The sequence below is a fragment of the Triticum dicoccoides genome, chromosome 3A (assembly GCF_002162155.2).
Source record: "Triticum dicoccoides isolate Atlit2015 ecotype Zavitan chromosome 3A, WEW_v2.0, whole genome shotgun sequence".
Lineage (NCBI taxonomy): Eukaryota > Viridiplantae > Streptophyta > Magnoliopsida > Poales > Poaceae > Triticum > Triticum dicoccoides.
Window position 1 is genome coordinate 687,104,755 of NC_041384.1, and position 72,089 is coordinate 687,176,843.

A 72,089-nucleotide genomic window follows, 5' to 3' on the forward strand; every position below is an offset into this window, starting at 1 on the left:
GTGATTTCCGGACACTCCACCTGAGGTCCGAAGAATGACTTGTACATCTCCTCATGCGTCAGGCCAAGAAAATTTTGAATGACACGCGGTCCCGCGAGATTGAACTCCCACAGGCGAAGAGGCCAGCGTTTGCAAGGCTGGACTTGACGAACCAGCATAACTTGTATTACCGCAACCAAACTAAAATCTCCATTGAAGAGATCTTGGATGCGGCTTTGCAGTATAGGCACGTCCTTGGCTGGACCCCAGCTCAGACCTCTGCTGATCCATGACATCAGTTGTGGTGGAGGGCCTGAGCAGAAAATAGGGGCGGCCGCCCACTTGGCACTTCTAGGAGCCATGATGTAGAACCACTCCTGTTGCCACAATTTAGACACCTCTGGGATGGAACCTTTGGGCCACGGAGCTCCCGTCATCTTGCGTATTGAGGCACCTCCACACGCTACATGTTGCCCCTCGATCATCTTCGGCTTTACTTCAAAGGTCTTGAGCCATAGGCCAAAGTGAGGGGTAACCCGGAGGAAGGCCTCGCACACAACAATAAATGTCATGATATGAAGAAAGGAGTCCGGAGCTAGATCATGGAAGTCTAGCCCGTAATAAAACATCAAACCCCTGACGAAAGGATCCAGTGTAAGGCCTAGCATCGGAGGAAGTGGGAGACGAACACGACGTTCTCGTTGGGTTTAGGGGTGGGGACGGCCTGCCCTCGGGGAGGCAGCCGATGCAAAATCTCGGCGATCAGATATCTGGCCTCCCTCAACTTTTTGATGTCTTCTTCCGTGACGGAGGAAGGCATCCATCGGCCTTGAAGGCTAGATCCGGACATGACTGAAGGTTTGGAGCACCTGACCTGAACTTCGGGCGTTTGAGCTTGAGGTGGGGGAAGGATTCGATTGAGCACAAGAGGGAAAAATAAAAGCCTTGTCCCCTTTATAAAGAGGGTGAATATCAAGCGTCCTCTCCGTGTCCGTTTGGACTTGCCTATAATCTAGGAGTCCTAGAGGCGGTTGGGTTACCCACGCCCGTATTGATGAGAATCCCGGAATAAGGGGACACGATCTCTGCTTTAACAAGACGTGCCAAGGAAACCGCCTCGCATGACGCACTGAGGTGGGATAATAAAACAACTCGGATAAAGGCTTGGCCGTGGTGTGTCACACTATGGAATACGTCAGCAGATTAGATTTGTGTAAATATTATTCTCTCTATGGCAATATGTGGAAACTTATTTTGCAGAGCCGGACACTATCTTTGTGTTCAAAATCTTCTATGAAGTACTTGGAGGAGGAACCCGCCTTGCAATGCCGAAGACAATCTGCGCGCCGGACTCGTCGTCATTGAAGCCTGGTTCAGGGGCTACTGAGGGAGTCCTGGATTAGGGGGTGCCCAGATGGCCGGACTATACTTCAGCCGGACTCCTGGACTATGAAGATACAAGATTGAAGACTTCGTCCCCTGTCCGGAAGGGACTTTCCTTGGCGTGGAAGGCAAGCTTGGTGATACGGATATGTAGATCTCCTACCATTGTAACCGACTTTGTGTAACCCTAACCCTCTCCGGTGTCTATATAAACCGGAGGGTTTTAGTCCATAGGACAACATACATAACAACAATCATACCATAGGCTAGCTTCTAGGGTTTAACCTCTCCGATCTCGTGGTAGATCTACTCTTGTACTACCCATATCATCAATATTAATCAAGCAGGACGTAGGGTTTTACCTCCATCGAGAGGGCCCGAACCTGGGTAAAACTTCGTGTCCCTTTCCTCCGGTTACCATCCGGCCTAGACGAACAGTTCGGGACCCCCTACCTGAGATCCGCCGATTTTGACACCGACAAATACTCTACTTCCTGCTTGATTGATCTTGATGATATGAGTATTACAAGAGTTGATCTATCACGAGATCGTAGAGGCTAAACCCTAGAAGCTAGCCTATGATTATGATTGTTTGTCTATCTATCGACTAGTCTGGCCCTGGTTTATATAATGCATCAGAGGCCTAGGATAACAAGAGTCCTAGCCGAATACGCCGGTGGGGGAGGAGTCCTTGTCTTGACCACCAAGTCTTGTGGAATCTTCCTTGTATGCGGCAGCTGTCCGAACCGGCCCATGAGTATACGACCATGGGGGTCCTTGGCCCAATCTAACTGACCGGGAGACGACGTGGTGAGTACCCCCTAGTCCAGGACACTGTTAGTAGCCCCCTGAACCGGTCTTCAAGTTGGGGACGCTCCTCGGTTCTTCCAAACTGTTCTTTGTCTTTGGTCGTCAGTCTTGAAAACTGGTTCAACAAATCTTCCCATCTTCTATCTTGAGGATTGCCGAGCTAAATCTGAAGATCTCACACGTCGGGTATCCGAGGAGACCTTTAAGTCTTCGGCCTTTATCAATGCCTTGTTATTTTTATGCCACACCTCGGGTTTGAAGTTGTTCCCGGGCGGCAGCGTCCTCTTGCGTCCGAGCTCCAATGCCGGACTGCATTCGAGGTATCTTTTGCAGTCGAGCACCAACGCCGGACCGCTTTCCGAGCTCCAACGTCGGAATGTATCCGAGCTCCAACGCCGGACTATGTCCAAACTCCAAGCCGGACTGTATCCGGGCTCCAACGCCGGACTATATCCGAGGTGTCATATCACCTTGGTTCAAAAAAGTCGAAGGAGTTTAGCCGAGCTTAATGCCGGAAATGCCCTCTATGGAGCCAGCCACTCGCGCCTGAGCTTTATGCCAGACTGCTTCCGAGGTGGTGCACCACCCCGACTATGGGTCAATTTTTTGTCAATATTTTTTATTGGTGCAATTTATTCTTTGCCGAGATATATAGCCAATAGCCCTCAAGGTGTGTATTGGTCTAAAACTCGAGATGCACCTGAAGGATGACGTAAGACTGCTGATCCCAGTAGCCGCTGAGACTCGTGTTGATTTGCAAAATCAGCCTGAGGATCAAGTCCTAGCTCGGCAGAATACTTCGGGACACAAAAAGCGGCGTGCTCAGTCCTCGAGACTCGGGTTGGGTGTGGCCGACCAACCCGAGGATCAAAATCTCCTCGGAAACTGTATTGCACTTAAAATTTTCTACATTGGACAGGCAATGCAGTAGCCCCCGAGACACTGGTCGGGTGGCAACACCAGATCAGGGGATCGATGTGCCCCTTTAATATTTGTAAATAATAAGCCCGAAGCCTAGTAGCCCCCGAGCCTTAATGCAGGCACGGGTGGCCGAATTAAGGATCGATATCCATAGTAAAATCACAAATTATGTGTAATGACTCTATGTATCCAAGTACTTTACGTCATTAATGCTCGGATCCGCATGTACAAAACTTTGTTGACCGACCATCGGCTTCCACCTCCTCGGCCAGTAGCCGAGGAGTGTTTGTCTTACTTTATAAAGCCTTTATGAGGGCAAAGATTTACGACAAACAAGGAAATCTGGCCATACGGTTTTATAAACAAAGGTACGTAGAGAGATATGTTATATTACTGTTTAACACAATAAATGTCTTCTAAAGAAAATAGTTCCGCTATCGGTTCCTTTCTTTGGGTTGTTATGCTAAGCATGATCATGAAACCTCAGCTCTAATGTAAGAGCAAAATATTGAGGATTTAGTTTGGGAGCCAGTTACTAGCCCCCGGTAGTGTTCGGCGACAGTCGAGGTCAAGCCGTAAACACTTCGGCCAATGTTATGAATGGCCCGTCATTTAACACAGTCATCGGATCGCTGACCAGTTTACGCTTATTGTGACAGTCAGTTTTCGGCTTTCTCCACTGAGGTGCTTAACCATGTGAGTTGGAACCACAATCGCAATGGTTCTCCCTTTGCACACCTAGCCGAACAAAGCGGAACGTAGGAGGCAAGCGCAGGAGCCGGGCAATCCAACTATTGACCGAAGACCCAATTCGAAACCGATGCATATATAGCAATATCCGAGAATGTTTTTGCCGAATATCTAAAGGTGTCTGGCGTTGCACTGCGAGACTTGTGCTGAAAACACACAAATAGTTTGAAAGTGCCATAAGCTTGGAAAACCAAAAAAACATCAGTAAAAACTTGACGTCCGAACAAGATCAAGTGTCCGGTGCCAATCCGAAAATAGGAAAAAATTGTGCTTTTGTCATGCTTTAACATGACACATCCGATCTCAAGACTTAACGCGGGTCAGCCTACGGCTTCAAGCTCCTTATCCCAAAGGCGGAGTACTTCTCCAAGGTCAGTTTAGCAAACTAAACTCAAGCGGCTTTCAGAGAGAAGACAGGCTATCCGGCTATTGACCATAAACTCGAGTCGAAAAAGGAGCGGTAGAAAAAGACTTTGCAACGACCAAGAAGAAAACACATTTACTATAAAAGAGCTCATATAAATTTTAAGAGCCCACCAAGTTCCTCTGCACCACCGGGTCTCAACAATGACCCTGCTGCCTCGCCTGCTCCTCATGGGAATGAGTAGGTGCTCTATGTCTTCAAACCCTTTTGGTCCTCACTGACAAAAGGGGGAGAAACATATGAGTTGATAGTCTTCAAGCGGGTCAATATGGGTGGTTGCTTTATTTTTTTGCTACTTTTGCCAAGTGTTTACAACTCTCGTTTTTGATACATTTGGTTCTTTGAGTTGTAACACTTAAACTCGATGGTCGTCTGCTACTTATTTGCTATTCTGTGATGCGATGATAAATCCCGCATGTGCCATTCGCCACTTTGTTCTCAACTATTCCGATTCCAGCAAACGGATGATAAATTCTTCACTTAGATCATTTTGCAGACGTCCATTTTTCATTATGCATGTCATTATCTTTGTTAAATCATATCTTGCATGATAAATTGTCATCATAGGCTGAAGAGGATCTCCACAAGTACAACCTGTCATGTGCATTTGCATTCCAAAAGCAAATTACTAATATGCACATCTTCAGGGGGAGCCCTTGCAACTTATGAAGACAATACCCTATCCTTTACAATTTCACATATTTTATTCCCCGTTAAAGACTTCAACCAGTTTGTCATCAATCACCAAAAAGTGGGAGATTGTAAGTGCATCTAGTGCCACCCCTAGTTAGTTTTGGAGTATTGACGACAAACCTGGTTGAGGGACTAATGTGTATGTGAGAATTGTAGGATAACACAGGTAGAAGTCCCTCATTGATTCGGTTTTCCTACCAGAGATGACCCCTAAAAATGTATGAAGACAATGAAGTCAAAGGTGGTATGTGAAGACATTCACATTGAAGAATATGACAAGAGAAGACATCGCGTGAAGACTATGGAGCGCAAGACTTAGCAGTTTCATCATTCTTTTTCTTCTTTGTTGAGTCATAGGAACCACCGTACTGTTAAGTGGGGTCCAAGAGAACCAGTCGGAATAACTGAAGTGATGCTTAACCAAAATCCTATGTCTTCGAGCAAACACAATGAGAGCAAATCTTATCCAGAGCTGGGTAAGTCAGCTTTGCTTGTAGCTCAAGTAAAGTTGTCATGTGTGTTTGAAATCTGACCGTTGGAACACGTGTCAGTTCCTTAGTGACCCAGGGTCATTTCGGACAAATTAGGTCGGCTTACCTAGTGGCTATAAATAGCCCACCCCCTACAACCATAAACAGTTGGCTGCTCAGAGTTAGTGCACGGCTTTTGTCGTTTGAGAGCAACCCACCTCGAAGCCCTTGAGGGAGAATTCCTTGCGAGGATAAAGCCCTAAACACCCAGAGCCAAAGAGTGTTAGGCATCACTTAAGTCTTCCTGTCTGTGTGATCTGAAGACTTATTACACTTGAGGACTGTGAATCCTCCAGCCGATTAGGCGTCGCGTTCTGAGCATCCAAGAGTCATTGTGGATCGCCGGTGAACGAAGTCTGTGAAGGTTTGGAAGTCTACCTTGAAGACTTACCAGAGTGATTGGGCGAGGACTGGGTGTCCTTAGCTCAAGGGGAATAAGGTGAAGACGTGGTCTTCTGAGTTGAATCTCAGCCTCCCTAACCAGACGTACAGCTGTCACACCAACTAGAACTGGTCCAACAAATCATTGTCTTTAACGAGTCACTGGTTTCATCCTTCCCATCCCTTTACTTAATGTTGGTCCTGGTGAAGTCATTGTATGATTGCATTATCTTTTGTCTTCACTGAGTGACTACTTGTTCTGATTGGCTTCACACTATCTTCCTACCTGATTTATACTGCCTAGTTGCTATTAGTCATTGTGCTTTCACTTCATTGAATACTTGACTATGGCTTGCTTAGTGTAGTCTACCTTCCGCTGCATGGTAATAGGTTTATTTCTATCGTTTGTCTTCGAAACTTCCATGTTTTGAAGACTCTCATAAAAATCGCCTATTCACCCCCCTCTAGTCGATCACAAGCACTTTCAGTTCTGTAGATCTACAAGAGGATCAAGAGGCACTCGTTGAAACAACTGAACTCCCAGACAATTTGGACTCAAAATACAACTGTGACTTCCCTGCCCTTCCTAAGGAGAAGCACCTTCCCAAATGGGGTCATGTTCAAGCCACCATAACTAGTGCCAGGGTAGCTGGTGACAAGAGAACCATTATTGAAAAGGCTCAACAGCTCAAAGAGGTTCAGAACCTGGAAGTGCAAAACCCCAGGGTATGAAACACACTTCCTTCTCCAACTTTAATGATCCTTCCTTCAATGCCATTGCTGCTAAGATTGGTGTAGATGTTACTTCTCTTAATGATGGCATTGAATGCTCTTCCTTTATTTACCCTCACCAAAATAGATCTGAAGGCTCTGTTTGTGAGAATTTTTCTCTAGATGGTAGTTCTAGTTTAGACTGCCTTCGACAAAGTTGACCTTGATTTCCTTGTGAAACTCCTGGAGCTTAGAGGTTTTGGGGGTAAATGGACTAGTTGAATCCATCAACTTACTCATGGGGGTCTGTTGGGGTCAAGTTAAATAACTGTGAAAGTGATTTTTTTCCTTGCTGGTAAAGGCCGTAGGCAAGGTGACCCCATCTCCCCGCTTTTGTTTAATTTAGTAGTGGACGTTCTTACTAAAATGTTGAGCAAAGTTGCTGATCATAGTCTGACTGTAGGGCTCTGTCCTAAGGTCTGCCCTGGTGGCATCATCTGCCTTCAATATGCAGATGATACCATCCTTTTCTTAGACAATGACTCCACACATGCTAGCAATCTGAAAACTATTCTAACCTATTTTGAACATGTCTCGGGCATGAGAATCAACTACTCTAAAAGTGAACTCATCCCTATCAACGTGGATGATCAGGAGTTAGCTGACTTCCTCTCTATTCTAGTCTGTAATAAAGGTAACTTCCCTATTAAGTACCTAGGTATCCCTCTCCACTATGATAAACTGAGGAGAGAGGATATCCAACCCCTTCTGGATAAAATCATTAAAAGGATTGCTGGGTGGAGGGGCAAACTTCTCTCTTACAGAGGTAGATTGATCCTCATACAAGCTTCTTTGGCTAGCATTCCAGTGTATCTCCTCTCCTTCTTCAAGTTCCCTAAATGGGCAGTGAACCTCATCAATTCTCAGATGTCTCATTGCTTGTGGAATGATTTTGAGGGAAATAGGAAGCTACACCTTGCTAATTGGGCCCTAGTCTCTATGAAAAAAGATTTTGGAGGCCTAGGCATACCTAACCTCCAAGAAATTAACATCTGTCTTCTAGGGTCTTGGATTAAAAGATTCTATGAGGAAGACCTGAAACCCTGGAAGCTTCTTATTGCCCATAAATACCTAGGAAATAAACCTAGTATTTTTGTCCCTTCCTCCAACCCTAAGACCTCTAGATTCTAGAAAGGATTAAAATCTATTATGCATGCTGTGAAATTTGGCTACAGATGGAACATAGGGGATGGGAGCAGAACCAGGTTCTGGGAAGATACTTGGTTTGGCACATCCCCCCTAGCAGTCCAATTTTGGCCTATTTACTCTGTCTGCAATGAGCTTAACAAAAGTGTCAATGAAGTTTGGGACGACCAATGCCCAAAACTCTCTTTTAGAAGGAACTTTAGTGATAATCTCATGGAACAATGGTTTCAGTTGGAGAAAATTGTCAAAAGCATTACCTTTACTGCCGAGCCGGATGCCCTGATTTGGCAGCTGGACAATAAGGGAAAGTATTCCTTCAGCTCCCTCTATCGTGTTATCAACTTTAGAGGGGTTCAACCCGTGTTTATCCCTGCTGTCTAAAAATTGAGAGTTCCCCCTAAAATTCATGTATTTCTCTCGCTTCTCTCCAAAAACAAATTAATGACTAGGGATAACCTTAGGAAGAGACACATCATCAAACCCCTTGATTGTGTTTACTGCTTGGAACAAGAATCTTGTTCTCGCCTATTTTTTGAATGTATAGTTGCTAAACATCTCTGGCCCACATTGAGGAATATTTCTCTAGTCAGATTGGCTCATCCTTCGAATCTGTCGCCAGATTCTGGATTGCTACCAAAAAGTGCTCAGTTTTAAATATTGTTAGCTCAGCTGTCCTTTGGTGCCTCTAGAAATATGGAAATGCTATGATATTCAGTAACACCTCCTGGATTTCCATTCCACGGGTCTTGAGATTGATCAGGAACATGGTGAGGAACTGGGCGATTCTCTCCTCCGGATCGGACAAGGATAAGTTGATGAGATTTGTGGAAACCCTAACAAGATCCCTCCAGAAACCGTTGGCGATCACTTGTGGCTGAACAAGGCTCGACCTGCTCTGGGGCTGGACCCGTGGGCTCGTCTCAAGATCTTTGATGAAGATGATGGGCACCTGGCGCCGAAAAAGAGGGACATCCACCATGCTACGCCTTCCAGTCCGGTGTCTCCGCTTGCTTACTGGTCGCTGCAGGCTGACACGGCCCCTCGGCTGAAGACCATGAAGGCTTCGCTGGACCCTCCTTGTGTCTTTTGAGTGCTCTATCCGCTCTGCCTTTGGCACCCCTCGGGTGATTTGTGTTATTCAGAGAAATTGTTCATCCACCCCCCTAGTTTGTAGCTTTTCTACCTTTGCTTTCGAACTGCTCTTTGAGCTGCTCTATCAGAATATGTCGTGGTTTCGTTCTCAGCAATGGAACCAGGGAGATGCTCCCTTGTTTTCTAAAAATATATTTTATATGTTATTATATTTTTTTTATTGTCATCATATATTTAACAGATACTTACATATGTAAGAAAACAATATCCCACATCTTATTAACTTATAAAAATAATTTCTTAACAAATAAAATCCTGGATTGTTTTGGCACGAAAGTCCTAGTGATTGTGTATAAAAGCTTGGTAAGATTTAAGGACGAATGTAATAATATCACTTATTATTTAAATATATTTATAACAAAATGCTCAACCCCTTTTTATTTTTTGATAACATTGCTGGCCCAACCCAACATTATAATTAGAATTAGCCCAGCAAAATCGTGTATTTTGAGAAAGTGCACATGGCCTGTAATTTTTTAGGAAATAAAATAAATGGGTTGTATGGATGCTACATTATTTGTTCACCCAGCCCAGCTAATGGTTGTAATTCAAAAAAAAATATCAAATTGACTGTAAATTCTACCGCGCAAAAAAAGAGTGTAAATTCTGAAAAAATGGGTTGAATACGTGCCACATTTTTGGAGGCTGAAATGTGGGCCAATAGGTCGAAGCCAACGCAAGTCATTGTCAATTTAGTCAACAAATGATTCTGACATGTTAGCCGTTGGATTTACATCCAACGACCGGCATCCATCTTCAATCTCTCGTCTTCTTCCTCCAGCGCCGCCGGGACCACCTCCCGCCTCCTGCTGCTAGAAGCTCTGCTTAGCACGCTTCGCTATGAAGCGTTACTCCACCGTTGGCCAGGCCATCCCTCCACCCTCCACCCCTCCTGTTCTTCTCCACCGACTGCCGAACCACACCGCACTAGAACCAGTTAACCCTCGTACACCTCTCTGTCTATGACTCTACTCCCGTGTCTTCCCATCTCCGGCTCGTTGCTGTCCGGGGCCTCGCCGTCGTCCACCACCTTGGATGCGCTCGACGCGGTGTGGTCAACGTGGTCAATGAACGACACCATCGGAAGTAGACTGTGCATGGAGAGGCTGACAGCTGGGTCCACGGCCGCACACAAGGAAATGCCTCCTTATTACACGCAAAATAATGATTCCTCCACCTGACATCTGGGACCCGCCGGAAGGGCCTCTGTATTTCGTGAAAATAATGTGCCCCCCGCTGACATGTCGGACCCACCAGCTATCTTCGCACGCAAGGAAGTGCCTCCTTATTATGCACAAAAATGAATATTCCCCCTGCCAGCTGGAACCCAGCATAGTGGGAGGCTGACTTGTGGGCCTACCAAGTTGACAGGGACGGAGGGCTTTGTCAACTTAGTCAATATGAACGATTCTAGCTCCTGTTACCGTACAATGTTCATCCAACGGCCGTAGTGCTTCTTCAACCTCTGGTCTTCTTACTCCAGCCGCCCAAACCAGCGCCGGTCGTGCCGCATGCTCCTGCCTCCCGTGGCCGTCTGTGATGCCGCGGAGGCCTCACCGCCCCCTACTACTCCCACCGCTGGCCAGGCCATCCTTCTACTCACCCACACCCCCTGTTATTCTGCGGCGACGGCAGCCTCACACCACAGCCGAAGCAGTGAACCCTCGTACTCCTCTTCGCGTGGGCATCCACTGCTGCGTCTTCCTCGGCTTCGAATCGTCCCCTTCCTAGTCCTCGCCATCGTCCACCGCCGTGGTGCTCTCGGCGCGACGTGGTCAACGTGGTCAAGGAACAACTTCCATCGGCGTGGACTGTACGTGGAGAGGCTGACAGCTGGGTCCACGGCCGCAGTAAGGAAGTGCCTCCTTATTACGCGCAAAATAATGATTCCTCCACCTGACAGTGGGGACCCACCGGACGGGCCACCGTATTTCGTGAAAAAACGTTTCCCCCCTGACTGCTGGGACCCACCAGCTACATCTTCGCACGTAAGGAAGTGCGTCCGGGCAAAAAAACGATTCACCCTCTGACTGCTGGGACCCACCAGCTACATCTTCGCACGCAAGGAAGTGCGTCCGGGCAAAAAAACGATTCGCCCCCTGACTGCTGGGACCCACCAGCTACATCTTCGCACACAAGGAAGTGCCTGACAGTCGGGACCCACCTGGTCGAAGCGTACGTGGCGTTGTCATTCTGGTCGCGAACGTGTATGTACATATATACTGGTGCATGTAGAGGCGCACGTGTCGTAGTAGAGGCGCGTACGTGTCGTAGTAGAGGCGCGCACGTAGCATGTACACGTATGTACAGTGGCCAGGGTGCAAGAAAGAAAATATGGCCACGTATGTGTACATACGGGCGGGGTCTCGAATGCCTACTCGCGCATACGTACGGCCAGGGCTCGTGTACATGGCTGGGTCGGAACGGAGAAACAACGTCGTCGTCGTGTTCATGGGGAGGCAACGGAATGCGTCGTGTTCATTGGGAGGCAACGGAATGCGTCGTGTTCATCGGGAGGCAACGGAACGCATGGAAGCCAACCGGCTGGGTCGGAACGGAATGCGTGCTCGTGTTCATCGGGAGGGCTTGGACAGAACAGGCGATGGATACGAGGCCTGGCGTACCGCACAACGGAGGAAACGGACCTCCTACGTTCGGAACGGGGTCCTGTTGATCGGGAGGGGTCTGGCGTACCGCAAAACGGAGGAAACGGACCTCCTATGGTCGAAACGGGGGTCCTGTTGATCGGGAGGGGTGTGGCGTACCGCAAAACGGACGAAACGGACTTGTGTTGGAGCGCTACGGTCGAAACGGGGGTCTTGTTCATCGGGAGGGGTGTGGCGTACCGCAAAACGGGACTCCACGGGATACTGTTCATCTCCACCGTCGACCTCCTCCAGCCTCCACGGGCTACCGTCGACCTCCTCCAGCCTCCACGGGCTCCTGTTCACCCAACCTCCACCGCGCGCTACTCTACCAGCTACTGTTCAACCACCCCTCCACGGGCACCCCTCCACCGTCTACTGTTCATCCAGCCCTCCACCACACCACGGGGTCCTGTTCATCCAGAGGCAACGCCACCGCTCACTGTTCATCCAAACCCCCCGCAATGCTCACTGTTCATCCCAGAGGCAGCATCGATCAGCTGCAGTTAGCTGCAGCAGCGAAGGAATCGCTCGATCGCGTTCAGTTAACAACCATCGGTTGATCGCTCGGGTTCAGTAACGCGTAGCCTGCAGTGCAATCGCTCGGGTTCAGTCAGAGCCCAACGCCGGGTTCAGTTAGAGCCAATGCCTCGCACACACGCGCGTACGTGTACGAGAGAAACACGCATCGCTCGGCCCCCGACCTCCCACCGTAACCGGGAACTCCCCGAAATCCCCCCCTCGCTTCTACCACGGTTTTTTCCGTCATGGACGACCCAAAGAATGTCATGCAGCTGCGTCTCCGGCCCGCCCAGGACGGAAGGCCCATTTTCTTTCATGATTTTTTGTCATAGAAGTAGGAGCCCACCACATCTATGATGATACCGGGTTTTGTCACAATTATCGTCATAGAAGTGTCATATGTATGAAAGAAAATTTTTTCGTTCGGCCCAAAATGTCACGGATGTGTCTTTTTTTGTAGTGCTACCTCTTGAACCGGAAAGTAGCGCTGCTCAGGAAGATGTTTCTGTGGTGCCTGCACCGACTAGAGAGGAAGTTAATGATGATGATCATGAAACTTCAGATCAAGTTTCTACTAAACTTCATTGGTCCACGAGGACACGTTCCGCACCATAGTGGTATGGCAACCCTGTCCTAGAAATCATGTTGTTAGACAAACGGTGAACCTTCGAACTATGAAGAAGTGATGGCGGGCCTGGATTCCAACAAATGGCTTGAAGCCATGAAATCCGAGATAGGATCGATGTATGAAAACGAAGTATGGACTTTGACAGACTTGCCGGATGATCGTCAAGCCATAGAGAATAAATGGATCTTTAAGAAGAAGACTGACGCGGATGGTAACGTGACCATCTATAAGGCTCGGCTTGTCGCTAAGGGTTATCGACAAGTTCAAGGGGTTGACTACGATGAGACCTTCTCACCCGTAGCGAAGCTGAAGTCCGTCCAAATCATGTTAGCAATTGCCGCATTCTATGATTATGAGATATGGCAAATGGACGTCAAAACGACATTCCTTAATGGTTTCCTTAACGCTATGTTTGGATGTACGCATTGAGAGGCTATATTGGCTTTGGGCATTCTAAACTCCCGAATACCAGCGTTTGGATGGTCTCGATATTGTGTCGTGGAATCTAAGCGCAATATTGGACAGAACCCGCCGAGCCTAGCGAGCTCGCGCTCGAATTCTTCTCCTCCCCGCTTGGTTTTCGCGTGATATTGGCCAACCCCCCGCGCTTACCCCTTCGACCCTTCCCAAAAATAGAAGAACGTGCACAGGAGCAGGGAGCGGCGCGAAGCAGGGTTGCGGCAGCGCAGCTAAGGGCTATCTCCCGCCACCCCTTTTCTCCTCTGTCTTCAGTCGCCCTCCTCCATCTGCTGCTGCCCTCCTCCTCCCCTGCACCTCATTTCCCGCCGTCCTCCCCATCTATCCTACCCGCCTCAAGCCGGTGATTCCTCGCCGCCGGTCGGCCATTTCCTGGATGACCCTCTCCCACCCCCATCCGCCCTTCTCCTGCCACCATCCGCCCATCACCCTCACCAAGCCAGCCCCAATCCCATGGCCAACCCTTCCTCTTCCCAACCTTGTTCAGATCCGACGGCCGGCAATACATGATCTCTCAAATATATGGCATGATTATCAGATTTCATTTCCAAACTTGTATAAGCAATTATTATATTGTTCATACATTTCACAATGTCCAATTCTACACTATGCGCATCCAAACAAGATTTGGCATTGCTCCTTCCCTTGAATTCCAAGTGCCCAATACAAGAACATCCAAACACAAAGTGTGGCATTGCAGCTCAATACCAATGCCTTGGGACATTAGGCATTGGGGCCAATGCAATACCAAGGTCTTGAATGTCTACATCCAAACACAGCGTAAGGAAGAATTGTATATGATGCAGCCGGAAGGTTTTGTCGATCCTAAGAATGCTGACAAGGTATGCAAGCTCCAACGCTCAATCTATGGGCTGGTGCAAGCATCTCAAAGTTGGAACATTCGCTTTGATGAGATGATCAAAGCGTTTGGGTTTACGCAGACTTATGGAGAAGCTTGTGTTTACAAGAAAGTGAGTGGGAGCTCTATAGCATTTCTCATATTATATGTGGATGACATACTATTGATGGGAAATGATATAGAATTTTTGGAAAGCATAAAGGCCTACTTGAATAAGTGTTTTTCAATGAAGGATCTTGGAGAAGCTGCTTACATATTAGCCATCAAGATCTATAGAGATAGATCGAGATGCCTCATTGGTCTTTCACAAAGCACATACCTTGCCAAGATATTGAAGAAGTCCAATATGATCAGTCCAAGAAGGGGTTCTTGCTTGTATTGCAAGGTGTGAAATTGAGCACGGCTCAATGCCCGACCTTGGCAGAAGATAGAGAAAAGATGAGTGTCATCCCCTATGCCTCAGCCATAGGGTCTATTATGTATGACATGCTGTGTACCAGACCTGATGTGAACCTTGTCGTAAGTTTGGTAGGGAGGTACCAAAGTAATCCCGGCATGGAACACTGGACAGCGGTCAAGAATATCCTAAAGTACCTGAAAAGGACTGAGGATATGTTTCTCGTTTATGGAGGTGACGAAGAGCTCGTCGTAAAGGGTTACGTCGATGCTAGCTTCGACACAGATCTGGATGACGCCAAGTCACAAACCGGATACGTGTACATTTTGAATGGTGGGGCAGTCAACTGGTGTAGTTGTAAGCAAAGCGTCATGGCGGGATCTACATGTGAAGTGGAGTACATAGCAGCCTCGGAGGCAGCACAGGAAGCAGTCTGGATGAAGGAGTTCATCACCGAGCTAGGAGTTATTCACAATGTGTCGGGCCCGATGACTCTCTTCTGTGACAACACTGGTGCTATTGTCCTTGCCAAGGAGCCCAGGTTTCATAAGAAGACCAGGCATATCAAGCGTCGCTTCAACTCCATTCGTGAATATATTCAGGATGGAGACATAGATATTTGTAAAGTGCATACGTATCTAAATGTCACAGATCCGTTGACTAAACCTCTTCCACAAGCAAAACATGATCAACACCAGAACTCCATGGGTGTTCGTCATCACAACGTAACTAGATTATTGACTCTAGTGCAAGTGGGAGACTGTTGGAAATATGCCCTATAGGCAATAATAAAGTGGTTATTATTATATTTCCATGTTCATGATAATTGTCTATTGTTCATGCTATAATTGTATTAACCAGAAACCATAATACATGTATGAATACATAGATCGTAATATGTCCCTAGTAAGCCTCTAGTTGACTAGCTCGTTGATCAATAGATGGTCATGGTTTCCTGACCATGGACATTGGATGTAATTGATAACGGGATCACATCATTAGGAGAATGATGTGATGGATAAGACCCAATCCTAAGCATAGCACAAGATCGTGTAGTTCGTTTGCTAAAGCTTTTCTAATGCCAAGTATAATTTCCTTAGACCATGAGATTGTGCAACTCCCGGATACCGTAGGAATGCTTTGGGTGTACCAAACGCCACAACGTAACTGGGTGGCTATAAAGGTGCACTACGGGTATCTCTGAAAGTATCTGTTGGGTTGGCACGGATCGAGACTGGGATTTGTCATTCCGTATGATGGAGAGGTATCTCTGGGCCCACTCGGTAATGCATCATCATAACAAGCTCAATGTGACTAAGGAGTTAGCCACGTGATCATGCGTTATGGAATGAGTAAAGAGACTTGCCGGTAACGAGATTGAACGAGGTATACAGATACCGACGATCGAATCTCGGGCAAGTAACATGCCGATAGACAAAGGGAATTGCATACAGGATTGATTGAATCCTCGACATCATGGTTCATCCGATCTCATCGTGGAACATGTGGGAGCCAACATGGGCATGCAAATCCCGCTGTTGGTTATTGGTCGGAGAGATGTCTCGGTCATGTCTGCATGGTTCCCGAACCCGTAGGGTCTACACACTTAAGGTTCGGTGATGTTAGAGTTGTTATGCGAAATAGTATGTGGTTACCGAAGGTTGTTCGGAGTCCCGGATGAGATCCCGGACATCACGAGGAGTTTCCGAATGGTCCGGAGATGAAGATTTATATATGGGAAGTCCTTATTCGGTTGCCGGAAGTGTTCGGAGGGTTACCGGTATTGTACCGGGACCACCGATGGGGTTCCGGGGGTCCACCGGGAGGGTCCACCTACCCTGGAGGGCCCTATGGGCTGAATATAGAGGGGAACCAGCCCCTAGGTGGGCTGGGCCCAACTTCCCCCTAGGGCCCATGCGCCTAGGGTTGGGGGAAACCCTAGAGGGGGCGCCCCACCTAGCTTGGGGGGCAAGCCACCCCCTTGGCCGCCGCCCCCCCTTGTAGATGGGATCCGGGGGTCCGCCCCCTCTCCCCTTCCCCTACAAATAGTGGGGGGGAGGGCTGTCATACCCTTCCCCTGGTGCAGCCCTCCCCCTCTCCAATACCTCCTCCTCCTCCGTCGCGCTTGGTGAAGCTCTGCTGGAGAACCACGAGCTCCATCACCACCACGCCATCGTGCTGTCGGAGTTCTCCCTCAACTTCTCCTCTCCCCTTGCTGGATCAAGAAGGAGGAGACGTCCTCGGGCTGTACTATATTGAACACGGAGGCCCCGTTGTTCGACGCTTAGATCGGAATCGACCGCGATTTGAATCGCTGTGTGTACGACTCCACCAATCGCGTTCTTGTAACGCTTCCGCTTAGCGATCTTCAAGGGTATGAAGATGCACTCCCTCTCTCTCGTTGCTAGTATCTCCTAGATTGATCTTGGTGACACGTAGGATTTTTTTGAATTATTGCTACGTTCCCCAACATTGAGCTACCTCAAGATTAATCTCACTAACTATAGCAGCATAACTACCTCTACTACCCCTGACAATCTTTGAAACCACTTGCTTCGGGTCACATGCAATAGCACAGTTCTGGATGTTTAGATCTTCAGCCCGTGCAAGTCCTTCTCTACATGCTATAGCTTCAAGGGCCGATGGATCCTCTAACCCATCAATGACAAGAGCCGAACTGCCCAGGTACTGTCCATTACTGTTCTGGCACACCGCTGTAGCCGACCCCCCCTCTTACCTAGCGAACGCCTGCGTCTACGTGAATTTTTGCGAAACCCGCCGGTGGAGCCTTCGGTCATTGCTGCTGGATATTCGGTGCTGCTCTCTGTATGCCAGGTGAGGGTGTTACCTTAAGGACATCATGCTCCCCTATGAATCCCGTGATGAAGGATGTTGTCGCCTGGGAAGACTGAAACCCCCCCTCATGGATGGCCCTTCACCGAGCAGACCAAATTGCCCAAAGAGTTACTATAAGAAGTACAAATTTCTCACGCGATAATGATTCCAGCACAATAAAAAGCCACAATTTGGCACTTGGTTCAGCTGTAGAAACCAAGGCCTGAGCCATTTCCTCATCAACTATAGCCCAGATGCATCTCGTTGTTGTGCAATTGATCAAGAAGTGTCTCCAGGAGTCTAGTGAGCCACACAATCCACAAGAAGAAGAATCAGACATGTGCCTATGAGCTCTCACATCTTCTGTACGTAACGAATGTTTAGAGAGCCTCCATAAGAACATTCGTACTTATCTGATTTCACTAAGAAAACTCTATGCTTATCGAAGTGCCAGCTCCAGAAATCTTTGATTGGTCTCGTAAATAATGGTTCTGATAGCTATGCTTGGCAATCTCATGTGTGACTCAATTGGCCTCCCGAGGATAATTTTTGAATATGTTGCACATCACGCTTACTAGTTTTTTTAGACAACGTCACACTTACTAGTAATCTCTAAAAATTTCGATTTTTTTAATGCTCTGCTTTTCTTAGGGGTTTTTAATGCTCAGCTTTTCTTTAAGAACATTTTAATGCTCTACTTTTTTTGAGGCAATTTTAATGCTCTGCTGGGAGGGAACCACCACCACCTCCCGCTTCTGGGCCGCGGCCCATGTAGGTCCGCGTGAGCGCTGCCCGCCCCAAGTAGGGGCGCACAGCCCGGCCCAATCCCTCCATAAGCGGGGGCCTCTCGTACGAGACAAGGCCCGCCGCAAGAAAAAGAAGGGGGAGACCGACGCGAGGAGGAAAAGAGAAGAAATCTCAATTGATCGCCTCCGCCGCCGCTACACATCCACTCCGTCGAGAACCACTTCGGCACCGCCGCGGTCGGCAGCGAAGACTTTCGGCGGCCTCTTCTCCGCCTACACCGACGACCAGCTCGCCCTCGAATTCCCAACCTCTCCGCCCTAAAGAACCACTTTGGCGCCGCCGCGGCCGGCAGCGACGACTTCGGCGGCCTCTTCTCCGCCGACCAGCTCGCCCTAGAGAACAACGTGCGTGAGCCTTCCCCTCCCTTAATCCCCTTTTCTCTCCGCCGGCCTCTGATCCGTTTGCGCCCCTTTTTCGTTTCCCGGTGGCAGTTCGATGGGTTCCAGAAGGCGACCAAGGAGATGGCGAACAACAAGAAGGGGACGACCACGCTCTCCTTCATCTCCGACAAGGCGTCATCGTCGCCGCCGACTCCCGGGCCAGCATGGGCGGGTACACATGTGAGTCCCCTGTCCCTTGGCCTCGCATTCCAGTGCTAGGGTTTGGTGCTGCGGGGATTCGATCTGCTGGCGTGGATGCGTGATTTAGGGTCGGGATGTTTATAGATCTCCTAGCGAAATCTGGTTCTTTTGTCCGTTGATTATCTCTGGGAGGACAATTTGGTGGTCAGGGGTGTGTTTCTTTACTCTTGCGTACCAGGGCATGTACATTTTCATATCTAGTAATTCAGGGCAGTGATTCATACTTCTATGAAATCTCAAACCAACTTGATTTGGGTGTGAAGAACTTGTGCTTAGGTTCTAGTGTACAACAGAGAAAACATATCACAACCTCACAATAGCTGAGCCACCAATTGCAGTGCCTCTCACACCAGTTGTGGCAACCGTGCTTGGATGTGGCGGTTCATTTGGATTACGTGGTGAATACAAAGATACTGATTGTGTTTGGATGCTAATTATCTGTAGGAACTGAGAAGGGAGGTAATCTGTAGTGGGATTGGTACTGATAGAGAGTTGTGAATTGATGTGATACTGATATCACACACACAAAAAAGATAGTTTTGCTAATACTTACTATTGAATTCAAGTCTGCTTATCTGAAGGTCCAACATTTATGCATACTGATTTGTGTCTGTGTGGTTCGGAGAATCCAATAGAAAGCTGCCGGTATTGTATAATGTCTATTTTTACACAAGTGCTGATCCTTCTGTAAAATTGCCCTTGCATGTTTGTTAGTCGTTGTAGAAGGCTCTTGCTTGATGCAAAGGATCATCACTTAAACATTCATCAGAATGTATTTCTGTCCTTACATGATTCTGTGTTTTCTGTTCTGCAGCTTTAATCCATGCGGAACCATGGCTTGTGGGGCTGCTGATTGCCAATTTTGGCATAGAAACTTGGGTTAAGGTAAAATATCACCTGCTTGTCTACTTGGCATCTCATATTTTGCATAGTACTAGTTGAGTGCCGTGTGTTGCAACGGGATATTGTATTTATCTTCTTCAGTGTCTACTATGTTATCCGCCTGTCTATTCACGTCCCATAGGAATACAAGCTTCATTCTTCCTCCTTTTTTTACTCTTGCATGTCCATGAATTTTATCACAGCTCCATCTTTTGTGTGTTTCCACTTTGCTCACCACTGTTCATGGGTGTTGTCACTTGATACGGAACAAGAAATTTATGTATGTAGAAAATAAGTTCTCAGGATTGTAACTATACAAAACACCATTTTCCTTCTCCATTATCTGCCTCTGCCATCACTCACTTTGTTGCACAATTTTAACTGTAACCATAAACTTCTTGTAGTGAAAGTTTATTGAATATCATAATTACCAAGTTGCAACTACCACAAAATGATTTTAACTACTAATATAAGACCTTTTGTCAATTATATTTCAACCTACACTATTTAAGTATTATTTCTCTGTGCTCTTACTAAGTCTACAAAAACAAAATACACAAATAGCAAATCTAAGTATGCTCTAGATATTCATCATGTGAGACAATAGGTGAAAAAGACCAGCAAAGTAAAGTATCATTCCGGAAAGAAAAGATATCAACATCGGATTTGAATCTTTCACATTTTATCACAAAGACAGCTAAAAACTCACTTCCAATCGATGTGGCACAAACAAAAGGGACCAAGCAGGACTGAGTGCAAGTCTTGTCTTCTTCAGATCTTTTTATTTTATAATTAGCGTGTGAATTTTCTTGGGGTGGGCAGTTAGTATAGGTATATATTCTGTAAGGATTGGGGTGCAAATAGTGCAAATTCACATGAAGTTTAATATAATGCAAGTAGAAGTTGTATAGACTCACAAAATAATGGAACTTTTTATTCTTCAGGCAAGCTGGAATGTTCTTGCATCAGCAGTGAATGTGCTGCTACCCATAATATTGATTTTAATTTTAAAAGAAATAATTAGACATCAAAATAAACTCATGAAATAATAGCACGGCCAATACCACAATTGATATGTACGCTAGATGGTCTCTCCTAAAATAATTTTGTGATATTAAGTGAGCTAAATCATGAGTTTCACATAATATAAAAGATCATTTTGCAAGGTGTTTTAGCTTGCAAAATGATCGTATATTATGGGACTGAGGGAATAATTTACAGGACATGATAAATCTAAAATAACATTTATCTTACAAATGTGAACATCTTTTATGTTGTAATAGTCAAACTTACATCTTTTTTACTGCATGGTTGGTAGTTGGACATCTGTTTACGGAAGGGAAGGTAGCATACTTGTGGCTGCACAAACAATTATATTGTTTACATCAAGCTAAAAGAATGACGGAATTTTTTTACTTGCTAGACTAAAAGATCGATGGAAAAAAATATTTCTCAAGTTGAACTCTTATGAGTCTTATCAATTTTACCTCGACAAAGAGGCAGATCATTAATTTTGCAACCAACATTTCATTTGCATGGTATTCGGCAATCTGCACCGATGTGAATCCTATATCCCATCAATTGAGTTTTCCACGACAATCTATCTGTGACTATAAGTCCCGCGTTGCTATCTGAACTGTGTGCTACCACAAGTGAAATCCACCTCGAATTACCTATTTTTGGATCGCATTGATGCGCAATGGTTGTAGACTCTAGTCTTCTACTGACGAAATATCGAAACAATGTTAGTAACTCTGTTAATGTTAAATACGCATAAGCAAAATATCTATCAAAGCTTCAATGACGACATGCCTGCAACATTAATTCTTGAATTTGCATTACTAAGTACTCCCTCCATCCCAAAATAATTGTCACTAACTTTGTACTAAATCAACGACACTTGCTTTGGGACGGAGGGAGTATATACAGAACTGAAGTTTAACCAAGAACATTACATCATTGCATTTCTTTACAGAATTAGCCCACCGCTGTGATTACAATGCTAATTGTAGTAAATTTTAGATTCAACTATGTTATACTTCCCCCGTCCCAAAAAGCTTGTCTTAGATTTGTCTAAATACAAATGTATCTAGACATGTTTTAGTGTTAGATTCATCTGTATCTACATAAATCTAAGACATACTTTTTGGGATGGACGTAATAGAACTGAAGGTGCCTACACCAAATTTCTCCAAGGTTTCTGAAGACAGCAAAAATAAAAAAATATTTGCCCTAAGATTTCTCCAAGAAATGCATACCAGGACCAAAATTAATATATTGATGTAGATGACTTTAATCTTCATGTAAGGTGGACCAACTGCCATACAGGAGGGTACAAGTACATGCTCATAAACTTGGTTGATGTTGCCGTGGCTCTAGCCTTATTTCTTGCCGCTGGTTTCTATGAACAAGAAACCAGCAAAACTAAAGCTTACTTTAATATAAAAAGTTTTAGCTGCAGCTAGAAAAGAGCCGCCAAGCTCTTGTACATTTAGTCGACGGACTTTAAAGAAAAATCATGGATAAATGAAGAAGTTAGATCTGGCCATATAGTGCAAGAAACAATTAGTGAGCGAGAGAAAAGCTTAGTGATGAGAAAGAATACGTTGGTATTGAAGACAAACACCATGGAAGCATTCACAAATCTACTCTTCCACCCTTTCGGCGGCCGCGCAAGCACAGACCATGAGAACTCCAAGAATCTTGACCCCATAGCTCATGTACAACTGGAGTAGCTGCTGCACTCGGAGTCTTTGCTGCGGTGCCACTGTTCGATGCGCTAGGAAGCAGGTATAAATGAAGGTCGTACATGACATAGAAGACGGCGAGCTACATCTTGCATGTACAAACGAGGGCGACCTAGGCTTGTGTTCGACAATGCAGTTCTTGGTTGGTGTGTCCGATAGCGACCAGGGCAGTGATGCGAGGCGGCGATGACTGAACGAGATAGTAACCCTAGCTGGTCGCGCTCGCTCTTCACGAGAGGAAGAATAAATCAGATTGGGTCGAGCGAGTCGATGAGGCTGGGAAAAGAGCGGGCGGGTCCACTTGTCGGCGAGAATTTGGTTGAGAGAGGAGGAAGCGACACACGAACATGCGAATAGACATACCATGACCTACCATCACAACCGTACTCCCCTTTGATAGTAAAAGATAGTAAGCATAACAGTAGTTTCTTCCTTGAGAGGTTCATGAGCTCCATGAGCTCGTGAACAAGCGAAGAATCTCTATTGCTGGTTCTTTGAAGACGTTGGCTAATATCCTTTATTTTCATATATGGCGGGATGGTACTTCCAATTGGTACAATGATTGTTGGATTTGATGGAACCGTGAGTGGCCCTTTGACATATTTTAGTGTCGTTAAGATGTACTTAGGTCTATGCTTAACAATTCTGCCCTTTTTCTAGGGTCCGGACTTGATACTATGTTGATAAGCGAGGGTGCAAGGCTCAAGGGAAGCTGGTTCTCTAACTCTCTGTATGCTTATGGTATGTTGGATGAGGGGTATGTTCTTTTATACCTCTATACGTTGCTTTCTCACTGTTCATATTATCTTGAAGTTGCATCCCTTATGTTTGTGTTTTACATTTCAGTTACAAATTCAACGTGTTAGTTGAGGAAGCTACTGAGTTAGCATGGCGGGCTTTTATCACGCAACATTCCGTGATGGAGCCAGTGGTGGTTGTATTCATATTGGTATGCATTCTATTTCGCAGTATCTATCCTAATATTTGTTTTGTTCACTCGATAAGCATGATACAGCATGCATGCATATTTGTTAAACACCTTATCATTGTATCTTTTGAAATCTCAAACACAATTGTTTATTGAGTTACATTTACTTCCGTAAGTTTTTGACAAAGTTCAGAGATTATTGTATTTTCCATCATGTAATGCACAAATAGAGATTACCGTCTAGACGATGGTGATAAATTAAACCACTCCCTTCTGTTTACAAATGTACAGGGTTGTAGAGTATAGACATGGGTCTAGACATCTAGTGAGACCTACCTAGGATTTCTAAAACAATATAATATAATGGTTACATGTAAATTACATGCCTAGATTTATTCCTTTTTTATACGACTTACATGTTAGTAGATTCTAAAAATATGGTGTGATGTATAAAAAATTATGGTCAATGCTATGTCTAGTGTTTGGGTCAAATTATTATCTGAAAGTCGGGTTAAAGTTTATTGAGAAAAGAAGATTATCATTTGGGTTTGATAGAGTATATGACTATATCCCACTTGGTCGTGTTATGTCTAGTGTTTGGAGAAGAATACACCAACCATTTTGGTAGTGAGCCTAACTCATCTCAACATGGCCCACTTTGGAGAAGAATACACCAACTATTTTGGTTGCGAGCCTAACTCATCTCAACCATTTTGGCCTCATTCCCCTAATATGCTAGACTATTTCTCTTATTCACTTCACGATTCGAGAGAGGGAATGCCAGCGGCCATGGCACCATTGTCCCCCCGGCCATTCATGCTACTTGAGAGGAGGAAGGCTCTTGCGATATTGTCCGAGAGGCATTAGCGCTAGCGAGTTTGCCACCATCTGAGCCGTGGCAGCAATGCCGTAGAGCATATAGTGGAGGGTAGAGCATATAGTGGAGGGTAGAGCTGGATGGTGGCGTGCCGACGTCGCAGGAGGAGGTGCACTCGTACGGGCACTACAGTCTGGTTCTTCTTCCAAGCAATCAGAGAACCACTAGAAATGCACAGTAAGCAGAAAGTGAACAACGATCCAAGGGATCACTAGCCCACATAGCATCTCAATATGCCTGGGAGCTGTAATGAACAGGAACGGGGAAAGACTATACAATGAGGGATCGTGCCATGAATAATCAAAAAACATGAAGAAGATAACTATAGTGAACCGAGGTGGGGGCAGAGACGAACTGACTCAAAATATGGACATGATAGGAGATATCCGGGCGAGTGATAGCTAGAAGACTCCCAACAAGATGACGCTAACGTGTTGGAGCTGACAAAGGGTCACCATCAATAGCACGGAGGTGAACGTTGAGCTACATGGGAGTCAACGGTGCGCTCATCAGTAAGAGCAACATGAGCAAGATCCTGGATTACTTCTCTTGACCAAGAAGAGACCTTACTCCTAAGAAAGTAGCAAAGTGGGCCAAGATCAGACATAAGAAAGTGCTCACTAAGACGTGCCTTCACAAAGGCAATATACTTTGCGTCTTCGCTAGTGGTGAACATGTCATCAACTTATAGAAGAAGAGTCCGGCCAAGAGCAGAAAGGTGGACAAACAACACATGATCATGAGCACTCACTGGTTGCAGTCGTCGTAGAGGCAAAACGCTCAAACCAGTCTCGTGGGCTTGCTTCAGGCCATGGAGAGCGACGAAGACGACAAAGCATGTCGTAAGGAACAAAATAGCGGTGGTGGCTGCATGTAAACCTCCCCGCGTAGCTCACCATTAAGAAAGACATTCTTAACATCAAGTTGAGATACAGATAAGTGGCGAATGTGCGAACAGTGGTCATATGGTTCACATGTGCAAAAAGTCTTTTTGTAATCAATACCATGATCCTCCTGAAAGCCACGAGCGACAAGATGAGTTTTGTAACGCTCAACGGAACCATTGAGCCATCAAAGTGAGTCTTAACCTTGTAGACCCCTTACAAGTGACAGGACGAACACCAAGAGGAAGAGAAACAAGATCCCACGTGTCGCCGCGCTCAAGAGCAACAATCTCCTTTGCCATCGCAAATTGCCATTTTGGATAAGCAGCAACATCACGACAAGAAATCGGCGCAAGAACAACAGTGTGAGCGCTTGAAAAATCAGGGCGGTCAATTGGCAGAAACGGATGAGAAGGCAAGCCGTAAGTAGGCTGAGACGGGGGAGATGGCACATCAGTTGACACATGCACAACACGCGGTCAACGAGTATAAAAGTGAGGAAAAGATGGATGACCATGAGGAGGAATCATCGGGGTAAACTCAGGTGATGGAGACGGTGATGGTGTAGAATCCTGTGATAAGCAAGGTCAGGAAATCATAGGAGATGATGGCGTTGGATCTGTTATAATCGGAGAAGCGAAACAATCAATAGGAATGATAGGAGGGTCGAGAAAATTGTAGAAAGAGATATCCTTCACATAAAAGGTCGAGGAAGATGAATTCGTGTAGAAGGGACGAGACTAGTCGAAAGTCGTATACCGAGAAATAGGCATTTGTCGATCGGCGTGATCTCAACAACGATCTCCCTTATGCTCATTGCAATATCCTAAGAAGACCCTTAAAAAACCGAGCAGTTAGTTTGGTGCGTTCATGGGGGGAAAGAAGAACATAGCAAACACAACCAAACAATTGAAACGCTAAATAATTAGAAAACAATCAAAGTGACGTTCCAAAGGAGTGACACCCTGTAGGGAAATGGATTGTTGAAGGTTGATGACATAGATGGAAGTGGAGACAGACTTGACTGAGAAGCGCGGCGAAAGATAGAGCAGTGACCATCAACTAACAAGCCGTCTCAAGAAGGCGACGATGCTTGCGCTCAACCACGCCATTCTGCTCAACCACGCCATTCTAAGCATTAGCACCAGGATAAGAGAACTGAGCAAGAGTACCTTGCTTAGCAAGGACTCAAAGCAACAAGTTGGAGATGTATTCTCCACCAGAGTCATCACAGAATACGAGACTAGGCTTAGAGAACTTAGTGTGAACCATGGCATCAAAACACTTATATAGATAAGACATCACTATGAGAAGAAATAAAGTATATCCAGGTGTGTTGAGAGAAGTCATCTATAAAGATCGTATACTAGCGATGACCTCCTTTCAAGGCAAAGGGAGATGGACCCCAGACATAAAAGAGAACAATGTCGAAAGGATGCTGAGACACTGTCTCACTATGAGCATAAGGTAACTGGACCTCTTTACCAAGCTGACAACCCTAGTGGTTTTGAGACACCGTTGGAGACAGATCGAAGAAGACCACGTCAAACTAAGGATGAGAGATGAGAGCCACACAAGTGACTACTTGCGATGATGCCACCGCTGAAAACAGATGGTAGACAAGGCAACAGAGGTGGAGAGACTGGCGGCAGTGGCAGCAGAGTTACTTGGTGCAGCATCCCACGTGCCTGTGCACTCTCCGTTACCTGCCGATCTGGCTTGGTGTGCTTCTCCTGTTTGCGGGTTGTGTGGCACGCACTTGATTAAGCACCCCACGTTCTCCTACTGTGCGCCCTTGGCCCTGGCTTTAGGTAGCGCCTGTTCTCGGCCTGCCGTGCATAATCCAGGTACGCGTCGACTGTCCAAGCTCTTGCTCACCATTGGTGTTGCTCGAGCCTGCGGTTATGGTGTCGCCCAGCAAGGGAGCACGGGATGTGGGATTGAGACAGTTCACATAGCAACCCGCAAGAAGGCAAAGGATGCCCATCCGGACTGGCAGGGAGCGAAGGTGGACATAAAGGTGGACGTTGAGTCTCAACAGTGCGCTCGTCAGTAAGAGCAGCACGAGCAAGAAGATCCTGGATATACCTCTCTTAGAAAACAAAGAAGCCATCAGAGGTAGAAGAAACCTCATTCTCAAGGAAGTAGCGAAGAGGACCAAGATCATACATGAGAAATTCACTATAATGAGCCTTCACGAAGGCAATGTAAGTGTTGTCCCTAGTGATGATCGACATATGGAGCAAGTGTCAGACACAAGTTGGTTGGGACAGAATGTGCAGGATCATGAGCACTCACTAAAAACCAGCTGCATTCATTGCTGAGATGAAGCGCTCAAACCAGGCACGCAAGGGGTTTGCTTAAGACCATGTAGGGAGCGACGAAGACGAGATACCATGCCATCCGGAAGAGAATACCTAGGTGGTGGCTACATGTAGGCATTGTTGACATCAAGTTGAGAGATAGGCTAGTGGCGAACGAAAGCCACAACGGAAAGTGTGCGAAGAGTGGTCATCTGGGCCATACAGGAGCAAGTTTCTAATTGTAGTCATGACTTTGTTCTTACCACTAGAAGAGCTTCGTAAAGCTCAAGAGAAAATCAGTCTCACCCTTGGCCCACCTACAAGTGATGTGACGAGCAAGAGGAAGGGAAATGAGATTTCACTAGCCGACGTTGGGAAGAGCATTCAATGCCATTATATGCTGCCATTCTGGATGAACAAAAATGTCACGATAAGAAGTCTTCTTGGGAAGAGTAGCGCAATAACCATAGCAGTTAATCGGCAGGAGTTAGCGAGCTCAGAAGCCATTAGTAGGCTGTAGGCTGATCTGGAGGCGATGTTTGCCAACAGAAGAAGACATACTAGTCGAGGAAGATGACTCATTAGAAGAATCCACAACAGCGGACAATTATTGTAGTGAAGTCAAGGAAGATGAGCAAAAGAAGGAAGATGAAAAGACGAAGTGCCAAGAGTGACTTGACTATCAACTGGTACGATGTTCCATTTGACAGTAAAACCATGAATAGGGAAATCTAGATGTGGAATACCCAAGTGGTAGCTGCACGTAAACCTCCTCACACAGCTCACCATTAAGAAAGACATTCCTAACATCAAGCCGAGACGCAGACCCGTGACGAATAGAGGCCACAACAAGAAGTGCGCGAACAGTGGTCATATGGCCCGCAGGAGCAAAAAGTCTCATTGTAATCAAGGCCATGCTACCGTTGAAAGCCACGAGTCACAAGATGAGCTTTGTAATGCTCAAGAGAACCATTAGAGCGAGTCTTAACCTTGTAGACTCACCAAGTAATGGGAAGAACACGAGGAAGAGAAACAATATCCCACGTGTCGATGCGCTCAACAATAGCAATATCATCTATCTATCATGGCAAGGTGCCATTTGGTATGAACAACATCAAGATAAAAAGTTTGCTCAAGAACAACAACGCCAGTGTTTGAAAGACTAAGGCGATCAGCAGGCAAAAGAGGACGAGGACACAGGCCATAAGTTGGCTGAGACAAGGAAGATAGCGCATCAGTAGACGCATCCACAACACACGAACGATGTGTATAAAAGTGAGGCAAGAGGCAAATATGAAAGAATACTATGAAGAATCATCAAGATAAACTTAGGTGATGAAGACAAGGAAGCCACCAGTGATAAATGTGTCGAATCCTGTGATAAGCAGGTGAGGAAATCATAGGATAATCGGTGATAAATGTGTTGAATCTTGAATAATCGGAGAAGCAAGAGCAGTACGAGGAATGGATTAGGGCTCAACAAGAGTGATAGGAGTGTCGGGAAAAGTGTGGAAACAGATGTCCTCCACTGAAAAGGTCGGGGAAGATGGATGTGGGTAGAAGGGTCGAGACTCATCAAAAAGTGATATCTCGAGAAATAGTCATCCTACGACCAACATGATCCTAGCAATGATATCCCTTATGCTCATTGTTGTATCCTAATAAGACACACTCAATGGACCGAGCAATAAGTTTGGTGCGTTCATGAGGGGCAAGAAGGACACAACAAACACAATCAAACAATTGAAGCGCCGAACAATCAGGAAATGATCAAATAGATGTTCGAAAGGAGACCACCCTACAGAGCAGTGGATTGGATTGCCGAAGGTTGATGAGTTAGATGGAAGTGGAGATAGACTCGGCCCAAAAGTGTGGCAGAAGAGAGGTAGTGTCCATCAATAGACAAGCCTTAAGAAAGTGATGATGCTTGCGCTCAGCCACGCCATTCTGAGTATGAGCACCAGGATAAGAGAACTGAGTAAGAGCACCCTGTTTAGCAAGGACTCCATGCAACAGCTTGGAGATATACACTCCATCGGAGTCATCACAGAACACAAGAATTGGCGTAGAGAACTGAGTGGAACCAAGGCGGCAAAACACTTATATAGATAAGACCTCACTATCACTACTATAAGAAATAAAAGATATCCAGCTATCTAGAGAAGTCATCTATAAAGATAGTATACTAGCAATGACCTTCTTTTGAGGCAAAGGCAGATGGACCCTAGACATCAAAGAGAACAAGGTCGAAATGACCTCCTTTTGAGGCAAAGGTAGATGGACCCCATACATCAATGAGAACAAGGTCTAAATGACGCTGAGACACTGTCTTGCTATGAGTATGAGGTAACTCTACCTGCTTATCGACAACCCTCATGGTTTAGAGACATCGTCGGAGATGGACTCAAGAAGACCACGTTGAACTAATGATGAGAGATGAGACCCACACAAGTGTCCTAAGGCAATGATGTCACTGCTGAAAATAACTGGTAGACAAGGCAACAGAGGTGAAGAGATTGGCAGCGCAGAGGGACTTGATAGCATCCCATCTGCCTGTGCACTCTCCATTCCCGTCGATCTAGCATGGTGTGCTTCTCCTGTTTGCAGGTTGTGTGGCACACACTTGATTAAGCACCCCACGTTTTCGTAATGTGCGCCCTTGGCCCCGGCTTTAGGTAGCGCCGTGTCCTCGGCTTACCGTGCATAATCCAGGTATGCACCGACTGTCCATGCTCGTGCTCGCCATTGGTGTTGCTCGAGTGTCCGGTCTTGGTGTTGCCCAAGAAGGGAACACGAGATGTGGGATTGAGACAGTTCACATAGCAACTAACAGCAAGGCGAAGGATGCCCATGTAGACTGGTAGGGAGCGAAGGTGGACACAAAGGTGGATGTTGACACCATAGGAGTCTCGGCAGTGCGCTCGTCAATAAGAGCAGCACGCGCAAGAAGATCCTGGATATACTTCTCTTAGGAAATAAAGAAGCCAATAGAGGTAGACGAAACCTCAGTCTCAAGGAAGTAGCGACGAGGAGCAGGATCAGACATAAGAAGCTCACTATGACGAGCCTTTACAAAGGCAATGTATAGTTGTTGCCATTGATGATCAACATATCGAACAAATGTTCGACCATGAGTTGAATGGTGGACAAAATGTGAAAGATCATGAGCATCCAAAAAACCAGCCATAGTCACCACCGAGACGAAGCGCTCTGCTTAAGACCATATAGAGAGCGACGAAGACGATAGACCATGCCATCAAAAAAAAACCCTAGGCGGTGGCTACATGTGGGCATTCTTGACATCAAGGTGAGAGACTAGTGGCAAACAGAAGCCACATCGAAAAGTGTGTGAAGAGTGGTCATCTAGGCCGTATAGGAGCAAATGTCTTGACCATGTTCTCACAACTAGACGAGCTTTGTAATGCTCAAGAGAACCATTAGTCTTACCCTTGTAGACCCACTTACAAGTGATGAGACGAGCACGATGGGGAAGGGAAATGAGATTCCACGTGCTGATGCGGGCAAGAGCATCATTCCTCGATGCCATCACATATTGCCATATGGGATAAGTTGTCTCGAAAAGAGCGGTGCAATAACCATAGCGGTCAATAGGTAGAAGCGGGCGAGCTCAGAGGCTGAGCTAGAGGTGGTGCGTTGCCAACAGAAGAAGACGTAGTAGTCATGGGAGATGGCCCATGAGAAGAATGACAACATTTTTGAAATTTGTGAACATTGTTCTAGAATCCACGAACATATTTTGAATTCGACGCGAACATTTTATGAGTTCATGTATTCTTGTATATGTGAATGGTTTTTTGTATTCATGTGCATTTTTTGAATTCACGAACTTGTTTTGAATGCGTGAAATTTTTGAATATGTGATCATCTTTTGAATACGTGAACAATTTTGGAATTCACAAGTTTTTTGGAATTCGTGAATATTTTTGAATTAGTGAACATTTTTTGAATCCACAATCTTTTTTGGGATTGGTGAACATTTTACGTATTCGCAAACATATATTTTGAATTTGTGAACATTTATTTAATTTCTAACTCTTTTGTCAAATTCGCCTTATATGTTATTAGATTGTAAGTGTTGAAGTGTATATGTGGATTGCCTAGCCCTTTTCATTAGTTCAGACTTTTGGTTGCGTGAATTGTCTAACCTTTTCCATTATTTTGGACTTTTGGTTTGCATTGGGTGGTTCATGAAGCTTAACACTAAGGATATGGTGTTATGTATAAAGAATTATGGTCAATGATATATTTAATGTTTGGGTCAAATTATTTTTGAAAGCAAGGGTTAAAGTTTGCCAAATAAAAGAAGATTATCATTCAGACTGGATAGAGTTATGACTAAATCCCACGTGATCCTGTTTGCATCAAAAGTCTAGCCTACTTTGGAGAAGAAATGCATCAATCATTTTGGTAGCTATGACTCATCTCAACAATTATGTTTAGGCCTCATTCCCTTAATACGCTAGCCACTATCTCATTTCCCATATTTCTCTTAGTCTCACTCCAAAACACTTCACGATCACCATGTGCCACATGTGGTAAGCAATTCAAAAATAAAAAAAATAACTTCACAATCCGAGAGAGGGAACGCCGAGGGAACGCCAGCAGCCATGGCGGCATTATCCCCTCCGTCCGTTCATGGCACTTGAGAGGATGAAGGCTCTTGCGACATCGTGCGAGAGGCATCGCCGCTAGCAAGTTTGCCACCATCCTGGACACGACGGCAATGCCGCAGAGCATATAAGCCGCAGAGCATATAGTAGAGGGTGTAGGATGCTGGAGCAACGACGCTTCGGGAGGAGTTGCACTCGAACAAGGGCAATGAAGTCTATTTCTTCTCGGCGAGTGGCAGTCAGATTGACAAGACTCCCAACAAGATGACAATAAAGTGTTAGATCCGACAAAGAGTCATCCTCAGTAGCACAGAGGCGAACATTGAGCTCCATGGGAGTCTCAACAGTGTGCTCATTAGAAGAGCGGCACAACCAAGAAGATCGTGGATTACATTTCTTGAAAGAGGGCAAAGACTAGACATAAGAAACTGCTTAGTAAGACGTGCCTTCACTATGGCAATATACTCGGGGTCTTTGCCAGTGATGATCATGTCATCGACATAGCAGCAGCCACCACAGAGGCAGAACACTCAAATCGGGCATGAGGGGCTTGCTTAAAGCCATAGAGAGAGCGATGAAGACTACAAAGCAAGTCACCAGGAGCAGAATAACCAGGTCGTGGGTGAATGTAAACCTCCTCACACAGCTCACCATTAAGGAAGGCATTCATAACATCAATTCGGGACGCAAACTAGTGGCGAACAGAGATCATATGGTTTGCAGGAGCAAAAAGTCTCATCGTAATCAGCACCATGCTTCTGCTGAAAGCCACGAGCCACATTACGAACTTTGTAACCCTCAAGAGAACCATCATAGCGAGTCTTAATCTTGTAGACCCACCAGGTGATGAGACGAACACGAGGAGGAACATAAATAATATCCAACGTGCCAATGCGCTCAAGAGCAGCAATCTCCTCTACCATCGCAAGGTTCCATTTGGTATGAGCAACATCACAATGAGAAGCCGACTCAAGAAAAGCAGCGCCAACGACCAAGGCAGTCAACATGCGGAAGCAGAGGAGGATGCAAGCCATAAGTAGGCCGAGAAGGGGAAGATGGCACAACTCATAGATGGCGTGTATCGAAGTGAGAAAAAGATGGAAGAATACGAGTAGGAATCATTGGAATAAACTCAGGTGATGGAACTAGGAAGTCACCAGCGCTGAATGTGTAGAATCCTATGATAAACGAGGTGAGGAAATCATCGGGGATGATGCCGTTGGATCTGCAATAATCGGAGAAGCGGGAGCAGTACGACGAGTGGATAAGGGCTCAACCGGAGTGATAGGAGTGTTGGGAAAATTGTGGAAAGATATATCCTCCACTAAAAAAAGGTTGAAGTGGACGCGGCTAGGGACGAGACTCATCAAAAGCCATATCCTGACAAATAGGCATGTTCACGAGGGGCAAGAAGGACATAGTAACACAATCAAACAATTGAAGCGTTGAATAATCAGGAAACGATCAAAGAGACGCTCGAAAGCAGCGCCACCTGACAAAGTAGTGGATGGAGGTTGATGAGATAGATGGAAGTGGAGACAGACTCGACCCAAAAGTGCGGTGGATGAGCGGTAGTGACCATCAAAGCACGAGCCGTCTTCAAGAAGCTTATGATGCTTGCACTTAGCCACGCCATCTGAGCATGAGCACCAGGACAAGATAACTGAGCATGAGTACCTCTCAACAAGGACTCCATGCAAAACGCACATAGAGAAGTGAGTGTGAACTATGGCAGATATACTCTCGATTAGAGTCGTCATAGACACAAATAGGCGTAGAGAAGTGAGTGTGAACTATGGCAGCAAAACGCACATATATAGATAAGACCTCACTAAATAAAGTATATCCAGGTGTGTCGAGAGAAGTCATCTATAAAGATAATATTCAGGCAAAGGGAGGTGGACCCCACGCATCAGAGTGAACAAGGTCAAAAGGACATTGAGACACCGTCTCAATATGAGTATAAGGAAACTAGATCTGTTTATCAAGGCGACAACTCGATGGTTTAAATACGTTGTTGGAGACGTATCCAAATCTGTTTATTAAGGCGACAACTCGATGATTTAAATACGTTGTTAGAGACGTATCAAAGAAGACCAGTCGAACTAATGATGAGAGATGAGAGCCACACAAGTGACCGAAGGTGATGATGTCACTATTGTAAATAACTCGTAGATAATACAACAAAGGCGGAGAGACTGGTGGCGGTGGCAGAGGAACTTGATCCAGTATCCCATGTGCCTGTGCACTCTTTGTTCACCGTTGATCCGCCTTGGTGTTCTTCTCTTGTTTGCGAGTTTTGTGCCACACACTTAATTAAGCACCCCACATCTACTACTATGCGCCCTTGGCCCTGACTTTAGGTTGCGTTGTGTCCTCTGCTCCGACTGTCCGAGCTCCTTCTCGCCATTGGTGCTGCTCCACAGCAAAGCAAAGGATGCCCATCCAGATTGACAGGGAGCGGATGTGGACACAATGGTGGACGTTGACTCCATTGGAGTCTCAACAGCGCGCCATCAGTAAGAGCAGCACAAGCAAGATCCTGGATATACTTCTCTTATAGGAAATAAAGAAGCCATTAGAGGTAGAAGAAACCTCAATCTTAAGTAGCGAAGAGGACTAAGATCGTACATAAGAAACTCACTATGATGAGCCTTCACATAGGCAATGTACTTAGTCGTCACCAGTGATGATCGACATAAGTTTTTGGCAATGAGTTGAATGGTGGATAGAATGTGCAGGATCATGAGCTCTCATCGAAAAACTAGCCACAATCACCACTAAGGCGAAGCGCTCAAATTAGGCACGAGGGGTTTGCTTAGGGCCATATATATATAGAGAGACGAAGATGACAAAACAATGCCCTCAGGAAGAGACCCAGGTGGTGGCTACATGTAGCCATTCTTGACATCAAGCTAAGAGACAGACCAGGAGGAAGAGAAACAATATCCCACGTGCCGATGCGCTCAATAGTAGCAATATCCTCTACCATGATAAGGTGCCATTTGGTATGAACAACATCAAGATAAGAAGTCGGCCCAAGAACAACAACGCCAACGCTTGAAAGACTAAGGCGGTCAACATGCAAAAGCGGACGAGGACGCATGCCATAAGTAGGATGAGACGGGGAAGATGGCAATCAGTAGATGCATCCACAACACGCGAATGACGTTTATAAAAGCGAGGCAAATATGGAAGAACACGAGCAAGAATCATCGAGATAAACTCTACTGATGAAGACAAGCAAGCCACCGGTGATGAAGGTGTAGAATCCTATGACAAGCGATGTGAGGAAATCATAGCTGATGATGGTGCTGAATCTGGAATAATTATAGAAGCAGGAGTAGTATGAGGAATGGATTAGGGCTCAACAAGAGTGATAGGAGTGTCGGGAAAAGTGAGGAAACGGACACTGTCCACTGAAAAGGCCGGGGAAGATGGACGCGGTAGAAGGGACGAGACTCATCAAAAGCCATATCTTGAGAAATAGTCATCCGACGACCAACATGATCCTAACAACGATATCCCTTATGCTCATTGTTGTAAGTTTGGTGCGTTCACGAGGGGCAAGGACACAACAAACACAACCAAACAATTGAAGCGTCGAACAATCAGGAAACGATCAAATAGACGCTCAAAAGGAGACCCCCACTCTACAGAGCAGTGGAATGGATTGCCGAAGGTCGATGAGATAGATGAAGTGGAGACAGACTCGGCCCAAAAGTGTGGCGGAAGAGAGGCAGTGACCATCAACAGATGAGCCTTCTCAAGAAGGTGACGATGCTTGCGCTCAACCACGCCATTCTGAGCATGAGCACCAGGATAAGAGAACTGAGCAGGAGTACCCTACTCAGCAAGGATTCCACGCAACAGCTTGGAGATATATTCTCCACCAGAATCATCACAGAATACAAGACTAGGCGTAGAGAACTTAGTGTGAACCATGGCATCAAAACACTTATATGGATAAGACATCACTACGAGAAGAAATAAAGTATATCCAGGTGTGTTGAGAGAAGTCGTCTATGAAGATAGTATAGTAGCGATGACCTCCTTTCGACGCAAAGGGTGATGGTCCCCAAACTTTAAGAGAACAATGTCTCCAAGAGAACCATAGGAGTCTCAGTAGTGCGCTCATTAGTAAGAGCAACACGAGCAAGAAGATCCTAGATATACTTCTCTTAGGAAATAAAGAAGCCGTTAGAGGTAGAAGAAATCTCAGTCTCAAGGAAGTAGCGAAGAAGACCAATATCAGACATAAGGAACTCACTATGATGAGCCTTCACAAATACAATGTAGTTAGAGTTGTCGCCAATGATGATTGGCATATAGAACAAGTGTTCGACCACGAGTTGAATGGTGGACAGAACTTGAAGGATCATGAGCGCTGGCCGAAAAACCAGGCATAGTCACTATTGAGACAAAGCGCTCAAACCAGGCACGAGGGGTTTGCTTAAGTCCATATACAACGACGAAGACGACAGACCATGCCATTACGAAGAGAATACCCGGGTGGTGGCTACATGTAGGCATTCTTGACATGAAGTTGAGAGAGAGAAAGGGAGGGAGGGAGCAAGAGAGAGACTAGTGGTGAAAAGAAGCCACATCAAAAAGTGTGCGAAGAGTGACCATGTTCTCACCACTAGACGAGCTTTGTAATGCTCAAGAGAACCATAAGAGGCTTAACCTTGTAGACCCACTTATAAGTGATGAGATGAGCACGAGGGCGAAGGGAAATGAGATCCCTCGTGCCAATGCGCGCAGGAGCATCAATCTCCGCTGTCGTCGCATGCTGCCATTCGGCACGAACAACGCCGTCAAGATAAGAAGTCATCTCAAGAAGTGCGACCCCAGCCTAACCGTAAGCGTCAATAAGAGGAAGTGGGCGAGCTCGGAAGCCATAAGTAGGCTGAGCTAGAGGCGGTGCGTTGCCAACAGAAGAAGATAGTAGTCGAGGGAGATGGCTCATCAGAAGAACCCAAAACACGCGGACGACCAATTGAAGTAAAGAAGATGAGGGGGAATCAATAGGGAGGCCTTAGGGGATGAGCTAGGGGAGGTAGCCTTAGGTAATGAAGGGGTTGGGGAAGCCGCAGGTGACGATGGTGTGGGGTCTACAACAGTACTACGGGAAGACACGGTGGGGTTGGTGGACGAGGGAAAATACTTTAGTGGTAGGTGTATTGGAAAAAGTGAGGAAACAAATATCCTCAATAGGGGAGGCCAAAGGAGAGGATGGACGAGCGAACGCAGTTCCTTAAGGTTTTGAGGACGAGGCATTTCGAGTATGGCCTTGATTTTATTCGGGTCGATTTCTATTACCCGATGTCGAATGACAAACCCTAGGAATGCCTTATGAGACCATGAAGGCACACTTCAATAGGTTTAACATGTTGCCTTAGGCGGTCGACTACGATTTCGAGATGTTGAAGATTTTCTTCATAGGATACCACCTTTGCAATGAGATCATCTACATAACACTCGACAATCTTATGTATTATCTCATCAAAGATCTTAGTCATGGCGCGTCGATATGTAGCATCGGCATATAAAGGGTGAGACTCATCAAAAGTCACACCCTAAGAAATGTGCATCTGACGACTGACATAATCCCAACCCGATAGCCCTTGCTAATCACTGTAACCTAAGAAGACGCATTCAACAGACTGAGCAGTTAGTTTGCTGCATTCGGCGGCGGGGGTGGGGGGGGGGTGGGGGTGGGTGGGCAAGAAGAATGTAGCAAATGTAAGCAAACAAAGGAATCATTGAGTTGTTAGGAGAACGACAAAAAAAGCTCGAGGAATGTCACCTTGTAGAGCAGAGGAAGGATGAATGTTGATGACATAGGTGGAAGTAGAAACTACCTCAACCCAAAAATAAGGTAGAAGAGAGGTGACAATCATCAACGCACGAGCCACCTCAAGGTGACGATGCTTGTGCTCAGCAACACCATTCTGAGCATGAGCACCAGGACAAGAGAACCGAGGAAGTGTGCCGTGCTCAACAAGGAATTTGCCCAACAAATGAGAGATACACTCAAGGATTTCGAAGCCGCTGAGTTCCACATGGAGAACACCTTGCTCCAGCAACCATGCATTGCCCATTGTTGACTATGTCGGTCCCACTCTGAAGGAAAGCGCGAATGCATTTCTCGATCTTCGCAAGTAACCATAGAGGTAGTTTTATGGCGATGGCTTGATAATCTGGGATGGAGAGCACTAATTTGAGAAGCCTCTCATGTTGAGTAGATTCTCAATCCAAGTGGGGAGGAAGTCGAGAACTTTGTCTGGAAGAGGCCGTAGGTGGACCATTTGAATCTTCTTGCACGACAAGGGGAGGCTGAGGTAGGTGCACAGGAGCAATGAGAAAGCACATATGAAGCTTAACTTGATCACCTAAATCTGGACGATGTTGCAGCAGTTTGGTGCAAAGGAGCACTTGTCAAAGTTGGTTCATAAGTTTGACACGCCACCAAGATCAGGTTGCCGCACGTCGAAGACAGGAGGACGACCATGTCGGCATCATACAGTGACATGAGGTGCGTCGCGCGATGCCAGCACGATGGCTCCGACATGACAACGCTCTTTACATGGACCAACAAGGCGTTGAGCACCACCAGCACAAATGAAGAAACAACAAACGACAAAAGGTGGTCATGTTGCCACATGCCACGACAGTGAAGAATATGCCTTCCGTGCACCTTGTTGAGGATGACTTTTGAGGATGTCCATGGTAGAATCATTCAGACCCACTTGGTGAATCCGCCGCCAATGTCAGCGTGCCACACGATCATAGGAGGAAGGGCCATGAGACTGAACCGAATGCCTTCACAGTGTCAACCTTAAGCATGAAGGAGCTCGTTGCTCCAACTGTAGTTCTGACCAATGAGGTTGATCTCACGAAGCTCAAGGTCATCAAGGAAACGGTGAAATTTGACCATCTATCCTTTTTTAGGTTAGCGTTAATCTTATCCCTTGCCTACTAGATAAAGCAGTCACCGGTAACGACCAAGGAGGTTGACAATCACCAAGGAGGTGCCTGAGACGAAACAGAGGGCAATGGTTCGCGTCAGTACATTAAGGCCCCACACGTTTCAAGAAGACCACGCCGAACGAAGGACAAGAGACGAGAGTCACACAAGTGGCCAAGGCGATTTGCAATGCTGAAAAGAGCTGGTAGACAAGGAAACAGAGGTGGAGAGACTTGTGATGGTGGCAATGGAGGGAAGGTGAAGCCAGTCAAGCTCCTAGAGGCCCTAAGAGTCAAGGCACCGGGGGCCAGCACCTAGGAGAGCACTAGTGTGACGTTCTGGAACAAAGCATGAGTCAAAGTCAAGAATTACCCGACAACCAGAGTCAACAATTTGACCACCAGAAATGAGTTGCATGGTAAATCGAGGAACATGAAAAGACGAAATGCTAAGAAGTCCTTGGCCATTAACCTGGAGGGATTACCTGTTAGGAAATATGCAACTTGTATTTCCAGGTGGCCATATGCCGTTACACACAAACATGCAAGTGTGTTACAATATGCAAAAAGAAAACAACATGATAGAACGGGCAAAATACAAAGGGGTACATGGCTAAATATATAACTCTTAACCCCCCCCCCCCTTCCCCCAAACTCATAATGGATCAACACCAAGTTTGGAGAGATAGAAGTCGTGTTGTGCTCTAGTCTGGGCCTATCTAAAGAAATCCGGAAATCCGCCAACTGTAACTCGGAAGGCACATATTGAGGAGCAATAACCTGAATCTTGCACAACAACATGCACAAAGGAAGCATCAATATGCTTGGTGAGCTCATTCTTCACAGAGTCGCTCACAATACTAAGAGCACATGTAATGTCAGACAAGAGCAGGTGTAGTGACAGAAACACCAAACTTCTAAAGCACTGTAACCAAGTCACCTCTGCCGTCAAAAGAGCCATAGCTCGCGACTCAGCCTCGACACTCGAACGTGAAACACCAGTCTGTTTCTTTGTCTTAGAGGCAATGAGAGAACCACCAAAAAAACACAGTAAACAGAAAGTGAACTACAATCCCAGGGATCACTAGCCCACGTAGCATTTGAATAGGCCTGAAGCTGTAATGAACTGGAGCAGGGAAAGAATAGACAGTGAGAGATCATGCCACGAAGATCATGAAGGAGGTGACTATAGTGAACCAATGTGGCCGCAGAGACAAACTGGCGGAAAATATGGACATGATTGGAGATACCTGGACTAGTGACATCTTGATAGACAAGACTCCCATCAAGATGATGATAACGTGTCAGATCAGACACGGTCACCATCAGTAGCACAAAGGTGAACATTGCGCTCCATGGGAGTCCCAATAGTGCACCCATCAGTAAGAGTAGCACGAGCAAGAATATTCTGGATATATTTGTCTTGGGAAATACTCCCTGAAATTTCTCCAACAAGTATTTCCGGACGGAGGGAGTAAAGCCATTAGCGGTAGAACAGACCTCTATCACAAGAAAGTATGGAAGATGGCCAAGATCAGACATACGAAAAAGAAATTGCTCACTAAGAAGTGCCTTTTCAAAGGCAATATACTCAGGGTCGTCCCAATTGATGATAGGCCCAGACTAGAGCTTGACCATGATTAGAAAAATATATCCAAAAGAAGAGGCTGACAACGATAGACCTGGCCATGGGCAGCCCGGCCCGGTCGGCCCGACCTGACCCGGCCGGAAAAAGCCCGACTTGGCCCGACCTTGTCCACGGGCGGGCTCGGGCCTAGATTTCAAGCCCGACGGCCGGGCCTGGGCCCGTCATATTTGCGCCTTAACAAAGAGGCCTGGCCCAAGGCCCGGCGGGCTTTTAGCGTCATGGGCCGGGCTCGGGCCCGATTTTTAGGCCCGACGGCCGGGCCAGGCCTAGGTTTTTTGCATCGGGCTTTGGTAGGCCCGGCCCGACAGATAGCCAGGTATAGACAACGACGAGAAAAATATATCCACCAGAAGTTGAAGAGACCTTTATCTGAAGAAAGTAGCGAAGGGGGCCAAGATTAGACATAAGAAACTGCTCACTGAGACGTGCCTTCACAAAGGCAATATACTTAGGGTCGTCGCCATTCATGATCATGTCATCAACATTCTCACCTATAATGAGGCTGGCCAACTCAGCCTCCCAGGGCTCCCCCAGATTGAAGCTTCGTTGGCCGTTCGATTGAGTTGCTTTTGGCCAACTGGTTCGTCTCGGAGATTTGTTATGCTAGTTTTCACCACGCGGTTAATTTTCAATATCCCTGACCGGTGGGTTCGTTCTTCCTCCCTAATGGCCGGGTGAGCCCTTCGTGGGTGGGAGCGACCCTATCCTCACACGCCGCATGTTGCGCCGCCCGTATTTGGCGTCTCCGCTGTTGTGTGCAACCCCATATGAACCCTACCAATCACGTATATGTCCCTCCTCCATCCCTCGTGTGCCGACGTCCATCTCCATCTTCAATCCGGCCTCCTCTTGTACCTCCCAATTTCCTCATCCTTGCCTCCCCATTGCTTGCCCTTTGCCCGGATCCGGCGCAGGTTGTCGTCGTGGAAGACCAGGGCGACAGGGTCTTCACTGTGGGGGTGGAGGAGCAGGAGTGGTCATTAAGCTAGCGGCGGGGGATGAAGCAGCGAGGCCCGAGCTCTAGGCGTTGCACACATCGCGGGGTGGAGGAGAGGCCGGCGTTGGGCGCAAGGAGCAGCAGGTGGGGAATGGTAGGGCTATATCTCCCATTGTCCAGCACGGGCCACTGAAGAAGATGAAGGGAAGCCAGGGCTCTAGGCGTTGCACACATCGCGGGGTGGAGGAGAGGTTGGCGTTGGGCGCAAGGAGCAGCAGGTGGGGAATGGTAGGGCTATATCTCCCATTGTCCAGCACGGGCCACTGAAGAAGATGAAGGGAAGCCAGGGCTCCTCAAATGGCGGCTGCTCCTCTTTGGCTTGGACCAGAAGCCAGGCAGCTGCGTAAGTGCAGAGAAGCGAGCAGAGCAACTGGTGCAGCCGCCTCCTCCCCTCGCTTGCTTCCTCCTGGAGCGTCTGTTCCAGTTCTCTCTCTCTCTCTCTCTCTCTCTCTGGATTTGCTTATGAATTGACTCGTGTTGTTGATTGCTTTGCAGGTTTGGGTTCAGATAGAAGAGCTCCATGCTTACAAACTTTTGGGATAACCGAGTTTATCAATGCCAAAGTATATGATGGTTTCTCCACTTCCACCTCATGATTTGCAATTTCCCTGTATGATGCATTGATACCATTCCATTGTGATTTGTCTGCAGAAAATAATCATCGGGTTTTCAAGTGTAGGCATCATGTGAAAGCCCAGTTAGTGTTCCTGGTTTATGAATTTAAGAATACATTCTCATCTCCCTTCTGTCTATATTCCATTATTTTAGATTTATAAGTGCTTTATAGATGATTCTTGAGTGCCTTGTGCAACCTTTCCATTTCAGGCATAATTTCTAAGTTGTATGGCATCCATCCCGATAATTTGTTCTGCACCATGCTGCCTCATGTAGGATTTTGGTGCTCGTGATCTACTTTGCTTAGGTGACCTGCTCCCAATCCTTCTTCCCCTCCCCTCTGACCTCTCTCTCTCTGTATGATGTTTGATATGTGTTTTGGTTCAAATTTGACATGACTTTTTGGTTGATGCTTGGTTCAGAAAGGAACAAGTTCTAGAATTGGTAGAAGAGTCCTATGTCATCCTTTGTTTTTTTTTGTCAGGATGAATGCTTCATAACAGGTGTATGGAAGCACAAAAGTAGACTCATATAAACTACAGTTGCAGTATCAGCAATAAGCATGGGACGCCTCACATGTTTCTATCAAAATTGTGTATAAATTTAAGAGCTTAGCAAGAGAATAGCATCTCTGTTCCGGGAGAAGAAATTTAAGAGCTTAGTAACAGAATAACATCTCTCTATAAATTATAGAGCTTAGTTTTTTGCATATGCATGTAACAGCAACTCTTTTGTGTTCTTGTCTTAAATATCCTATTCATGATACAATAATCTGCACCAAGCTTACTATGATGAATTTCGGGCAAGGGAACCCCATTGTTTATGCATCTTCTGTAACAGAAGAACGATATTTGGGGTATAGTTTTGTAATGTTACGTCTGTTAAGTGATGATTTTACATTCTGGATTAGGCCGACGTGTCGTGTTATATTTCGCGTCGTGCTGCTTATATTTCGTAATTGCGTGTGGACAGGATACGTGCACTGTTTTCGTAATTGCTTGTGTTGTAGACCCTGGCCTGTAAATGTATTGATTTTTGATCCCATTGCTCGTTCCTGCAGGAGCGCGGCGCTTTGCTGACCAAGAAGATTGAGAGGGGGAGCCAATTGCTAGAGAGCGAGAAGGCCCGAACTGCTGCGTTGGAGGCCTCTGTATCCGATTGCATCTGTGAGTACCTTCTACTTACTGGCATTTAATTGGTTTAGACTTGTTTTTTTGCTGATATAGCTTGTTATTGCCGTGAAGCAGCCGAGGAGCAATATTACGAGATGTGTCGTCGTCATAGCTTGGTTTGGAAGGTGGCCAGCAATTATCGGAGCATCGCCCAGTTGGGTGCTTTGGAGGCCCGTTCATGCCAGGAATTATTGTTGAAAACGCGAGACGCTGGGGATTCAAACCAAAACATTGCCTCCGGTCTCCGGGCAATGGTGCAAAATGAGAGAGACAGACTGACCTGTGGCGACAAATCCAGTCCGTCCGGGATGAGATTGAAGCTTCAGGGAAGGGTGAGAGCCCTTCGATTGCCGAGGAGACCGCCCTGCTGAGAGGTCGGTCAACGCATGTCGGTGGAACTGTCAGACCAATACGGCCAAATAGCCAAGCTCCAGGAGGCCGCCCGAGGTGGATGCCCTTTCTTTGTCCCTTTGTGACGTCCTTTTTGTCTGGGGCTCGCCATGTTTGCTAATTGTGGTTAATTGTTGCAGGTATTTTTCCATAAATGTATATTGTGCCGGATCAAGACAGCCTTGGTGTCGTCACTATTGTTCTTCAACAGATGTCCTAGGCGCTGACCTGTGTGGCAGGTTCGATGTGGATCTCGCAGGATGCTGATGTCCACTTGGGTCCATTGATCGAACGTGCTGGATCGCTTGGCCGACCTCCAAGAAGCTGCCGCCAAGGAAGGAGCATGACCCGTGCTTGCACGCTTGAGGTCGCGCTATCCTGAGGTCTCAACTCATGTTGTTGCGACCTCCATTCCTGACGAATTTCTTGATGGTGGCGACTGGATGTGAGCCTGAAAGAGTAGGAACATTTGTTGGCCGTGTGTGGCGTTAGGCAATGTCAACTTTGTTACAATTTTTATGTTTCAACTTTTGTAGTTTGAATTCTTGTTTGATGCCTGACCAAGCGCACGTGGGAGGGCATCTCTATTTCTCGCTTTAAGTGAGCACAGGCGAAGCCTCACGTGTTGAAGAGCCCTAGATGGGCCGGCCCAGCCGCGCGGGAGGCTACGGCATGTTTTTTTTCTTCTGTTCTTGTATTTTGCTTTATCTTTGTACTTTTTTATACTTTAAAATATTAAAATATTCTATATATATCTTTATACTTTAATATATATATATATATATATACAAACACATTGAAAAATGTTGAAAAAGTATATGAAAAATGTAGAATAAGTATTTAAAAATGTTGAACAAGATTTTAAAAAATATTGAACAGATATTTGAAAATGTTGAATAAGTATTAAAAGTGTTGAACAAGTATTTGAAATGTTGAATAAGTATTAAAAATTGTTGAATGAGTATTTGAAAAAAGTGTTGAAAAAGTTTTTCAAATTTTGAATAAATACAAAAGAATGTTCAAAAAGTATTTGAAAATGTTGAATAAATATTAAATATATTGAACGAGTATTTGAAAAATGTAGAACATGTAGTTGAAAAATGTTGAATAAGTATTAAAATGTTGAACAAGTATTTGAAAAATATTGAATAATAGGTTGGACAATGTTAAACGTGTGTAAAAAAATGTTGATTACTTATTTAAAAAATGTTTGTGACATATATGAAAATGTAGAGTGAAAACAAAAACAAAGATAGGAAAAAAAAGAAAAAATGGAGAAGAAAAAAGAAAAGCAAACAAAAATGGAGAAGAAAAAAGAAAAGAAACAAATAAAAACTAGAGAAAACTAGCTCGAATTGCTCAAGTAGGATGCGTTCCCTTGTTCTAATAGCGAAGGGTCCTTGAGCAGAGTGGTTATTGGAGCGCAGGATCTCCTTGGAGATTAGGGATCAATCCAGGCTTGTCACCAGAGATCCCTTCCACCTTGCTGAAGGTGATAAATAGTCGCCACGCACGTGGGAGGCCTAAGGTCACGTCAAGTTGGTTCTTATTATGGCGGGGCACAGCGGCAACCAGAAATTGTTCAGCCCCTGACTTCTCGTTTGGCTGTTCCTTTGTTGCAAGGGCCACCGCTTAAGTTTTGCTTATGTCGATGCAGCCCCTGCTTCAAGGCCTCGAGAGGTCGGTAAGGATGAAGCGGCCCCTAGGTCCAAATCAATTGAAGAAATGCACGATGCACCCTTTGTGCGGAGTAAGGGGGAGGTGGTCCACTATGCGCGATGCAGCCCCTTAAGTCGGTCAAGCAAAGAAGTTTGTTTGTTTCACTTCCTTGTCTATCATAGGGTGTTCATTTAAAATTTTGCATTTTTTAGAGAAGTTAAAATTTTGCATTTGAGGGTACAGCAAATCGCAAATTGGAAAGAATATCCTTATTACCCAATTTGTTCTGGATTGAGCTAAGAAAAAAATGCTAAAATTTGAAGCAGTTTATGCTAAGAAAGAGCATGAATTTATGCGCGAAAAAGACGTAGTTGAGTTGCATTCCGTGGTGGGTTCGTGATCCGTCTTGTTTTTCTGTTGTAGAGGTAGTATGCCCCGTCGTCGAGGACCTCGTGGATCAAATAAGGTCCCTCCCAACATGAAGAGAGTTTGTTCTTCTTTTGCTTTTGCTGGAGGTGGAGGACGAGGTCGCCGATATTGGACTTGTGAGACCAAACGTGCCTTCCATGGTACTGGCAAAGTTTATGCTGATAGATGGTGGTGCGTACCAGGGCGAGAAGGCGAGCTTCTTCCTTAGCAACTATGTCGTCCTTGCGGCCTCCTCTCGTAATCACGCAGCCGCAGGTAGTCATACTCAATGTCAGAGGCTAGTAGTGCCTTTGCCCCGTATTACTCATATAAAGGATGTTGGAGTACCCGCTTTCCTGGGCTCATCGATGGCGAGAGCTCTTCCTGTCCTTCTGTTTCGGGTTGGCTTGCCGCCGGAGCCTTTAGGGACCGAGGCGAGCCGTCTAATCTGCCTGGATGGCTCGCGCCCAGGTGAGTTGGTTGGAAGGTCCATGACGGGTGGACCACCTCGCACGCCCGACACCATCGTCATTGGATGACATCCGGCGAGTTCGCACCCACACGCGAGAGCCTAGCCGACATCATCTGGCAACCTTCGAGTCAAACGTCTCGCGGTGGCGTGCCACGGGGGCCTCTAAGGGGTGCCCCGACCGTCTGATTGCCGGACGACTCAGACCTGGGCGACCAACCTCGAAGGTCCACGACGGGTGGACCGTGGTTGGGCGCACGGGGCCACTAACATCGTGGTGGTTTGCGGCGCTAGCCGCATGTGGCAGCCTCGGAGTCGAAAGTCTCGCGGTGGTGTGCCGCGGGGGCATCTGAGGGGCACTCGTCTCGAACTCGGCCGACCATGCTAGGAGGTCCATGATGGGTGGACCACAGTTTGACGCCCGGGGCCACCGTCATCCAGCGGCTCGGCAGTGCCTATGATGGTCCGCTTGTCTCCCACTTGGCTGGTGAGGTTATTGAGGTTGGTTTGGATGAACAAAAACCTGGGATTCATGTTCTATGATTTCACAGCGTCTCCGTGGAAATCCAGATCGCATTCCTCTAAGAAGAAATAAGAACCGCCCAAGAAGGCGAAATGTTCCACACCGACCCGAGTTTCCACATGAGAGGCATGTTTTGGAATAGAAGAATCTCTCAGACTTGGTAAACATAAACACGTCGGTGATTATGTGCGTCAACATGGGTTGGATTTTGTGGCAATTTCTTAGGCTGGTAAATGTGACTTCCGCCCGCATGTCCTTGATCACCTATCAGGTGGTTTCGACTACACATGGCATAGTCTACTTGATTGTGGAAGGTCTGGAGGAATCCTTCTTGGAATAAAGACCACAACCATGGACTTGTTGGCTTTTTCGGCCGGTGAATTGAAGGAAATATGCCCTAGAGGCAATAATAAAGTTGTTATTTTATATTTCTTTATTCATGCTAGAATTGTATTGATCAAAACCTAAATACATGTGTGAATACATAAACAAACACCGTGTCCCTAGTGAGGCTCTACTTGACTAGCTTATTGATCAAAGATGGTTAAGGTTTCCTAACCATGGACATGAGTTGTCATTTGATAACAAGATCACATCATTAGGAGAATGATGTCATGGACAAGGCCCATCCGTTAGCTTAGCATTATGATCGTTCAGTTTTATTGCTATTGCTTTCTTCATGTTAAATACATATTCATTCGACTATGAGATTATGCAACTCCCGGATACCGGAGGAATGCGTTGTGTGCTATCAAACGTCACACCGTAACTGGGTGATATAAAGATGCTCTACAGGTATCTCCGAAGGTGTTTGTTGAGTTGGCATAGATCGAGATTAGGATTTGTCACTCCGAGTATCATAGAGGTATCTCTGGGCCCTCTCGGTAATACACATCATAAGCTTGCAAGAAAAATGACTAAGGAGTTAGTCACAAGGTGATGTATTACGGAACAAGTAAAGAGGCTTGACGGTAACGAGATTGAACTAGGTATGAAGATACCGATGATTGAATCTCGGGTATCGGGGTTCGACCGATGAAGACCTTCGTAGAATATGTAGGAGCCAATATGGGCATCCAGGTTCCGCTATTGGTTATTCACCGGAGAGGTGTCTCGGTCATGTCTACATAGTTCTTGAACCCATAGGGTTCGCACGCTTAACGTTCATTGACGATATAGTATTATATGAGTTATGTGATTTGGTGACCGAATGTTGTCCAGAGCCCCGGATGAGATCACGGACATGATGAGGAGTCTCGAAATGGTCGATAGGTAAAGATTGATATATAGGACGATGGTATTCGGACACCGGAAGTGTTTCCGAGAAAAACCAGATAGTCATCGGAGTACCGGAGGGGGTACCAGTCAACCCTGGGAAAGTATTGGGCCTATTGGGCCACAAGAGGGGGGCACACCAGCCCAAAATGGGCTGGCGTGCCCCCCATGGTAGCCGACCAAGTGGGGAAGGAAAGGGGGAGGATTCGGCCTCCCCTTCCTTTCTTCTCCGGCAATTAAGGAAAGGGGGCGCCACTTGGGGAGGACCCCAAGTAGGATTCGGCCTACTTGGGGTGCCCTCCTGGCTGCTCCCTCCCCCTCCCACCTATATATATATATGTGGGGGGGGGGGGGGCTAGCACACGACAGACAATTGCCTAGCCGTGTGCGGCGCCCCCTCCACCGTTTACACCCCCGGTCATATTTTCGTAGTGCTTAGGCGAAGCCCTGCGAGGATCACTTTACCATCACCATCACCATGTCGTCGTACTGACGGAACTCATCTACTACCTCGACATCTTGCTGGATCAAAAAGGTGAGGGACGTCACCGAGCTGAACGTGTGCAGAACGCGGAGGTGCCGTGCATTCGGTACTTGATCGGTTGAAGCGCGAAGAAGTTCGACTACATCAACCGCGTTGAGAAACGCTTCCGCCTACGGTCTATGAGGGTACATAGACACACTCTCCCCCTCGTTGTTATGCATCTCCATGGATAGATCATTGCGCGTGCGTAGAATTTTTTTTGTTTTCCATGCAACGATTCCCAACAGTGGCATCATGAGTCAGGTCTATGCGTAGATGATATGCAGGAGTAAAACACAAAGAGTTGTGGGCAGTGATAGTCATACTGCTTACCACCAACGTCTTATTTTGATTCGGCGGTATGTGGGATGGAGCGTCCCGGACCAACCTTACATGTCCACGCACATGAGACCGGTTCCACCGACGGACATGCAACTAGTTTTGCTTAAAGGTGTCTGCCGAGTGTCTGTTTCTCCTATTTTAGTTGAATCGAATTTGACTATGGCCGGTCCTTGAAGAAGGTTAAAACATCAAACTTGATGAAACACCATTGTGGTTTTATGCGTAGGTAAGAACGGTTCTTGCCGCCGGTCCTTGAACAAGGTTAAAACAACAAACTTAACGAAACATCGTTGTGGTTTTATGCGTAGGTAAGAACGGTTCTTGCTAGAAGCCCGTAGCAGCCACATAAAACTTGCAACAACAAAGTAGAGGACACCTAACTTGTTTTTGCAGGGCATGTTGTGATGTGATATGGTCAAGACATGATGTGATATACGTTATTGTATGAGATGATCATGTTTTGTAAGTTATCGGCAACCGGCATGAGCCTTATGGTTGTATCTTTATTGTATGAAATGCAAATGCCATGTAATTGCTTTACTTTATCACTATGCGTTAGCGATAGTTGTAGAAGCAATAGTTGGCGAGACGACCATGACGCAACAATGGAGATCAAGGTGTCGAGCCAGTGACGATGGAGATTATGACGATGCTTTGGAGATGGAGATCAAAAGCACAAGATGATGATGGCCATATCATGTCGCATATTTTGATTGCATGTGATGTTTATCTTTTATGCATCTTATTTTGCTTAGTACGGCGGTAGCATTATAAGATGATCCCTTCGCTAAATTTCAAGGTAAAAGTGTTCTCCCTGAGTATGCACCGTTGCTACAGTTTGTCGTGTTGAGACACCACATGATGATCGGGTGTGATAGACTCTGCGTTCACATACAACGGGTGCAAGACAGTTTTGCACATGCGGAATACTTGGGTTAAACTTGATGAGCCTAGCATGTACAGACATGGCCTCGGAACACTGGAGACCGAAAGGTATGATCAACATAGAGATGTTCACCATTGATGACTACTCCATCTCACATGATGATTGAACATGGATTAGTTGATTTGGATCACGTATCACTTAGATGACTCGAGGGATGTCTATTTAAGTGAGAGTTCTTAAGTAATTTGATTAATTGAACTTAATTTATCATGAACTTAGTCCTGATAGTATTTGCATATCTATGTTGTAGATCAATGGCCCGTGCCACCGTTCCCCTAAATTTTAATGCGTTCCTAGAGAAAGCTAAGTTGAAAGATGATGGTAGCAACTACACGGACTAGGTCCGTAACTCGAGGATTATCCTCATTGCTGCATAAAATAATTATGTCCTTGATGCACTGGTAGGTGAAAGGCCTGCTGCAGGAGCAGATGCTGATGTTTTGAACGTCTGGCAAGCTCGATCTGATGACTACTCGATAGTTCAGTGTGTCATGCTTTACGGCTTAGAATCGGGTCTTCAAAGACGTTTTGAACGTCATGGAGCATATGAGATGTTCCAGGAGTTGAAGTTAATATTTCAAGAAAATGCCCGGGTTGAGAGATATGAAGTCTCCAACAAGTTTTATAACTGCAAAATGAAGGAGAACAGTTCTGTCAGTGAACACATACTCAAAATGTCTGGGTATCATAATCACTTGACTCAGCTGGGACTTAATTTTCCACATGATAGTGTTATTGACAGAGTTCTCCAATGACTGCCACCAAGCTACAAAGGCTTCGTGATGAACTATAATATGCAAGGGATGGAGAAGACAATTCCCGAGTTCTTCACAATGCTCAAAGCTACGGAGGTAGAAATCAAGAAGGAGCATCAAGTGTTGATGGTTAACAAGACCACTAGTTTCAAGAAAAAGGGCAAGGGAAAGAAAGGAACTTCAAGAAGAATGGCAAGCAAGTTGCCACTCCCGTAGAATATGTAGGAGCCAATATGGGCATCTAGGTTCCGCTATTGGTTATTGACTGGAGAGGTGTCTCGGTCATGTCTACATAGTTCTTGAACCCGTAGGGTCCGCACGCTTAACGTTCATCGATGATATAACATTATATGAGTTATGTGATTTGGTGAACGAATGTTATTCGGAGTCCCGGATGAGATCACGGACATGACGAGGAGTCTCGAAATGGTCGAGAGGTAAAGTTTGATATATAGGACGATGGTATTCGGACACCGGAAGTGTTTCGGAGAAAACCGGATAGTCATCGGAGTCACCAGAGGGGGTACCGGTCAACCCCGAGAGAGTATTGGGCCTATTGGGCCACAAGAGGGGAGCACACCAGCCCACAAGGGGCTGGCGTGCCCCCATGGCAGCCGGCCAAGTGGGGAAGGAAAGGGGGAGGATTCGGCATCCCCTTCCTTCTCTCTTCCTGTAATGCCCTCGATGCGGCTATATCTCCTACGTGTCGAAGCATGACTTAGAGGCATAACCGCATTGAAAGCAATGCCGCAAGTAAGGTAATCTTCACAACAACCCATGTAAATAGATAATAGGGGAAAAGGTACATAGTTGGCTTACACTCGCCACGTCACACAAAGTACATGAATAACATTACAATCATCCAATACACTCATGGTCCGACTATGGTACCAAAATAAAAGATCAACCCCAACAAGCGACATGGTCCCGATCGCCCCAACTAGGCACCACTACTGATCATCTGGGAAAGACACATAGTAACGACGGGAGGCTACATCGAACTCCCACTTGAGATCAAGCGCATCATCTGGAACGGAGTCATCGGTCCCTGCATTTGGTTTGGAAGTAATGTGTGAGTCACGGGGACTCAGCAATCTCGCACCCTCGCGATCAAGACTATTTAAGCTTATAGGTAAGGCAAGGTAATAAGTGGAGCTGCAGCAAGCGACTAGCATATATGGTGGCTAACCTGTTCGCAAAAGAGAGCGAGAAGAGAAGGCAAAGCACGAACGAAGAACTAAAGAACAACCTACGGCAAATATTACTCCAACACCGTGTTCACTTCCCGGACTCCGCCGAGAAGAGACCATCACGGTAACACACACGGTTGATTCATTTTAAATAAGTTAAGGTTCATGTTATCTACAATCGGACATTAACAAATTCCCATCTGCCCATAACCGCGGGCACGGCTTTCGAAAGTTCAAATCCCTGCAGGGGAGTCCCAACTTAGCCCATCACAAGCTCTCACGGTCAACGAAGGATAAACCTTCTCCCGAGACATTCCGATCAGACTCGGTATCCCGGTTCTACAAGACATCCTCGACAAGGGTAAAACTAAACCAGCAACACCACCCAGATGTGCCGACAAATCCCGATAGGAGTTGCACATATCTCGTTCTCAGGGCACACCGAATGAGCAAGACGTCGGGTAGGCCAGCCCAGAGTTGCCCCTGGTAGCCCCGGACATCGCTCGATTGGACCAACACTTAGAGAAGCACTGGCCCGGGGGGTTAAAATAAAGATGACTCTTGAGTCCGCGAAACCCAAGGGAAAAAGGCTAGGTGGCAAATGGTAAAACCAAAGTTGGGCATTGCTGGAAGAGTTTTATTCAAGGCGAACTGTCAAGGGGTTCCCATTATCACCCAACCGCGTAAGGAACGCAAAATCCGGGAACATAACACCGATATGACGGAAACTAGGGCCGCAAGAGTGGAACAAAACACTAGGCAAAAGGCCGAGCCTTCCACCCTTTACCAAGTATATAGATGCATTAAGATAACAAGATAATATAGTTATATCCCAACAATAAACAATGTTCCAACAAGGAATGATCTACAATCTTCACCTGCAACTAGCAACGCTATAAGAGGGGCTGAGCAAAGCGGTAACATAGCTAATCAACGGTTTGCTAGGACATGGTGGGTTAGAGGTTTGACATGGCAATTTGGGAGGCATGATAAGGAAGTGGTAGTCATCGTAGCATAGGCATAGCAAAAGAGCGAGCATCTAGCAAGCAAAGATAGAAGTGATTTCGAGGGTATGATCATCTTGCCTGCAAAGTTGTCAGAGTTGACTGGATCCTCGTAAGCAAACTCAACGGGCTCCTTGTTAGCGAACTCATCTCCTGGCTCTACCCAAACAAGACAAACAAGCAAAAGGAACACAATCAACCACGTGCAATGCTCGAACAACATGATGCAAACATGGTATGCTATGCGGGATGCGATATGTGATGCATATGCAAGATTTGACAAGGAATGATTGAACCTGGACTCAACTTGGAAATCCAATAGTGCCACTGGAAAGGTGAGGTGATTTCGGTTGAAATCGATATAAACATCACCGGAATCGGATGCACGGTTTGGAAATGGCAAGCAAAACAAATATGGCACCGGTCTGCGATAAACAGCAAGTAGCCATCTAAATGCATCAAGTTAATTATGCTACAGCACTCAAACATGGCAACAAAATACATGGCAGGGATCCACTCATGAAGCTTGACAAAAGATGAACACTAAGCTACGGCCAATTCATCCATTAACAGGTTCAAACAAGCATGGCAAAAATGCAAATGGTAAACAAGTTCCAGACTTTGTGAAATTAACACAAGTATGGAATTTCACATCAGGTAGCACACTTTGGAGCATGAAAACTATATGCTACAGGAACTTAACATGGCAAAGCAAGGCATGACATGAAGCTACTCAAAGCACTTAACAAAAGCCCCTTAGTGACCTTGAGCCAAAAGGGATCAGAAAATACAATTGCAAGCATGTGAACATGGCAAAAACATAATCAGATTACAGACTTAGTGAAAAACTAGAGCATGCAAATATGTTAACGAGTAGGCATGTTTACGAGCTCGATGCACTCACTACAGAGCAAGGCATGACAAACTAAGCATACAACCATCAAGAATACATAACATAGAAGCTAGAAATGGCAATAATAACAACATAGCATGCACGGATCAACAACAACATCCTCGGCAAAATCGCTAACAAGTCAACAATCTGCCAGGATTCACGAAATAGCAAAAGTAGAGCTCGATTGACTCAAGCTAGGGTGCTCCATAATTGCAAACAAGGACATGGATGGATAGAGCACCACAATATTAACAAATCATCCTTATTTATCATCCTCAAAAGAGGCACGGAACACTAGGAAACAACATGAACATATGGCATATTGACAAAAATCAGATCAAGGACTTGGTGAAATTCTAAGTCCCTGAAATCAGCGTTAACGAATGCACTACTTTGCAAGCTTGTGCTAGTCACCAAATATATCACAAAAATACATGGTAAGCACCTCTGTAAAGATGGCATGGCATATAACAAAACACATGTAGAACTCAGGAGCATATCATGCACACATTAATCATGGCAAAAATGACAAATAGCTATTTGATGCAGGAGTTCTGACAATTATCTCAAATAGCTCTCTTCCAACAACATTTCGGGCATCAAGAGGAGCTCAAATGAAAATGATGCAATGAGATGAAATGATGTACTCTCCGAGACGAACATTTTGATATGCTACACGCGCAAAGCGGAGCTACGGATGCGGAGTTATAGCACAACGAAAAATGCCAAAATTTCAGGGGAGTGGAGAGAAAGTCAACCCTCGCCAGGGTTTACTGTAGCTCGGATCTGGATCTGGCGAGGCACGCGGTTCGAGGATGGCCGGGGAGCTCGCCGGAGTTGAAGCGGCCGGCGGGGGCGAGGTCGCCGGTGTCGGAGAGGAGGCGCGGAGGAGCACGGGGGCTCCGGGCGGCGGACGGCGCCGGACGGGGGCGGAGGAGGCCGGCGTCGGTGGCGCGCAGCCCGCGGCGGCGAGGTGGCGATGGAGGTGGCCGGCGGTGAGCTGGAACAGGGCGGCGGGCGGAGGCGCGGCGGCTGGAGCTCCCGGCTCGGGCGAGGGAGGCGACAGGCGGCGGCGCGCCCTGGTTGGGCCGCTGGGGCCTGCTCCGGGCCTGGCGGGCCCGCGCGGTCGGCGGCGAAGTGGGCGCCCGCGGGGACACATGTCGAGCGCCGGTTCATCCGGCGGAGCGGGCGGACATGTTCGGCCGGCCGGGTTTCGTCCGGCGGCGCGAGGAGGAGATCTATTAGGGTTTGGGGGAAGAAGAACCGAAAATTTCGGGAGAGGATCTATATATAGGCATAGGAGGAGCTAGGAGAGTCCAAATGAGGTGCGGTTTGCGGCCACGCGATCGTGATTGAACGCTCTAGATGATGGATAGTGTTTTGGTGGGTTTTGGGCCAAATTGGAAGGGTGTTGGGATGCAACACACACGAGGCCTTCTCGGTCCCTCGGTTAACCGTTGGAGTATCAAACGAAGTCCAAATGGCACGAAACTTGACAGGTGGTCTACCGGTAGTAAACCAAGGCCACATGACAAGTCTCGGCCCAATCCGGAAATGTTTAACCCCCACACACGAAAAGAGGTAGAAAGGACCACCGGAGGAGATAGGAGCGCCGGAATGCAAAACGGACAACGGGGAAAATGCTCGGATGCATGAGACGAACACGTATGCAAATGCAATGCATATGATGACATGATATGAGATGCATGACAACGACAACAACACACGGAGACAAAAACCCGAACCCGAGGAAATAAAATAACTTAGTGCTGGAAACGACAAGAGTTGGGATACATATAAGGTAAATTACATCCGGGGTGTTACACTTCCCCCCTTTCCTTTCTTCTCCGACAATTAAGGAAAGGGGGGCACTTGGGGAGGACCCCAAGTAGGATTCGTCCTACTTGGGGTGCCCTCCTGGCTGCTCCCTCCCCCTCCCACCTATATATATATGTGGGGGGCGCCCTAACACACGACAGGCAAATGCCTAGCCGTGTGCAGAGCCTCCCTCCACCGTTTACGTCCCCAGTCATAGTTTTGTAGTGCTTAGGCGAAGCCCTACGAGGATCACTTCACCATCACCGTCACCACGCCGTCGTGCTGGCGAAACTCATCTACTACCTTGACGTCTTGCATGATCAAGAAGGCGAGGGACGTCACCGAGCTGAACGAGTGCAGAACGCGAAGGTGTCGTGCATTCGGTACTCGGTCGGTTGAAGCTCGAAGAAGTTCGACTACATCAACCGGGTTGAAAAACGCTTCCGCTTACGGCTACGAGGGTACATACACACATTCTCCCCCTTGTTGCTATGCATCTCCATGGTTAGATCATTGCGTGTGCGTAGAATTTTTTGGTTTCCATGCAACGATTCCCAATATGAATTTCATATCAAAGCTGATCATTTTACGTGGAGCCTCGTCGCAGTATATGGGGCTGCCCAAGATGAGCATAAATCAGCCTTCCTTCGTTAATTGGTGAACCTGGCTAAGCAGAACCCATATCCAATGCTTTTTGGAAGGGACTTTAATATCCTTAGGTACCAGCAAGAAAAAAATAATGACCGCTTCGACACTCATTGGCCTTTCATATTCAATGACGTGATAGACTATTTGGATCTTTGGGAGGCCAGTATGTCGGGGCGGCAGTTCACCTGGGCTAATAACTGATCTATGCCGACTTACGAGAAACTCGATAGGGTACACATGAACACCGAATGGGAACTAAAATTTCCTCTGGTAACTGTGCGAGCCCTAGAGTGTATCGAGGCATTATCGGATCATCCACCCATCGTTCTGGATTGTAACTCTACGAACCCAGCCGCCCGTCGCCCTTTCAAATTTGAATTGGGATGGTCGGGATGGATTTGTAGACATACGCAAGAATGTTTGGTAGAAGCCTGCCATTGGTCGTATGACTATTCAGAGATGGAACTTTAAAATAAGGGCCATGGGGAAACACCTCACTGGATGGGCGAAGCACACCAATGGGTTATATATAAAAGAAAAACAAAGGCTCTCTACCATTATTGACGACCTCGACAAAATTGTAGAGTAGCGCACCTTATCTCAACAAGAGATTGAGTTGAAAAATCAATCTAATGAGAAGGTTGCACGTGTTTTGTGAGAAGAGGAGTTCAAATACTACTAGAGATCCAAAGCTGATTTCATCTTGATGGGACATAGTGATACAAGATACTTCCTATTAGTTGCCAATGAGTGGTATATGAAAAAAAAAATTATAGTCTCCAACAAGATGAAGGGCGGATCGAAGGTTAAGAGTAGCTCAAAAAGACCAAATACTACAAATCTTTGTTCGGAGTGCCATTTGAAGGCAACTTCACCCTTGACGAGACCCAAACGGATGATAGTCCACAAGTCACAGTAAAAGAAAATGATATCCTAAAGACACCATTCTCAGAAAAGGAGGTGAGAGCGGCGGTGTTCCAAATGGAACATAACAAAGCTCCAGGCCCAGATGTTTCCCCACAAAATTCTATCAGGATTTCTAGGATATCATCAAGAGTAACCTTTTGGATTTATTGAAATGTCTTCATGCCGACCAACTAGACCTGTCTAGACTTAATTTTGGCGAGATTGTCGTGTTGCCGAAGATTAAGGAGGCCGAACGGATCCAATAGTTCAGATCCATATGCCTCATTCATGTTAGCTTCAAGATTTTCACCAAAGTGGAACTTGGTAGCTGACCATGTTGTTCATCCATTTCAAATGACATTCATGCAAGGAAGGAATATACTAGATGGCGTAATGATGTTGCATGAGACCGTTCACGAGATGCACCGAAAAAATATGAGTGGAGTAGTATTTAAAATCATCATTGAAAAAGCCTATGACAAGGTCAAATGGTCTTTCCTCCAACAAGCCATAAGAATGAAAGGTTTCTCCAATAAATGGCGCCAGTGGATCCAAAATTTTGTAACTGAAGGTACTGTGGCCATCAAAGTCAACGATGATGTAGGCCATTACTTTCAGACAAAAAAGGACTATGACAGGCTGACCCCATGTCCCCAATGCTTTTTAACATTGTTGCTGACATGTTGGGTATTCTGATTGAGCGTGCCAAGCAGGATGACTAGATAGCAGGAGTTGTGCCATATCTTGTGGATGGTGGCCTCTCTATTCTGCAATATGACGATGACACAATTTTTTTATGGAACATGACCTAGAGAAGGCTCGAAACCTGTAACTCTTTCTTCCTGGATTTGAGCAAATGTTGGGTCTCAAAATTTAACTTCCATAAAAGCGAACTTTTCTGATTTGGAGAAGCCGTTGAGGCGGCTGTCGATTATGCTGACCTCTTAGGTTGCCCACATGGCCAATTTCTGATTAAATATTTGGGAATACCGATCCACTGTCGACGTCTTACCATTGCGGAGTGGAAGCATGTACATGTGTATCTAGAGACACGATTGAGCAGTTGAAAAGGCAAACTGCTCTCAGTTGGAGGACGACTGATTTTGATTACCTCCGTCCTCACAAATATGACTCTCTGTATGCTTTTTTTCTTCCAACTCTCAAAAGGGATCGTGCAAAGACTTAACTACTTTATATCTAGATTCTTTTGGCAAGGAGACAGACAAAATTAAAAATACAGGTTGGCCAATTGGAGCATGGTTTGTAGGCTGAAAAGACCAAGGCATCCTTGGAATTCATGACTTGCAGGTCAAGAATGAGGCCCTACTCAGTAAATGGTTGTTCAAACTTCTTACTGAGGATGGTGTTTGGCAAACCATGTTGCGCAACAAGTATCTAGGCCAAAAGGCAGTGTCTCGGGTATATTGAAAACCTGGTGATCACTTGCAATTTTAGGCTGGCCTAATGACATCAAAGAAAGATCTCTTCACTTTGGGTCTTTCACAATAAAGGACGGGTCGAAGATTCATTTCTGGGAAGACATCTGGCTAGGCAATGTCAGTCTCAGAGAAGAATATCCAGACTTATATAACATTGCCCATGATAAGTACAATACTATTGTGCATGTGCTTAGTTCATTCACGCCAAATATTTCCTTCAGATCGGATTTGATTGGCCCCCGACTTCTGTCATGGCATAATCTTTTGTTCCGGGATTCGATTAATCTGACATAAGGCCAAGATGTGTTTCGCTGGAACCTTACTACATCATGGTCTTTCACAATAGACTCTATGTACCATGCGCTCACGCATCCTGGGGTATTAGTGAGCAATAACAAGAAAATTTGGAAGTCCAAGATTTCACTAAAAGTAAAAATCTTCATGTGGTATCTTCGTATGGAAGTTGTGTTAACCAAATACAACGTCGCACGGTGCAACTGGTCAGGGAGTAAGAAGTGTTATTTTTGTACTCATGACGAGACAATCAAATACCTCTTTTTCCAATGTAAATTTGCACGTTCTATGTGCTCAGTCATCCAAATAGCGTCAAATTTATATCCGCCCACAAGTGTTGCCAATATATTTGGTCACTGGTTGGACGGTATACCAAATAAGTTCAAAGCACATATAAGGGTGGGAGTGTATGCCTTAATTTGGTCGCTCTGCCTATGTAGAAACGATTTATTTTTTAATAAAAAAATGCTTCTCCTCTGCAAGTTATTTTCTGTTGTACGCACTCGCTTCATACATGATCTATGCTACAATGACCGGAGCATCAACCGATGTTCAAGGTGGTGCATATGCGGTTGGAGCAGGTGGCTATGGAGATTTTTTTTTCCAACATGGATGGCAGTATAACCTCCGGATCGATCCACCACCACCTTTGACATAGGCATAATGTCGGTCTATAGGACTCTGCTGTTGTCGAATGTCGGTTTTTATTTTATGATTTTTATCAAACATTTTGATTTAGTTGTGTGCATTTTAATTATGCAGAGGCCGGGTGTTACTCATAATGCTTTGTATCTGCTTGATGCTACATCCCGAGATAATAAAATTGCCCTTTATAAAAAAAACTAGAGTGGATGAATTGCTCATATGTATTTGTAAGTGCACGGAAGATTTATAGCGGAGAGAACAAAAGTTCAAGTGCTCTCCACTATGAACAATTATAGCACACCACAATTATCTATATGTTTGACAGTCTACTCTATATTGTACATCCATATTTGGTTATATATAAATGAAATAAATGGGATATAATTTTTTTCTTAGTTCACAAATACTTATCGGTGGCATTGATAGGACAAGAAACGCCGCACATCTACCCCTAATAATAAAGCACGGAGTGCTTCTGATCGTTCGTCGCATTTTTTTGCAACAAACCCCCTCTGTTTTCTGTAACTTAACCCGCAGTACATGTTTGAGTAATATCCAAATCATTTTTCTGCATTTTCTCAGAAAACCCCTTGAAGTTTCAGGTAATTAATGCGCCATCCATATTTAAGTCAGCTGAGTCGCACTGAAGCCACCGTTGACAACACAAATGTAATGGCATGTGAAAATAAAGAACGTGGACCTATATTAGGGTCTTGACTCATAGTTATTGGGTTAAGAGCGTGTGTTATTTTTTCTTCCGTTACAACGCATGGACTCTTTTGCTAGTCAATAATTAATTAGCGATGTCCACAAGATTAGACGCCGGTAGTACCTTATACATTACAGCATCACGAGCCAACACCACTATCAACCTACTACTATTTGCCGTGTTGGCCTCATACGCCGGTGATAATGCCTTCGGCCATCTATGCCGGTAACGTTGTTTTTCAAACACCGCTATTAATCTTTTTTCTATTAGTGGTGTGAGAGTTTGATCCGTAACCAATTAGAAAACCTTTGTGAGATTTAGGAGCAAATTTTAACCAACAATGCTTATCAATACAGTATCATATAATATCATCTCTGAGAGTGTAAAAAATTTGCGAACAGACATTGCAACTCGATCGAGCAACATCGGCACGCTCTAAAGTCCAAACTGTAATTCCAGGAGTCTTTGTTCTAGGGCAACATGAGTACTAGGCTTCTCCAATAGCAGCTCACAAACAATGATCAACTAATTACTTTCTCAATAAAGTTGGTAACTTGATTGGCTCCGTTCCAAGGACAGTCTTAGGATCGAAATCTGTTCTGCTTTTCTATTCATATCGATTGATAGGTCGATCATAAAGATTCCACTCCCTACTCTCTTCGTATCACGAAGACATGTCGCTTTGGAATGCTTTGAGTCAAACTGTTAAAACTATGACCAGAAATTTCATTTTAGTTATTCAGAATGAATATTTGGAAATTATATGTATTGGTTCGTCTCAAAAGGTATTTATAGAATCACTAGTATAACGCCCGTGCGTTGCCACGGGCTCTTCAAAATTTATAATCAGTATTTTTCATTCATCATCCCCTTATATTGGGTGATTATGGGGTGCTCTAATTAGAAACACAACAATCAAATATTAGGAAATTTCACGAACGAGCAACAACGAATAATACGATATCTATCAAACGAATAAAATGAGGTCATATTTTTGGTCCGTCATGCACTTCTGTTGAAAAGTGCCTATCCCTTTTAGAATCAACCCACTGTTTGCTCGCACGCAAAAAAAATACATCTCTAAAGTGGGGAACCGATCGGTGCCAAAAAGAACTCAAACTCCTATCCAATCTCGACTTCGTGCTTTTCCACTTCCATTGATAAAGATGGGACGTCAAGGGTTTCATCATGATGACCTCGAGCAGCCGCCGACATCCCTCCCCACATCTACCCCTACCCCCTGCTGCCGCTTGCACTGTCCTTGCTCCTCGAGGGAGCTAGGGACACAATGTTCTCTAGGATGGGCATGACCAGATCCACGAGGAGGCCACATTCTTCCATGGGAACCCAACCAAGCACACCACCCTCCGCAACCATCCAATCCCAGCCTAACAAAGTCAAGACCCGCCATCGATCCACAAATCAGGCTCGCCGCATCCAGGTTCACTGCAAGTCTGCGACGAGTCTGTAGTCGACATCTTGACTTTGGCTATCCCCACGGAAGAATCATCGGATCCTGCTTACTTTTACCACCACTTCGTCTCTACCCAAGGCAGCGACACCACCCAGCCAATCACCACCACCGCTTGCGGCTTGCCTACATAAAATCATATGAGAAATCCCCACGGCGGTGCTGTAAGATCACCTTGGCGACCTCGACAATGACCGACTGGTCTAAGATATAAGCTAGCCGCTCTTTGTAGAAACCAATAGAAGTAGGCATGTGACTCAGATTTGTTCTTTGGTGTGCATGCGTTTCTTGCTGCCCACCAGCTCTTGTCTACAACTCGCCTATATCTGTACCAGCTCTTGGTCTACAACTCGCCTATCTCCATACTCGAGAATCTGGAGTGTAGTAGTTAAAAAAAAGACCAACTTTATACTCATTTGATAATTCAACGTGCATGGGCATGCACCAGATGGAATTCACGCTCTATGTAAAATCTGGAGTGTAATGACCGTGGTTGATGAATGAAAGTCTTATTTCCGCAAAAAAAGAAGTTAAAAGTGAATATATTCCTCATGTGTAGAGTACAAACAAAGCATATAGTGATTGAGGTGAATACATGCCAGTACTAAAATCTTCTAATTTCTTTTGATTGAATCCAAGTTGTCTCTTTTCTTTCGATTCAGCAAAGCTAGTTCGAATAAATAGGATTGTCTATATCTTAACTCATTTGCCAATTAAGCTTCAAAATTGCAGTCTGATTCAGAAACAATCGAACGATTGTGTCGTTAACTCCAGGAGATTCTCATTAGATCTTAGGAACGCTGCAAGCCATCATATCATATAAGAATAAGATCGACAATTGATATGGACAGATCTTACTACAATCATATTACTACTACTCGCACACTGATATGGACAGATCATACAAGATCGAAGGTACGGAAGACAAGGTCCTCTAGATTACGAAAAACTGTTTGCTTCGCCTCATGTGAGACGGACCCCGAGCTATTCTTCAATGGCGCACCGCGCGCACATATTTGGCGGCGAAGTAACTCGTTATCCTAAGGACGTCCCCGTCAAGCCCGTCGACAGCGTCACCCTTTTCCATCTCCCCGGCTGGACCTCGCCGAGTTTCCACCGTCGACGGCCTGCCACCGCCGCATTCTACTGTACGAAGGAGATCAACGACGGTTTAGACGTGCACGGGTGCGGCAGAGCAGATCGACCGACGGATCGGTTGACAACACGTATCGTCGCAGGCCGCGTGGCCGTGGTGGGGGGCGGCGGTGCTCGAGGTGCCCTGCGCCTCGCATTCGCAGGGCGAGACGGCGCTCGTGGCGCTGGTGCCGATCTCCTCCTCCGGACGAACAAGGAGCCAGCCGTCCAAGCTGGGCGAGGGAGCCAACGGCAGCCTGCAGCGCTGCCGGCTCGACTCCTTGCAGTAGGCGATCGCGCTCGCGACGGCCTCCTCCCTCGCCCGGGCGGTGCCGTCCTCACCGGCGGCGACCCTCCCGTCCGGCTTCGTCGCCCGGCCCTTCCGTCTCCCACGCCCGTCTGACCGCTCGTCCGCAGCACCGGCGCGCTGCAGATTTCTGGCGAACCTGTGCAGGCATCGCCTTAGCGCGTGGCCCTTCCGTGCAGCCGTGTCACCGCCCTCCCTCACCGGTGAGCGCGCGCTGTTCGACGAGCTGCTTCGGGCGCCGAGCAAGGAGGAGGAGGTGGATGACCTCGACGTCGGGGAGGAGCCCGGGTCGGAGGCCACCTTAGCGTCGCCAGGGCCGAACGCCGGCGACGAGGAGCTGCCCTGCTCAACGCTCGAAGCGCCATCCGTGGTCGCTGCCGTCGCCACGGCCGGCGCCATCGCCGCCCACACGGCGCGCGGGAACATCCACGCCATGACGACCTGGAAGAAATGCATGGTGATCAGGAGCATTGGGGTTTGCTTGCAGGCCCTTGTGCACGTAGTACGTCCTTGTATATATATACACGTCGCGATTGCGATCGCGTTCGCCTCCGACTCCGGCGGTGGTTGCAGGGGAGGGGGGCACGGCGGCGTCTGCGGGCGCGTGATTTCCGAAATCCGAGATGCCACAGCGAGATTGCCAAAATCCTGTGGCTAATCTATGGAATACTCCGGTGGTTCCTTCCATATACGGAGGGAGTACTAATTACTGCACGGTTTAATTACTCGATCGCTGATTTATCGGATGAGCTAGTAGTGCGGACGGATCGCTGATTTATTACCATATTCGATATTTCCTGAGTTATGGCTTTACCATACCTGGATTGATTTATTACTATACGTGTATTAATTATGATTTATTACTATATAATTTATTACTATACGTGGATAGCCTTACCATACCTAGTGGTAATTTAAATTTATTACCATATTCGATATTTCCCGAGTTATGGCCTTACCATACCTGGATTGGTAGCCTTTGGGGTAATTTAAATTTATTACCATATTCGATATTTCCTGATTTTTGGCCTTACCATACCTGGATTGATAGCCTTTGGGGTAATTTAAATTTATTACCATATTCAAAATTTCCTGAGTTATGACCTTACCATACCTGGATTGATTTATTACTATACGTGGATTAATTATGATTTATTACTATATGATTTATTACTATACGTGGATAGCCTTACCATACCTGGTGGTAATTTAAATTTATTACCATATTCGATATTTCCCGAGTTATGGCCTTATCATATCTGGATTGATAGCCTTTGGGGTAATTTAAATTTATTACCATATAATTGCCATATTCAAAATTTCCTGAGTTATGATCTTACCATACCTGGATTGATAATTAATATACGTGGATTAATTATGATTGATTACCATAAATACGTTGGGTATTGCCGGTCAGACGAGAAAAGAGAAAAACCGGTGGGAGGGGCTGGTGGGAGGTGGGACGAAGAAAAACCGGTTGAAAATAAACCGGTTGAAAATAAAGCGGTTGAAAGTGGGGGGACTATTCAACCAATTCGTCCATTAGAAAATAAAGCGGTTGAAAGTGGGGTTTTAATCTTATACTATTAGAATAGAAATAAACAGAGTGGCCCGCAAAAAAAAACAGAGTGATCCGCTCAACAAATTGGCAAGTAGCATCGTTGGCGTTTGTGATCAAGGAACCAAATGATCTGCTGCATGATTTAGGCACTCAAGATAAGGCTTCTGTTCGTCCTAACGCCACTCGGGCATTGACAGTCTTACTACAAATAAGCTCGTATCATCGCTGCATATAAATAAACAACAGCAAAGAAGGACTGTTCCCTCGGGCGGGGCTGGGATGGTGGGGTTTTGTAGCGCGCCGCGCTGCATGCCTCCCTCCGGGAAGTCGGAAGTGGAACGGCGACTCATGCCGCATTGGCTATGTTGGTATTTACGCCTAGCCTAGGGAACACGAGAGTCATCATACCAGTCCTCAACTAGGGAGACGACTTGTTCATGACTTGGACGTAAATAAAATAAAATTCCTTGCGATGTACCAAGTGATTCTTCATCACTGCAGCCTGCAGGAATGGTCTTTAGGAAATTTAAGCAAATGGATTCGAGAATTCAGAGCCAGCGCTGGAATTAGCATACACTAGTACTCCTACAGCGAGGTGCAACCAAAATGGTTGGCATCAATTAGCGGTACCCTTATCTATTTGAGTCGATTTAAAGTTCATTTGAAGCTGACATTGTTTTATTTTATTTGACTTCGGCCTAGTTTGTTGTGGGTTTTACTGGAATTTTGGTACATGCTTTATTTTTTAATCTAATTTTCATTCCTTGCATTTCCTTAACTTTACATCAAGAGAAATCCATGACGAGTTCTTCTGGCAACATATCAGGATGCTGACATGACCAAAAAGGCGATCAACTTCAGTTCGGTCAGTCGTTCACGAACCACAAACCCGACCAACCAAAAGAAACCCAACCTCACTCACTTGCACAAGGTACAAGCTGAAACTTGTGGTTTCCTTTCGCCTTGTAGTATTCTACAGTCCCAACACCAGTAGCAGCAGTATATCATCCCTGCTAAACCAACCAGATCAGATTACTTACTCGCATAAGGCCATCCATATGGATTCAGTCTACAGTGACCATCTGACAGAAGAAGGATTTGGAAATGACCATCACTGCTAGCTGCTAGGCGGGGACAGAAACTAGCCTCTGAAAATATCTGGATTCTGCTGTTTCCAGCAGGAGCAGCTAATTTTACTGGAGACTGGTGGAGCATACATAAGCAAATGTACAAGGTACAGACTCACGGTGCCAAAACTGCCAATTTTCTTGCCGTCTAGAGTAAATTACAAAAAACTACCACAATTGAGGGCCCTAATTTAGAAAGTCGCCACCATTTAATTTTTTTTTTCAAAAAACCACCAACATAGTGGTAACAGTTTTCAAAAAGCGCTAATCGACCGATTATAGCAGTTTGACGCAAAATCTGACGGATGGGTCCCAATATAATAATATAAGAGCATCTCCAGCCGCGCCCCCAAGACGCCCCCCAGGCGCTTTTTTAGCGCCGGCACCAAAAAAACGGTCCAGTTGCGCCCCCAAGACGCCGAAATCCGCCGGACCGACCGTTTTCTGACCCGGCGCGCCCAGGCCGAACCCAGCGCACTGGGGGCGCTTGGGGGGCACCAGCGGAAGGGAAAATCGCCCGGGTCCCCACTGTCAGGCGAAAAGTCACACTGATTCGCCCCGTTTTCCCCTCTCCTTCCCCGACACCTTGCCGATCCCGGCGTCGCCAGCCACCTCTCCGCCGCCGCCGCCGCTATCTCACCATTCCTTGCCGTGAAAGAAAGAAAGATCCCCCCTGACGCCCTCTCCCCCCACTTCCCCCGAGTTTCCCTCGCCGCTCCGGCGCCCGCCGACGAGTCTGCGCACGACGCCCGCTACGTGTTCGGTGCTTTGCCTGCCCCGACCGCGATGGACTCCGACGACGAGGAGGTGCTCGCGGCGTTGCTCGAGGAGGAAGCCGACGCCGTCGCCCAGGACGAAGAACACCTCATGGTCCTCGCCGCCCTGGCCGGCTTGCTTGCCGGCGATGCAAAGCCGAGGCGAGGCGGCTCGGCGCCGGGGCGACGAAAAGCAAAGAACCGTCATCGGCTCGAAGGCTATTGCATGCTCTACTCCGACTACTTCGCCGACGCTTCACTGCACGGCGACAAAGTTTTCCAGCGCCGTTATCGGATGGGACGAAAGCTTTTCCTATGGGCGCATGGCCGAGTCCACGATCATTGAGTGCACCTACAAGTTCTGCAGGGTTGTGGTGGCAGTGTTTGGACCGAGGTACTTGCGATCACCCAATGCTGAAGGCACTGCTCGGATCCTGGCACGGAATGAAGCAAGAGGATTTCCTGGTATGCTTGGAAGCATCGACTGCATGCATTGGGCATGGAAGAACTGCCCGTTTGCTTGGCAGGGGATGTACAAAGGTGTCAAAGGAGCTTGCAGCGTGATACTTGAGGCAGTGGTCACACAGGACCTCTGGATTTGGCACGCTTTATTTGGTATGCTAGGAACTCACAATGACATCAACGTGCTGCAGTGCTCTCCTATTTTTGCCAAGCTCGTTGAGGGCCATTCTTCTCCGGTGAACTTTGAGATCAATGGGCACCAATACAACAAGGGGTACTACCTAGCAGATGGCATCTATCCGAGATGGTCAACATTTGTGAAGACTATCTCAAGCCCTGTGCCAGGAGGCAAGAACTCCCACTTTTCGAAGGTTCAGGAGGCTTGCAGGAAGGATGTCGAGCAAGCATTTGGCGTGCTCCAATCTCGATTTTCTGTTGTCCGGTACCCCGCTAAGACTTGGTCGAAAGATCAAATGTGGAAGATCATGACTTGTTGTGCCATTTTGCACAACATGATCAATAAGAGCGAGCAGGAAGAGACAGTGTTTGACACCGAACCATATTACAGGCAGAGTCCTCTTGCCCAAGTGGATCACCAGCTCCCTGCAACATGGACGGCCTTCCTCAACATGCGCTAGGAGATCCGAGACCCACAGGTGCATCATCAGCTGCAGCAGAATCTAGTGGAGCATCTATGGAGGCTCAAGGGCAACGCCTAGCTGGACGTGCAATGAAATATGAGTGTTTTTATTATTTGTGATGATTTTATTTGAATGAGTGCCGAAACACGCTGAAACACGTCGAGCGTGGGCCGTTTTGCGCCGGAAATTGGGCCAATCCAGCGCCGATATTGGGCCGATATCGGCGCTTGGGGGCGACTGGGGGGGGGGGGGGCTGGGAACGCACTAGCACCCAAGCCTAAAATAGCACCGGCTCACCCTCAAGCGGCGGTTTTCAGCGCGTCTTGGGGGCGCAACAGCTGGAGATGCTCTAAAGTGCCGTGGCGAGGGTGAAGACGCCGGCTGTCACGCATGTACTAACGGCGCTAACTTTGTTAGGTTTGACCAGTCCGCATCCATCGTTCCCAAAAAATGAATCCATCGTTGCGCCCAACGTGCCTGCTCCTGCATTGCGCCCAGCATGCCTGCGCCTTAGTCGGCCGCCGGCAGGCCTGCCTCGCCGTGCCGCCGCCCGTCACCCCGCACCAACCATGTCCGCGCCTGCACGCTAGTCGGCCGCCGGCAGGCCTACCTCGCAGCGCTACGTCCCGGCAAGCTCCGCCTCCTCCGTGGCCTCACTTCGCCGTGCCCGGCTCGCCTCCCGTGGGCAGCCACGGACCAGCTTCAGATGCACACCGACCTCGTGGCCGCCACAGAGCGAAGGAAGCGGGAGTGGGCCCAGGGCTAGACCAAAGGGGGATGCGTGCCTGCCGTGGACGCGAGCATCTGCTGCCGCAGCTTGCCGGTTCGCGGCGGGCGGCGAGCATGGCATGGGGCAGGAGACGGGAGGAGGAAGGCAAGCGTGCGGGGAGGAGCTGGAGGTGGCGGCGCACGGCTCGATCCGCAACCGGCTGGCCGGTGCGCGCGGCTTGTTCCCTTGCCGACGGCGAGCGTGGCTGGAGAGGATGCTGTCGGGCACGCGCGGCTTGGTCAGCAGCCGGTTGTCCGGTGCGCGCGGCTCGTTCCGCTGCAGGCGGCGAGCGTGGCGTGGAGTAGGTGACGGGAGGAGGAGGAAGGGGGAAGCGTGCAGGGGGAGCTGCAGGTGGCTGCGCTGGAGGAGTCGCGCCGGTGACGAGGTGGTTTGGCGGTGGTGACGGCCATGGCGTGCGCGTGGCTGTGCTCATAGGGTGCTTGATAAAATGCAGGAGAGAGAGTAAGGAGTGGAGATACTGGCTGGTGGGCCCTATATCAACTTAACGGTCCAGGCAAAACGGCCTCTATTTTTTGTCCATGTCATCACTTACACGTGGGACCCATCCCTCATATTCCGTATCAAACGCTGTTTATCATGTCATCAGTGTTTTCTGAAAGCTGTCACCACAATGTTGGTGGTTTTTTGAAAAAAAAATTGAATGATGGCTGTTTTTTGAATTAGGGTCCCAAATTGTAGTGGTTTTTTGCAATTTACTCTGCCGTCTACGGAGGTCACTGCAACGATAGTGAGAGCTCACAAGTTAAAAGAATTTATTCCTGCGAGTGTACAACACAGTTGATAAGTACATACACCAGGAAATACAAAATCTTGCACCGATAAGCCATTCCTGCAACTTAGCCAAACCTACACATAGCAACAGTGCAATCAGTTATTTAGTGCTTTAATGCACGACAGGCAAATACTTAACTGGGTACAACATCACGGCATGCACAGTATACTTAACTGGGTACAACATCACGGCAAATAACACAACACTGGGGAAATAAATGGCAAAACGATAGAAAGTATAAACATTCGGCTTACTTATAAGCATAGTATACTTCTTCTATATAAACTGAAGTAGGACTACTCGCAAAGGAACTGGCATTAGCACATACTTTATCAACCATAAAGTAACATTTCTTTCAGCCCAAAACAGATGTCATTCTAAACTTTGCATGGCCTTAGAAATCAGAACAGTGCTCTGAACCTTTGACAGTTAATTCATTACCGTTGAAAGTTGACATTCTAATATGTATGGCCATACGAAATTACAAATTCATGTAATCTGGAAATATTTTAATTTTTATGAACCTAGTCAATGTAACAATATATAAACTATTGATCTAGTAGTGATCAAGTTGACAAATTGACTTCATATAAAATAAAAGCAACATCTGACTTGACTAGACATACTTAGCATTAACAATGTGTAAGGGAAACTGTACTAACTAGGATTCTGAATTACCTATGTTCTGGTATATATAGTTCTCAATTACTTGGGCAAAGTAGTGGATGCCTTACAAATTACAGGAGTTAATACATATAAGAAAAAAGCATCAGTCAAAGCCCATGCCGCAACAAAATGTAAAATAGCAATAGCATACATATACCCATAGACACATCTAGGAGATAATGTACGTCACCTTTTCAGTGATCACGTCATACTAGCATGCCTCAGCAAACAACCATCTCACATATTGTTCAACACTTCATCTCCACCTTGTCCACCAAGAATGCCAGTACCTACGAGCATAACAAGTCAGGAACCAATAACAATTCCGATGGATAACCGTCGATAGAAGGGAGAATTACAATGGGATATCTAGGTGAATTGAGAGGCGCATAGTTATGTAATCAGACAAAAGTAACATGAGGCACAAAGAAAAACATTTATTCTCTAGTGCAAATGGACTCCTCACTTCAGGAAGATATTCAACAAAACATAAAATAGAACTTTAATTTATTCAATTGGTTTCAGCTTCCAAATGAAAGAGTGCAACTAGCTTCAAGCTTCGAGAAGTGTCAATGGAATTGCACATTCGGTTGGTTCAGTCTCCGCTTCCATTAAGTTCTCTTCCAATTTTAACTGCTATTATGTGTCACATTGTCGAGTCCTGAAAACAGCCTCTTCCATAAATGCAGGGAAAGGCTGCGTACTATAGACCCAAAGTGGTCAGACTCTTTCCCGGACCCTGCGCAAGTGGGAGCTACGTGCACCGGACTGCCCCTTATTATGTGTCACATTATCAAGAGAGCAACGGTCTGTACTGAATAGTATTACCATATAATTCCCGCGAGAGAAAAGATACTTTCTAGAGATAGTCTTTGGTAAACTCAATTCCTTGTCAGGCCAAGAAGAACAAATTAAGACATGCCAAAACAAAAAACAAAAAACTGACAAGAAACATAATAGGTTTGGCCTATTATTTGTTTTTAAGTTGTACATCTGAACTAGCTAATCACAGCAGGGCTCTTCCACAAGTGACAAATACTATTGTGTCAATTTCCAACTGTTGTGCTTTTGATGCTGAAAAGATATATATGTATTTCAGAGAGGCACATAAGACTACATTTGAAACACAATTTATGCTTTGTCCTCCGCGGCCTTGGCTCTTCTCTCCTCAATGGCGGCCTTGCAGTCGGTCTCCTCCTTGAGTAGTTGCCACTTCTCTTGCTTCTCTTGAGCCTTCTTCTTGACCAACTCCTTTTTAGCCTCCAATGTCTTGATCCCCATTATCTCATTGGACTTGACCATGTCATCTAGCTTCTCCCGCAAGCTTGATGCCTCCGTTTCCTTCTTGATCTTGTCTTTGGCCTCTTGTTTCCATCGAGTTTGTTCTTGTTTCTTGGGCCGCCATCCTCATCATCATCATCATCATCATCATCATCATCATCATCATCATCATCATCCTCATCATCATCATCATCCTCATCCTCATCATCATCATCATCATCATCATCATCATTCATCCATCTTGGTGAGGGAACCTATCTTCGGTGGGGATTCTTTCTCAATCACCTTCCACTTCTCACTATATTTGAGAAATTTCCAACAATGCTCTAGTTGAAATGCCTTTTTGCATGAGGCTTCCATGTCCTTGTACCTTTCTTGCACAATTTTGTCCTACAAAATGGAAACAATGTCAAATTGTGAAAATGCTCCGAGTTGTACAAACGATTCGCGCTTGGGACATGAAAACAAACTCACATAGTCGGCTTAGACGACACCACTTGGAGGTGCATTGCACACTTGCGTTAAGCAAGCAGCCCAACGACTACAAATCGGCTTGATGATGTCCCAATGACCTTGAAGAGACCGAAAGGTGTGTGGCGTCCTGTTGGGATACTTTGCCATCATGCGGAAGAATTGATCCTCGATCCTTTGCCAATACCGCTTCGCTGTTTGGTCGGTGCTGGTGCACGCATCTAGAGACACCGACTCCCAAGCCTTGATCAAAACTTGATCTTCCAATGGAGTGTAGTTCATCGATCTTGCGTGTTTTGCTTGCGCTTCGTCGTACACCCCATCATCAACCTCCTACACATCATCTTCTTCCCCATGACCGTTCATGCCACCATCCATCTCGTTGTAGCCGTACTCACTAATCAGGGTTTGATCGATGTTGACGGTGTTGTCGTCCAAGATTTGCATGAAGTCGGTCGTCGCATGATGG

The 72,089-nt window shown here is 46.3% G+C and overlaps 1 long non-coding RNA gene across 7 annotated transcripts; it reads left to right on the forward strand.

Annotated features, from left to right (window-relative positions):
* Nucleotides 1–18,210: 18,210 nt before the first annotated feature.
* LOC119270216 lies at nt 18,211–44,417 on the forward strand. Of its 7 annotated transcripts, none has more exons than XR_005133991.1 (11): nt 18,211–18,454; nt 18,542–18,670; nt 19,506–19,576; nt 22,981–23,061; nt 23,167–23,269; nt 42,053–42,120; nt 42,209–42,254; nt 42,383–42,479; nt 43,233–43,338; nt 43,417–43,791; nt 43,875–44,417. It is a non-coding gene; the product is annotated as an uncharacterized LOC119270216 (long non-coding RNA). The 7 variants fall into 7 exon arrangements; XR_005133988.1 differs by having other exon boundaries at nt 43,420–43,791; XR_005133990.1 differs by lacking the exons at nt 18,211–18,454; nt 18,542–18,670; nt 19,506–19,576 and adding an exon at nt 19,594–22,902 and having other exon boundaries at nt 22,981–23,077; nt 43,420–43,791.
* Nucleotides 44,418–72,089: the final 27,672 nt, after the last annotated feature.